Source organism: Solea solea, chromosome 12 (genome assembly GCF_958295425.1).
Source record: "Solea solea chromosome 12, fSolSol10.1, whole genome shotgun sequence".
Taxonomy (NCBI): Eukaryota; Metazoa; Chordata; class Actinopteri; order Pleuronectiformes; family Soleidae; genus Solea; species Solea solea.
In genome coordinates this window covers 1639692-1709712 of record NC_081145.1, presented here as the reverse complement: position 1 = coordinate 1709712, position 70021 = coordinate 1639692, and the positions used below count along the sequence as shown (strand labels likewise).

The window sequence follows — 70021 nt, the reverse complement described above, 5'->3', positions numbered from 1 at the left end:
TGGCTGAGAATTGGTGTTGGAGCTTCTCAGAGTACAGTCGTTTAGCTTCTTTCACCGCCTTGCTAAACTTGTACTTTGCCTCTTTAAGTCTGTCTTTGTCTCCACTCCTGAAGGCCTCTTCCTTATCCAACCTTAACCTTCTGAGCTTGGCTGTGAACCAGGGTTTGTCGTTGTTGTAACTCACCCTGGTGCATGATGGAACACAGCAGTCCTCACAGAAGCTGATGTATGACGTCACAGCCTCTGTGTACTCATCCAGACTGTTGGTAGCAGTCCTGAATACATCCCAGTCAGTTGAGTCCAAACACGCCTGGAGATCCTCCACAGCCTCACTGGTCCACTTCTTTGATGTCCTCACTACAGGTTTGCAGAGCTTTAGTTTCTGTCTGTAAGCAGGAATCAGGTGGACCATGACGTGGTCAGAGAGTCCCAGTGCAGCACGGGGGACGGCACGATAAGCATCCCTGACTGTGGTGTAACAGTGATCCAGAATGTTCTCCTCTCTGGTCGGGCATTTAATAAACTGTCTGTACTTGGGGAGTTCGCGATTGAGGTTTCCTTTGTTAACGTCACCTAGGACAATAACTAAAGAGTCCGGGTTGATCCGCTCCACACACAGTATCTGATCGGCCAGCATGCGCTGTGCCTCCTGCACGCTGGCGTGCGGTGGGATGCAAACACCGACCAGAATGAATGAAGCAAACTCACAGGGTGAATAAAAAGGCTTGCAGTTTATGATGAGAGATTCCAGGTCAGGAGAACAGTGCTGCTGGATCACTGTCACGTCGTTGCACCAGCCACTGTTGATGTAAAAACAGATTCCTCCACCTTTGGTTTTGCCGGAAAGTTCCGTGTCTCTGTCCGCTCTGTAGAGTTGGAAGCCTGCCAGCTGCAGCGCAGAGTCCGGTATTAATCCACACAGCCACGTCTCCGTGAAGCACAAAACAGCCGATGAGTAGAAGTCCCTGTTTTTCCCCAACAGCAGTTGTAATTCATCCAGTTTATTGGCCAGTGAACGCACATTAGAGAGAAATATACCCGGTAGCGCTGTGCGTAATCCGCGCTGGCGAAGACGCACAAGCGCACCAGCCCGTTTCCCTCTCCTCCGGCGTTTCACTGCGTGAACAAAGGTGAGCACACCTTTGACCATAATGTCCAAAATTTCCAATGTGGGGAGAAGAAAAGTAGGAAATAAGTCCGCTGGTGTTGTTACCCCGATGTTCATGAGCTCTTCTCTGGTGAAAGAGCTCCGGGTATAATCGCAAAAAACGGAGTTAAAACACAAAACAAGACAAAACAACTCGCACCAACACACCGAGGCAACCATCCGCGACGCCATCTTGATGTAACAGTCCAATCCTGGATTGGAACTGTTCATGACAGTTCCAATCCAGTCCCCTTTCAATCTCTCTCTCTCTCACACACACACGCACACACACACACACACACACACCAGTCTCTCTATGGATGCATGCCAATTGTTTTCAAGGGAGCAACATAAACTGATAGAGGCATGAATGTATTACATGTAGATTATTTAATTTTATTACATTTTTGGGAGTGAGGATATCTTTTATAAAGTGGTGACATGGTTGAAAAGGTTAAGGTTACACTTAGGTTTTGAAATTAGTTTAAAAGAGTGTTTGAACAATGTTCTTCCAAAAAAAGGTTTAATAAATATATACAAATCTTAAAAGCATACATGATCCGTGTAAATATTATTTCTCTGTTGTTAAAAGGACTCGAAAGGACTCGAAACTCAAACGGTAGGACTTTGGACTCGACTTGAGACTTGTCGGTCTTGACTCGGGACTTGCCTGTCTTGACTCGGGACTTGAAGGCAAAGACTTGAGACTAACTTGTGACTTGCAAAACAATGACTTGGTCCCACCTCTGCCACCAGGTGTCGCTGTTTTCCCAGGTCAAAATAAGCAGCAACAACGTCAGGAGTCTGCAGCTGTTTGAAGACGTTTCCGTGGCAACGCTTCACCTTCCTGACGACCCCCAACAAGGTTTAAAGGGACAGTGCAGGTTTTTTTGAAGTGTGCTGATATGAGTCTCCGCCCACCTGCGCCCGCCTACGCTTTCGAAGCAGTGGCTAACACTGACATTAGCAAGAAAATGCAACCTAATTTTTTCTATGTTTTGGGGGTGGAGCTGTAAGCAGAGGGTGTGGGGATATATTAGATGTGGCGAGCTATTGCTAGCTCTCCCACACTCTCATCAAATATTTTAACTGGTGGCTCCACCCATTTTTGAATGTGTGTTTGTCATGCCTTATCCTTCCAGTGGTAGCGCTGTACCTGCACGAGAAGTGGTGGAGCGTGGACGATGGTCTTACGAACGTCCAGTGAACGGAGGACGGGCTTAGTGTCAGTAAGTCACCTGAGGATATGGCAGAGAATCAGTGCCAGGCATGAGTGACCTCACCTGTTTCATTGTATGGCAGAGTGTCAGTGACCTCACCTGTGTCGGTGGGTTGTGTCTGTACTGGTTAACGTCATGAGCGTCGCTGCGTTGTCTCAGGTGCAGTCGATCGCAGAGAGGCTGATTGTGTTCCTGCTCAGTCAAGTGGTGGAGAGGTGTTTCCAGGAGGAGGCACTCTTCTTGCTGCATCCCCGCACAGAGAGACTTAAACTGCTGTGGAGTGAAGGAGAGGCGGTCGGCTTCTACTCCGTCAAACACAAAGGTACGATGATCTGAATGAACCTCCACGAGTTCTAACTTTAAACTTAACACGTGTTTAATTTGACACATTTACACATCACAGCTATAAAACGTGTCTGACAATGATTTCAGATTCTTTCTGCTGAGACACAGAAACATGGATGAGATCCTTTTCACAGAAGGCTGAAAGATCTACGTCACATGATCGCGACTTTATCTGGATTTCGTTGTGTGTGTGTGTGGGAGAGTGTGTTTTACAAATGTCTGTCTCTTAGTGAGATAAAGACGTGATCATGTGACGCAGTCTTAAATCAGTGTGTCACACACACGTCTCTACGTCTGTATCTCTAAGACCTTACACTGTCCCTTTAACTCTCAGGTGTTCTGTGTGACGACTGGAGCGGCCGCTGTTACCTGCTTCCTGTTCTCGACACCGTGCTGGTGAGGCGGAGCCGTAGGAGGCGGGGCTTCGGCCTGAAGATGCTGCAGGATTTTTGCTCCTCCTTCGCCACAGAAGAGTTTGTGGGGCTCAGTGCTCCGTTATCAGTTAGCATGTTAGCAGGTGAGCTGCTAATACACACACACACACACACGCGCACGCACTCTCCCACACTCACACACACACACACACACACACACACATTCACACACTCACACGCACACTCTCCTTCACACGCACACACACAGTGCTTCCTCCATCACTAAGTATTTGAATGAATTCGGCATTTGAAATATTCCATTTAGACATGACCACACGAGGCAGTAGAGGACCAGCTGTTTGTGTGTGTGTGTGTGTGCATGGTTTCACAGTGAGATACAGATGTCTGTAATGGTGTATTTCCACCGGCTCTACTCACCACGCCACATCACGGTTTAAGTAGCGGGGCGAGGCGAGGCGGTGGATAAGAGTGAATCATTGTGACCTCACACAACCACACATTCACTGAGTTCTCTGATCTTTTGTCTCCCCCTGCTGGCTGAGTTCAGTGTGCAGGACGTTTCTGCAGCAGCATCACGAGCATCGGGAGCGTTTGTACGAGGTGGAGGCTCCAGGAGCCTGGAGCCAACGACGCAACATCTGGCTCAACATCCAGCTGAGAGACAGCAGCACGGGGGACACGGAGGACACCAGGGACACACAGGACACGTAGCTCCTGCATATGATTTCATGTTTGTGGACACAATGTGAGAAGACATCGTCACAAACTGTCCTAATCTCAGTTTAAGACATTTTCATTTTCATGTTTGATCGAACGTGAGGACAAAGTCCTCGTCTGTTTTAAAGCAAAAAAGATAAAACCGTTCAGACTAGAGACACAGGAGACTAGAGACACAGGAGACTAGAGACACAGACTAGAGACACAGACTAAAGATACAGGAGACTTAAGACACAGGAGACTAGTGACACAGAGACTAGAGACACAGGAGACTAGAGACACAGGAGACTAGAGACATGGAGACTAGAGACACTAGAGACACAGGAGACTAGAGACATGGAGACTAGAGACACAGGAGACCAGAGACTAGAGACACGGAGACTAGAGACTAAAGACACAGGAGACTAGAGACAGAGACTTAAGACACGGGAGACTAGAAACACAGGTGACTAGAGACTAAAGACATGGGAGACTAGAGACAGAGACTAAAGACAGACACAGAGACCAAAGACAGAGACACAGAGACTAAAGACACAGAGACTAAAGACAGAGACACACACTAAAGACACAGAGACTAGAGACACAGACTAAAGACACAGTGACTAAAGACAGACACAGAATAAAGACAGAAACACTGACTAAAGACACAGCAACACAGAGACAAGAGACAGAGACACAGACTACAGACAGGGAGACTAAAGACACAGAGACTAAAGACAAATAAAGATAATCAGATATATATCTATAATATTTATCTGAATACACTTCAGTCATATACTGTATAATGTACTTCATTCCCGCCCACGTCGGCACACGCCGTGTCAGCAGCGAGCGCACCTGTACTCCTCCTCTCTGACGGAACAGGAAGTCGGGAAACGGGAGGAAGAAGAATCTCGGACGTAAAAGAGAAAAGTTTGTGAATGTTAAAAGAAAAATGAGCAGAATTTATGAAAACTCGTGTTTACAGAACAAACCCGTCCACAGTGACAAGTTCGACGGCGTCTGGTCTCCATCTACATACGAGAGGTAAATGAAAACGATGTGAACGTAAGTGTTTGATATGGAACACAGTTAAGATTAGTTTGAACTTTTGGATTTTTTTTTCTTATTACGCGGGTGTTCACATAAATAACCAATGAGTCATTTTCCACGTTTCTCCGGGTGACGGAACCAAACCCCATGGAAAGAAATCTCACTTTTGTTTTCACTCAAGCTTTTGAGCTGTTATTAGTCAACGTCACGGAACGTGAGCCACTGTGATGTGACAAGTAGGTGTTGATTGTTTATTCGGCATTAAAATGAATCCCCAACCTGCCCTAAAATTAAATTTTTATATAAAGAAAAAATGCATTGATGTTTGTGCACTGTGTACAATTCAGCGACGCCTAGCGGTGAGGTGCAGATTTCACCGTAAAGTTAGAAACATTCACAGGAACTTCTGTGATCAATAACTTTTAGACATATTTAGAATTTTCACCAGAGACTTTGATCTCTACAGTGACGCCGCAGCGCAGGGACCGTCTACAAAGGGCAACGCCCGGGGAAACACATTTTAAAAAAATATTCACTATCTACACCATGTAACATCGTCGCCTCACGTTTCCTTTGGATGAGACGACACCGCTTAGCATGAACGAATATGTCTCTTTTTTGTGAATATTTATTAGTAATAATTGTCAATACAACACCACTCAGTTTGATTAAATTTGTATAATTGTTGTGAATATAGTAAAGTAATTATTTTCAATAGTTTCACAACACTGTATTATGGTGACGTTATCAAATAATTACTCAAATATATTTACAAAAATGTCCAGAAGCACAGTATCAAACTGAGTGGTGTCGTGATGAAGGTATTACATATCTTTAAAATAACTACTTTGTAGACGGTCCCTGCTGCAACAACCCAAAACACACAGGACAGAAAACACCAGAATATTCAGAAACTCAAGTTTGTCTGTGGGAGCGCTTGTTCTCTTACAAAGACTTCACACGATCCAGACTTCTCAGGATCCAGACCTCACAGGATCCAGACTTCACATGATCCAGACTTCTCAGGATCCAGACTTCTCAGGAGCCAGACTTCACAGGATCCAGACTTCTCAGGATCCAGACTTCTCAGGAGCCAGACTTCACAGGATCCACACTTCACAGGATCCTCAGAAATCATTAGAAACTGGATCATTTTGGTTTGTGGACTAAATCAAGACATTTGAGAACTTGATAATTTCCAGTTTGACAAACACTGATCAATATTTTCACGCATTTTCTGAACCAAACAACTCATGGATTAATGTAGAAAATAATCATCAGATGAATGGATGATGAAAATAAAGTTGACTATAAAATGACTGAATAATGTTGTTACACATCACAATAATGAGAATATTTGACACAGGGGAGCTGGAGTTCTTCTGGAGGGAAAGGTGCTGGACGTCTCCAGACATGTGGTCAGCGATGTCAAAAACCACAAGGTAACACATAAACACCTCTTGCTTGTGTCCAGCTTATCTCCAGACTCTTGTCTCTCTTGGTTCTGGTCAGGTTCGCTTCTACGTTCTGTATGTCAAACCCAGCCGCGTCCATCAGAGGAAGTTTGATGACAGAGGAAATGAAATCGAGCCAAACTTCAGCGACACCAAGAAGGTCAACACAGGTCATCTCCTGTCATCCTACAGTGAGTCCAACAAAAACGTGCCCACATGTGAAAACTGACGTGGTCTTTGGTCACTGACGTTGTCTGTGATGTTGTCTCTGACGTGGTCTCTGACTTGGTCTCTGGTCTCTGACGTGGTCTCTGACGTTGTCTCTGTGTCTGAGCAGAAGTGGAAGCTAAGGGTCAGTCGGACCGTCTGTCTCACGAGCAGCTGTCAGAGATGGTGAACAAGGATGAGCTGGTGAAAATAACGGAGAAGCACCGACCCGCCGGTACCTGGGCCTTCTGGTTCCCAGAGACGGAGCTGGACAAAACAGAGCTGGAGACGTGACACGAGGTCCGGCTGAAGACCAGAGGAAACTGTCCCTTCATCTGTGAGTGTCGCCAAAAACACTACGTACAAAATGCTGAGACCAGCTTCACGGTCGTCACGGTGATGAAGCTCCTCTCAGCGTTGTTATTCAGTAACCCTGCCCACTTTTAGACCAGTGCTGGTTCATTTTGTTCATTAAATCTTCACAGTCAATAACACACACACAGAAAATCTGTGATTTTAGCTGCTGGCCCTTTGCTGCCTCATGTGGTCACTTTGTGTCACTGAGTTAAGTCTAAATGAAATATTTCAAATGCCAAATTCATTAAAATAAGACATTTGAACTTAGTGACGGAGGCAGCTGTGTGTGTGTGTGTGTGTGTGGGAGAGTGAGTGGTTTACAAATGTCTCACAATGAAATAAAGACATCATGTCAGCAGCAGGGGGCGCTCACAGCACAGTCAGTGCTGATTGTGACTAAATCAAACTTCATTTCTTGCTTCATTATTATAATGTGGTCTTTTACTTTGAAAGTCTCCATCGCTAAAGTGGAGGGTGGCGCAGTGACCAGGTGTAACTTTACTGGAGATGAAAACACTGGAGCTTCATGGACGGACAAGATCCTGGCCAACAAAGTCCACGCAGAAGACGCTGAGCGAGGAGGAGGAGCAGCAGGAGGAGGAGAGGGAGCTGATGAAGATGAATGGGTGAGGACACTTTACAGACACTTTTTTTAAATTAATATTTGTGTGCGAACATCATGAGCTCACACAACCATGCTAAGCTAACTGTTTTCTGGGGCTAATGCTAAGCTAACTGTTCTTCAGGGGACTGATGCTAAGCTGCTGTTATAATAACTTATTTATAAAGCACTATTGCTAAGGGTATTGCTAAATTAACTACGCTCTTAATGCTAATGCTAAGCTAAGTGCTCTCCTAGGGCCAAAGTTAAGATAACTCATTTCTTGGAGCTAAGCTAAAATCTGTCCTGAGCCAATGTTAAGCTAACTACTTTCTTGGTGCTAAAGCTAAGCTAAGAGAGCTAGCTACTAAAGCTAAGCAATTTGTGTTTGCAGTCCAGTGCGACAGTGAGTTAGCAGGTTGTTAAACGTAAACGTAAACCTTGCTCTCTTTCGGCCCCGCCCTCTCTGGCTGCTTAGCTTGGCGTTAACATGTTAACACGGCTACTGTCCTCCATCTGCCTTTGATCCATCTTTGACTTGCCAGTGATCTATCTTTGATCCATCTTTGATCTGCCTTTGATCCATCTTCTTCACTGAAGGTCATAAAACTTAATCTCTCTTGTCTTTGTTTCTCTCAGGACGAGTGAGTAAATCGTTTCCTGGCAGAACTGAACTGAACCGAGCTTGTGGCAGATCTCCAGTCTGTCTCTCTCTGTGTCTCTATGTCTGTGTCTCTCCGTGTCGCTCTCTGTCTCTGTGTCTGTCTCTGTGTCTCTCCGTCTCTCTCTCTGTCTCTGTGTCTCTCTCTGTGTCTGTCTCTGTGTCTGTCTCTTTGTCCTTGTGTCTTTCCGTGTCTGTGTCTGTCTCTGTGTCCTCATGGTTTAAAATCTTGCAGCAGGTTTTGACTGTGATTCACACATTTATATGAGATCAAATATAAATATTAAAAAGTCTGCTGGTCAGGTGACTGGTCAGGTGACTTTAAAGGTGTTTTGTGTTTGAAGTGACGATAAAATTTAGCTAAGACTCATGTAATCAAATCTGTGTCACATGATCACGTCTTTATGTCACTGTTAGATGTTTATAAACCACTCACTCTCCCACACCAAACCTCATAGAGAAAACCAGTATTTTCGAATTCACTAAAATCAGACATTTGAACTTGGTGATGGAGGCAGCAGCGGATCAACAACTCCTGTGTGTGTGTGATGTTAAAATCACTGATTTTCTCTATGAGGTTTGGTGTGGGAGAGTGAGTGGTTTACAAACGTCTGTCTCATAGTGAGATAAAGACGTGATCATGTGACGTAGATATCGTAGAAACTTAAACTGACGTAGATTTTATTACACAAGTCTTTTCAGTCCCTCATACAACCTTTAAACGTGTTTTTATCCTAATATTAAACAAACTAAATGAGCTGTTTGTCAAACTGTATGTTATCTATAATGGGAGACTCATGTTATGACACTGTATAATAATAGGTAAATATCACGTAGTATAATAATTAAATATCACATATAATAATAGGTTAATATGTTTAATAACGGGTAAATATCACGTATGATAATAGGTTAATATGTTTAATAATGGGTAAATATCACGTATAATAATAGGTTAATATGTTTAATAATGGGTAAATATCACGTATTATAATAGGTTAATATGTTTAATAATGGGTAAATATCACGTATAATAATAGGTTAATATGTTTAATAATAGGTAAATATCACGTATAATAGGTTAATATGTTTAATAATAGGTAAATATCACGTATAATAGGTAAATATCACGTAGTATAATAATTAAATATCACATATAATAATAGGTAAATATCACGTATAATAATTGGTAAATGACATAATAATAGGTTAATATCACATATAATAATACGTTAATATGTTTAATAACGGGTAAATATCACGTATGATAATAGGTTAATATGTTTAATAATGGGTAAATATCACGTATTATAATAGGTTAATATGTTTAATAATAGGTAAATATCACGTATAATAGGTAAATATCACGTAGTATAATAATTAAATATCACATATAATAATAGGTAAATATCACGTATAATAATTGGTAAATGACATATAATAATAGGTTAATATCACGTATAATAATACGTTAATATGTTTAATAACGGGTAAATATCACGTATGATAATAGGTAAATATCACGTATAATAATTGGTAAATGACATAATAATAGGTTAATATCACATATAATAATACGTTAATATGTTTAATAACGGGTAAATATCACGTATGATAATAGGTTAATATGTTTAATAATGGGTAAATATCACGTATTATAATAAGTTAATATGTTTAATAATAGGTAAATATCACGTAGTATAATAATTAAATATCACATATAATAATAGGTAAATATCACGTATAATAATTGGTAAATGACATATAATAATAGGTTAATATCACGTATAATAATACGTTAATATGTTTAATAACGGGTAAATATCACGTATGATAATAGGTAAATATCACGTATGATAATAGGTTAATTTGTTTAATAATGGTTAAATATCACTTATAATAAAAGGTAAATATCACCTATAATAATAGGTAAATATCACGTATAATAATAGGTTAATATGTTTAATTATGGGTAAATATCACGTATAATAATAGGTTAATATGTTTAATAATGGGTAAATATCACGTATAATAATAGGTAAATATCACATATTATAATAGATTAATATGTTTAATAATGGGTAAATATCACGTATGATAATAGGTTAATATGTTTAAAAATGGGTAAATATCACGTATGATAATTGGTAAATGACATATAATAATAGGTTAATATCACGTATAATAATACGTTAATATGTTTAATAACGGGTAAATATCACGTATGATAATAGGTAAATATCACGTATAATAATTGGTAAATGACATAATAATAGGTTAATATCACATATAATAATACGTTAATATGTTTAATAACGGGTAAATATCACGTATGATAATAGGTTAATATGTTTAATAATGGGTAAATATCACGTATTATAATAAGTTAATATGTTTAATAATAGGTAAATATCACGTAGTATAATAATTAAATATCACATATAATAATAGGTAAATATCACGTATAATAATTGGTAAATGACATATAATAATAGGTTAATATCACGTATAATAATACGTTAATATGTTTAATAACGGGTAAATATCACGTATGATAATAGGTAAATATCACGTATGATAATAGGTTAATTTGTTTAATAATGGTTAAATATCACTTATAATAAAAGGTAAATATCACCTATAATAATAGGTAAATATCACGTATAATAATAGGTTAATATGTTTAATTATGGGTAAATATCACATATAATAATAGGTTAATATGTTTAATAATGGGTAAATATCATGTATAATAATAGGTAAATATCACATATTATAATAGATTAATATGTTTAATAATGGGTAAATATCACGTATGATAATAGGTTAATATGTTTAAAAATGGGTAAATATCACGTATGATAATTGGTTAATATGTTTAATAATGGGTAAATATCACATATGATAATAGGTAAATATCACGTATGATAATAGGTTAGTATTACGTATAATAATAGGTAAATATCACATAATAATAGGTAAATATGTTTTATGTAAACATATTATTGACATAATAAATACTGAGATTATCATCAAATAACTATTATTACTTCCATCTTAATTATCATGTTAACCATCTGCATCCTGATTTTCTTATGTTTGCTGTGATGACATCATCCCCATCACAGTGACATCCTCATTTTTATTAATTAAAATAACATACAAAGGTTCATTTGTACATTTTGTGTGTAAAAAGGTGAAATCAGCACTGAAAAAACATGAAAAAAACATTAAAATTTCCACTCAATCATCAAGTGAATTTTTATAAAAAACTTTGAAACCAGCAAGAAAACATCTCTGCACTGTGGTACTACTTCTGACCACTAGATGACACCAGATCTCACCACATGACACGCTCATGTGACTCCTCATCTGTCCTTTTACTGGAAAAATGTCCATATTATTTCTTCAGGTAACTTTGTTATTTTACTAATTTCATTCAAATAGAAAAAAACACTTTGCTTATAGTTTTTAATATGTTGCAATATATGCTAATGTGTCTATTGTGCCTCTATCTATAAATATATATGATATACATATATATCTATATATATATATACGTGTATATATATATATATATACACATGTATATATATCTATATATATATATAGATATATATGTATATATCAGAGGTTGCGCTAGACTTTTTCGTTTTTGACTGACAGGGTCATAAAAATCCCGTCATAATCAATTTTTACAGGTCACTTTAAATGATAATAATGACATATTCAATTGCATTGTTCATATTGCAGTGGAATATGAACAGTTCACCTGTGGCCTAAACGCACAGTCTCACACCTTCCTCCTGGTCCACATGGACTTAAATCGCGTGCCTGCTTGCGCGTAGTTGCGCGTGGTAGGAAATCCCGCAACATGCGCTCCTTCTGCACCAGTGGATCAGCTGCACCGGTCACAGACGCGCTCCAAAGCCTCCTGTCCATAGCTCTTTAACACGCTGTCAGCACTACAAGGATAGCATGATGCATTGAGTACGGTGTCCAGGTCAGAAATTATGCTCAGATTCTCCGATGGGAATCTTTATTTTGTCGCACAACATTTTTCTATCCGCCCTCCTCAGCCAGGAGAACTCCCGCTCCCACTGAACCCGCTGAGGCCAAGGGCTGAGTTTGTCCTTCATCTGCATCCATCCCTCTTTTTTCACCTCTTTTATCAACATAGTTTTTAGGGGTGTGAATTGCAATCTGTCAAAATGACGGATGGCTCTCAGATTTTTCCGTCACCGTTTTAAAAAAACGATCTATGACGGAAAATATTCGGTTAACGCGACCCCTGGTATATATATATATATATATGTGTATATATCCGGTATCAGCAGATTGTTGTTTTCAGCCCTGAAAATTAAACACATTTATATCATAGTTAATGTTAGTCATCGTAATGTTGTGTGTGTGTGTGTGTTGATGCTCAGAGCGGCCATTTTGAGTTGTGAACTCAGGGTATGATGAGTTAAAACCAGTGAATAACGTTGTCAACGTCGTTGACGTTAGCTTCGTGAAGCCATTTCTCGATCAAACCACTGGTGTACGATGTCTTTGTTGTCGTTCACCCACTGGATGTTGACTTGCGTTTGCTCGATGCTCTGCTCCGCCGCCCTGGTGGCCGACATCAGCTCGTAGTCACTGGCAAAACGCTGCAGCTACAGAAACAAAAACATTGTGTGTGTCTGTGAGACATCAACACATGATAAACCAATCACACGTTAGCATTTACCTCCTCCAGTTCAAACTGTGTGGAGAACCTGCTGGCCACGCCCACCACCAGCAATGCTGGGTTTCTGCAGGAGAGACGGTCAAAATATTAGGAACAGCTCACAACTACACTGATGAACGAGTGAGTGAATGAAGGACAGAAGACAAAGACAGGTGTATGAATGAGTGGGTGAGTCAATGAAGGACAGAAGACAAAGACGGGCGTGTGCATATGTGAGTGAATGAAAGACAGAAGACAAAGACGGGCGTGTGAGTGAGTGAGTGAAAGAAGGACAGGAGAAAAAGACGGGTGTGTGAATGAGTGAATGAAGGACAGAAGACAAAGATGGGTGTGTGAATGTGTGAGTGAATGAAAGACAGAAGACAAAGATGGGTGTGTGCATGTGTGAGTGAGTGAGTGAGTGAATGAAGGACAGAAGACAAAGACGGGTGTGTGCATGTGTGAATGAGTGAGTGAGTGAATGAAGGACATGAGACAAAGACTGGTGTGGTGTTGTTTTAATCTCTTCTCAGATTAAGGGACTAAGAGTTTCCTTAAAAACTTGGCGACAGAACAGAAGGTGCGGCGGATGTTGGAGCTCTTGTGTTTCCACGTGGGCGAGTAGGAGAAGAACAGAGCTCCATTCTCCTCACACATGTTTTCATAGTAAGATGGAGGAGGAGGTGCAGCGCGGCTGTTTTCAGGCTTCTGCAGATGTTCTTTCAAAATCCGGACAAGATGTTCCTCAAACTGTTGGTCTCCAGTGAACATGGCATGAGCCAAACGCTCGGCAGAGAAGAACTCACGCACAAGCTGTCGGTAAACTTTTTTGTGGATTTTCTCCACTTTCTTTGGGAAAACGCGACTTAATCTCCCCACGGTCTTTTCTTCCAGACGTTCACACAGACGTCTCAGGTCGCTGATAAATAACTGAGGAGCTTCTCCTGCAGCTTTAGCGATGCAGGAGAAGAGTCTCTGAAGAAAAGCAGCAATAAAGTAGCGGTCTCTGTGGAGCAGCTGCTCCTCACTGTACTGCAGATCCACGTCCAGAGATCCACAACAGTCTGGACTGAAATCCTCCTCACACTCAGTCCGCGCCCAGTCCTGGTTCTCACTCAAGAACCCGGGAATGTTTGGATCCGCGTTCGTCCCCAGACAATCTTCCGCCTCACACTTCCTAGGTTTAGCTAAACGCAGAATTATCGCAAACCGCGTGATCAGACTTTGTGGATTCATTAAACGAACCGGCGGCTTTACGTCCAGTTTCCCTACCTGAGCGAGGAGAGCTAACGCGCCGTTGACTCGATTCGCGACTTCTGCTGCGATCAAACTCCGGATTCTGACCACACAGCCGGGTTGTGAGTGGAGTCCCAGCGCCGCCTTCAGGCCGTAGTCCACCGAGTTTCCCAGGCATTCTGCCATTTCCTCCTCCGTCACGTAAACGTTCTCACCCCGGTTCAGCGAACCCACGGTGGAGACGAGCTTCGGCGCCACGTCCTCGATGATTTGATCGCTGATCAGCTCGACCATCAAAGAAATCATTTCAGTCAGCAGGCGGACATTCTGTGGAGTCATGTTATAGATCATGTTCTTCCTGTGTTCAGTGGACGGGTACGACTCAGCGATACACTGACTCAGCAGCTTCTCCATGGTGACGGGCAGGAACACAGGAATCCTCCACTTCCTGCTCCTCAGCTCTTCCAGCTCTTCTTCAGCTGATGACCCTGAAGAAGGGGGGTTGCCCCCCCGACAACTTCCTCTGTGACCTCTTCGCCATGACGACCTTTCTTCTTCTCATTCTTCTTCTTGCTTTACTGCCCCCTGCTGTTCACTCTGTTCACACACATCTGAGCTAATGTGGCTAATATCAAAGGCACCTGTGGGACATCAAAGGTTAGGGAACGGTGAGGGAATATACAAGCGTGTCCATAAAGTCTCTTTACAATTTAAGAATGTATTACAAAGTCAGTCGTTGAAAAATCTTAACAGATTTGTTCTTTGTAATCAGTTTATCAAAGTTTGTGTGTTTCAGGTTTCCTGTTAAATCAAACCCTAAAACATGGCTGCTCCTCAAGAGACAGCACAATGTGTATCATGGTTTATTATGGGATGTGCAGACTAGGTTGCCTCATCACTAAAACAAACTCGCCTGAGAAATTGTTCCAGCATGTTCTCTGCAAACTCAAGCGCCTGTAACAGTTGCACTTTGTAAGTTGTTGTGTAGAATCTTGTTCTTACACGATCCTTATTTTCCTCACATGTTCTTGTGTTCCTCATATTACATTACATGTCATTTAGCAGACGCTTTTATCCAAAGCGACTTACAATGGAATTGAGTACAATCAGCCAAGGACCATGATGTCTTTCGCACACAGGGTACCGGTCTTAACCACTGAGCCACTCCACCACCCTCACACGTTCTTGTGTTCCTCACACGTTCTTGTGTTCCTCACACGTTTTATTTTCCTCACACGTTCTTGTGTTCCTCACACGTTCATGTGTTCCTCACACGTTCTTGTGTTCCTCACACGTTTTATTTTCCTCACACGTTTTTGTATTCCTCACACGTTCTTGTTTTCCTCACACGTTCTTGTTTTCCTCACATGTTCTCGGTTGCAGACTCCTCCCTTTATCCAACACTGTTCACTGTCTCCATAAACTTCTTGTGCCATGCATGAATTGAAGGACGTGATGGTGGATCTCTTCCATACTTAGTTCTGTAGTTTGGCTGAGTCTGCACATCCCATAATAAACCATGATACGCATTGTGCATTGTGCAGCCATGTTTTAGGGTTTCATTTAACAGGAAACCTGAAACACACAAACTGATTACAAAGAACAAATCTGTTAACACAATGTATCTATGATTGTCCTCACAAACATTTAGCTGCAGCTACAGCTGCAGAACAAATGTCGGGTTTGGACAGAAAACCCCTCCCTTTTTCACTCACTAACTTCTCCCACATGTTGAAACCACTCCTCAGGTGTTGTTGATTCAGAAGAAGAAGAACACAAACGTACCCCTCTGAAACATATTCCCAGTTTGCTCTGATGAAGTTCCAGGCCAGCGCCTGCCCCACCACGTTCCTGGACACGAGGAATATCGTGTAATCAACGTCCATCCAACGGATTTTGTCCGGGTTTAACGTGTACTCCAGGTATCTGTGAGACAAGGACGACGTCATGTGGGTGTGGTCTGGTCACACCTGTATTCAGTGAGTGAGGTGGAGCGTCACCTGTTGAGCAGCCAGATCTTCTTGGTGCAGGACAGAGCCTGACGCAGCTGCTCTTTCTCTGACGTGTCTTCAGAACTCTCAAACCTCTGCCAGGCAAACTCCCACTCCGCTTTACCACCAGCGGCCACAGCGTGGCAGTAGATCTCAGAGCGCAGGTTCGTGTGGATGCTGGATCACACAGGGATAACACACACACACAGTGTTCATAGTTCGCATTACAGCTAGATTTGCTCATCTAGTCCATTTGATACAGACGTTGATATTTCATACGGAATCACTGTGTAGTTCAGACACCAGCACAACACAAGTACACACAAGTACACAGAAGTATAGAGAAGTACACAAATACAGAGAAGTACACAAATACAGAGAAGTACACAAGTACAGAGAAGTACACAAGTACAGAGAAGTGTTTAAAACCAAAGTGTTGTGACGTAGAATTATCGTCACTCGACTCAAACTTCAGGAACTTCCTTCTCGTAACTGAAATTTACAAGAAAACAATAAACACAAAGTGATTTACGATCAGAGGACTTTGTCCTTTACTGAAGACACTGGTGTGTGTGTGTGTGTGTGTGTGGGGTGTGAGCATCAGGAGACTTTCAGCAGCTCCCACATTTACATTTGTGACAAACAGCTGTGAACCGACAGAGAAATGACAGTTTTCGGCATGTTTACATATAGGATATGTGTGGGAGCAGGAACTAAATACTTATCCACTCATGATTATACTTGTTGGTGTTGTTGTTCATCCACTCAGCAAACATCTTTGTTGCCATGGTTACACATTCTGGGAGTCCGTTAGAACACGCCACCTTTACGGCCAACATCTGGAGATGTCTTAGGATGAAGCACAAGAATTTCATTTTATACACAAACGTCAGAATTAGCATACATTAGCATACAATAGCATGTCTCCACCATCTCCTGAGTTTAAGCTAATGCTGCCAATCAAAGACAAATGATTTAAAAGTGAAGCCAAAACATCTGGAGTCAACCCCGCCCACTCAGATGAGACTCAAACTAAAAATTAAAGGGGCGGGACAATATGATTGACAGCAATATGATCGAGCCTCGTTACCAACGGCAACCACATATATATGACATAAAGAGACTTAATTTAGAGTCTGCTACATTTTCTCATGTAGAATGTTTTTCTCAGGCTGTGACAGTAAATCCCTTCATCCAATCGGGAGGTAGAATTCTACAATGAGGCGGTCCTCTCTGCTCAAAATGCCCCGTCTCCTCACCTCATGTGTTGATGAAGAGGGAGGAGAATGCTAATGAGACAAACATTGCTGACAGCAGCTTTAGTTCTGCAGTTTTTTTAATCTACTTCTGACTGTTGAAGAACAGGCTCCGCCCAACAAGAGCAGTCACATGATTTGTGTTCCTTACTGTAACGAATGGTCTTCAGGAACTCGCGAGTGGTCGGTGTCGTTTCTGAAGAAGTTGTACAGGCCTGTGACCTGTTGACGGAGGTACGCCTGCAGGAGGAGACAGTGAGACAGCACAGTTCATCATCACCATCATCATCATCTTCATCACCATCATCATAATCACCCTCTTCGTCATCATGATCATCATCATCATCATCATGATCATCTCCATCATCATCAACATAATCATGATCATCATCATCACCATCATCATGATCATCATCACCATCATCATCATGGTCACCATCATCACCATCATCACCATCATCCTCATGATCATCATCACCACCATCATCATCATCATCATCACCATCATCATCATGATCATCATCATCATCATGGTCATCATCATCATGATCATCATCACCATCATCATCATCATCATCACCATCATCATGATCATCATCATCATCATCATCATGATCATCATCATCACCATGATCATCATCATCATCATGATTATCACCATCATCATTATCACCATAAGTAACTAAGTGTTACCTGCATGGGTCCGTACACCTCAGAACGGTCAAACATGTGGACAAAGTAGTCCAGGTTGCTCATGGCCGTCTTCCAGGGAAGAAGCGATGTCTCGTTTCGAAGAAAACGCGTTGAATTCAGAGCCAGAGTCACGTTAACAAGTTTAGCCCTGAAGAAAAGGAGAGAATATTGTGTCTTTGTTGCTGCAACGTCTCTACGAAATAAAAGCACTTGAACACGTCAACTTCCTGCTCTTCTCGGTTCCTTCATCTTTATGCTTGAACAGGATCAAAGCCGTTACCTCGCCAAATTAAAGGCGTCATCGACAAGCTGCCATCTGTTCATCAGTGGGATCCGCTGGAAGAAAAGAATATTAGACATTATATTAAAATGACACCATGTGAGAACATATGGCATAAAATATCTTCTATTTCTCAGTTGGACTCAGTTGTGTAATCTGCTGACTCATCCTTTGGCTTCAAACTCACTTGTGGCTCAGTTTCCAGCTGAGTCAGGAGGAAGTGCCAGTTCTCCAGGTTGTAATTAACTCTGTAGAATCCTGTGCAGTTGATGTTGGCCAGGATCCACTCTCCGTTCTTGGAAATGAATTCTTCTTTTCTCACTGTGGAAAAGTTCAATTAAAACAAATCCTGTTTTCTCCACAGGGAAAGTTTTATCATGAACGTTTGTTTTGTTCTCGTACCTTTGTCACTGGTCTCCAACAAAAAAGGACGAAACACAGAGGAATTGGACATGGACGTGATGTGGACAGACCACCAAACACTGTATGGACAGAGAGACAATTAAAAAACTAAATTCTATCTTCAAAGATTAAAAAAAACAAAGTAACGAAAACCGTTTCCGTGTTTGTTCAAATCAGCAGCTCAATCATCTTTGTGACTCTGTGACTGTCTGTGACTGTCTGTGACTCTGTGACTGTCTGAGACTGTCTGAGACTGTCTGTGACCCTGTGACTGTCTGAGACTGTCTGAGACTGTCTGTGACTCTGTGACTGTCTGTGACTGTGACTCTGTGACTCTGAGACTGTCTGAGACTCTGTGACTGTCTGTGACTGTCTGAGGCTGTCAATGGCTGGCTGTGACTCTGTGACTGTCTGAGACTCTGACTGTCTGTGACTCTGTCTGTGACTGTGACTGTCTGTGACTGTCTGTGACTCTGTCTGTGACTCTGTCTGTGACTCTGTGACTGTCTATGACGCTGTCTGTGACTCTGTCTGTGACTGTCTGAGACTGTCTGAAACTCTGTGACTGTCTGTGACTGTCTGTGACACTGTCTGTGACTATGTCTGTGACTCTGTCTGTGACATTGTTACATTGTCACTGTCAACCATCACGATCAGAACAGGAAGTGACGTCACACCTCAGTTACGTACGTTCCAGTTTCGTCAGAAGTCAGGTGACGTTAGCGTTATAACAAGTTTATTTGTGTCATCAGAAGGGGGCAGCACTGTGTGTGCGACACATAAAAACAGTTCATCTGTATCTTCTGCGCCATCTTGCAGTGTGAACTTTAGGCCTTGAGTGAGTCTCTGACTTCAGGGGGCGCTACAGCTGAAACTGAACACTCAGTTCTTGGAAATGACGACCTTTGAGTTCAACTGGAACACAAACTTTTCCAGTTTTTCCACTCAGAAGCCAGAACTTCCTCTCTGCTCATGAGGTGAGGCAGGTTTATGGTGAATCAATGCCCCGCCCCCTGTGGTCCTTACTTGGATTGGGAGGAGTCATTGTAGAGGAAGCGCTTCTGGTAAAATTCTCCAGTGGTGGTGTTGATGGTGATGACAGGAAAACCACTTTGTTTGGTCCACGTGTCCATCACCATAGCAATGTCAATGCCAGTGTTCTCAGGCAACACCTGAAAGCACACACACACACACACCTGATCACCAGTGATGATTCAGGCTTTAAAATCAGGATTAGACCGAGTGAAAACCAGACCTGTTGGATGGTTCTCCACAGGTCATTCTGGTCGGCGCTTTTGCAACGAAAGTCTTCCAGGTACATCTGAAATACAAGAGAGTTAGAGGTCCAGTTACACACACACACACACACACACACACACACACACACACTCACTCTCTCTCAAACCAAAGCTCACAGAGTAAATCAGTGATTTAGCTGCTGGTCCTCTGCTGCCTCGTGTGGTCACTTTGTGTCACTGTGGTCAATCTGAATGTTAGATGTCAAACACTGAAGTGACAAAATAACTGAACTTAGTGATGGAGACAGCAGTGTGTGTGTGTGTGGGGGAGAGTGAGTGGTTTACAAACGTCTGTCTCACAGTGAGATAAAGACGTGATCATGTGACATAGACATCAGAGACTTGTGACTGTCTGTGTCTCTGTCTGTGACTCTGTCTGTGACTCTGTCTGTGTCTGTCTGTGTCTGTCTGTGTCTCTGTGACTGTCTGTGACTCTGTCTGTGACTCTGTGACTCTGTCTGTGTCTCTGTGACTCTGTCTGTGTCTCTGTCTGTGTCTCTGTCTGTGACTCTGTCTGTGGCTCTGTGACTCTGCCTGTGACTCTGTCTGTGACTCTGTCTGTGTCTCTGTGACTCTGTTTGTGATTCTGTCTGTGTCTCTGCCTGTGACTCTGTCTGTGTCTCTGTCTGTGTCTCTGCCTGTGACTCTGTCTGTGTCTCTGTCTGTGTCTCTGCCTGTGACGCTGTCTGTGTCTCTGTCTGTGTCTCTGCCTGTGACTCTGTCTGTGTCTCTGTCTGCGACTCTGTCTGCGACTCTGTCTGCGACTCTGTCTGCGATTCTGTCTGTGACTGTCTGTGTCTCCGTCTGTGACTCCGTCTGTGACTCTGTCTGTGAACCAGGTAACCTCTCTAAATTATGAATAATTGACTCAATAAACTTTTGACCGTTCTGTCTGCCGTTTGTTTTCAAGAGGCTCCGCCCCCACAGCAGAGGCTCCGCCCCCCACATAACCACTCACGTTGATCCCTTTTTTGAAATCTCTTTCTCCCACGATGTCAGCGAGCATTCTCAGCACCAGCGCCCCCTACAGAGTAAACACATGTTTGTCAAGTAAACTTTCTGCTCATGGAGTCACGTGACACACACACTGTTGTCATGGTAACGACCTTTACCTTTTGGTAGGTGATTACGTCATACATCTGCTGGATCTCATCTGCAGTCTGGACCTGGTCCTGAGGAGGGACGAGAGGACGAGACGAGGCCAGAGCGTCCGCCATGAACGCCGCTTCCAAGGCATGGATGAGGTTCATCTCGCCCTGCAGGACACACACAAGGACACGCACAAGGACACATACAAGGACACGCACAAGAACACACACAAGGACACACATGAGGAGGACACACAAGGACGAACAAGGAGGAAATACACGAGGACACCCGTTAGACCCATGGTTCCCAACCTGGGGTCCAAGCCCCCCTTAGGGGGGCGCCAGAGATCACGTGGGGGGGGTTCAAGGAAAAAAGGTTGGGAACCACTGTGACGATTCATGTGGTTCTTCATGTTCTGCTAGTGAATCTGCGTGAACCTTTGGATTTCCTGAAGGTCTGAGACTTTAATGTAAAACAGCTTCTTGTGAGGTGACAGAGGTCACAGAGGTCACAGAGATGACAGAGGTCATAGAGGTCACAGAGGTCATAAATGTCACAGAAGTCACAGAGGTCACAGAGGTGACAGAGGTGACAGAGGTCATAGAGGTGACAGGTCACAGAGGTGACATAGGTCATAGAGGTGACAGAAGTCATAGAGGTCACAGAGGTCATAGAGGTCATAGAGGTCACAGAGGTCACAGTGACCTTGACATTTGATGAAAATCCTGTGAATCCTGAAATCTTGAAAAGTGTCAGATGATATTTTGGAATGATGTCTTTAGAGAAGTTGAACAAACAGAAAAACTTCACCAAAATCCAACAGGTTCACTTGAGTGCACCAAGGTTTGTCCCACGTTTGAAGACCAGGATCTAGACTCACTGCTCTGAAGGAAGGTTCCACGTCATCCACCGCTAAGTTGGACATGTAGGTAGAAAATCCCTCCTTCAGCCAAAGTTCATTCCACCATTTCATGGTCACCAGATTTCCAAACCACTGTGGAGGAGACGAGGAGGAACATCAACGTGGTCCTGCAGAGACTCACACACATGTTTGTTTCTCTCGTACCTGATGAGCCAGTTCATGTGCGATGATGTCGGCAATATTTTCCTTGAGCAACAGTGAGGACACGCCTTCCTCGTAGAGCACTGCTCTTTCCTGATACGTCACCAGTCCCCAGTTCTCCATCCCACCAGGATCTAAGTCTGGCAGGGCCACCTGGTCTGGAGTGGTTTATTAAAATGTGTTCATGAAGAGGACTGAGACAAGTGTGTGTGTGTGTGTGTGTGCGTGCGTGTGTGTGTCTGTGGGAGAGTGTGTGTGTGCGTGCGTGTGTGTGTCTGTGGGAGAGTGTGTGTGTGTGTGTGTGTGGGAGTGCGTGTGTGTGTGTGTGTCTGTGGGAGAGTGTGTGTGTCTGTGGGAGAGTGTGTGTGTGTGTGTGTGGGAGTGTGTGTGTGTGTCTGTGGGAGAGTGTGTGTGTGTGTGTGTGGGAGTGCGTGTGTGTGTCTGTGGGAGAGTGTGTGTGTCTGTGGGAGAGTGTGTGTGTGTGTGTGTGTGTGGGAGTGTGTGTGTGTGTCTGTGGGAGAGTGTGTGTGTGTGTCTGTGGGAGAGTGAGTGTGTGTCTGTCTGTGGACTTTGGTGTGGGGGTTGTGTCTGTGTGGATGATGAATGAATGAGTGTCAACGTGTGAATTTTTACCCAGCTTTGGTAAAGAGTAATCGATCTGAAAATATTCCTCGTAGAAGGAGAGAATCTTTCCTGTGATGTTGGCGGCGTAGTGGGCGTGTCCCGCTGCAGTGGCCTCAGGACGAGCAAACGTCTGAGGGAGAGAGTCACAGATGTTCTTTATTATTATTATTGTTCTACACTTTTTATCTTATAAAAACATACAGACGTTTTTATAAGATAAACAACTTAAACAAAGCGTCATAAATCAGCTGCAGGAGTGAAGTTGACGACCTGCGAACTGGAGTTAGCTAGCTTAGCATTAGCATCAGGAGCTTGTGTTTACTCACATAGAGAACAGAAATGATCACAGTGTGAATAATGAAAACATGAAAAATCACTTTTCATCTGTTGTGAGCGAGTTCTGACACTAATGACATCGTCAGCTGATGTTAGCTAATGTTAGCTGATGTCACCTGACGTTAGCTGACATTAGCTAGAACAGCTCTGAACTCTGACACGCTGACGCTCACGGCTTGTGAGCGTCGTTCACACACACTCAAACATTTTAAGGCAACGTTTAATATGAAATGTGTGGGGAAGAAGTTTAAAGGTCAAAATCACGTACTCTTATTGTGACAGAGTCATGTGACGATTCAGTGGCCGTAAAGTCGGACACGACGAAGGCAAACAGGTACGTGGACATCCTGGGCGTGGGTTCAAAGATCGTGTATTTCCACTCTCCATCTATGAAATCTGTCTCTGAGAGAAAAGAAGAATGTGTTGAACGTGTCGTTGACTTCACAAACACGGCTTCATCACTTCTTCACTTACTCATTCTGTTGTTTCCCAGAGCCATGGTGTCATTTCTGTGGATGATGGTCACTTCAAACACAGCCTTCAGGTCCGGTTCATCCAGACAAGGAAACACGTGTCGGGCAAACGTCGGCTCCATTTGAGTGGCGGCGATGAATCTGAAGAAGTTCCATCATCGTCACACACGTGAGGTCAGGAACTCACGCAACGTCAGGAACGTGAGGTCAGGAACACACGTGACGTCAGGAACACACGTGACGTCAGGAACACAAGCGACGTCAGGAACACAAGCAACATCAAGAACACAAGCAACATCAAGAACACAAGCGACGTCAGGAACACAAACAACGTCAGGAACGCAACGTCAGGAACACATGCAACGTCAGGAACGCGACACCAGGAATGTGACATCAGGAACGCGACTTCAGGATTAACGCAACGTCAGGATTAACGCGACGTCAGTATTAATGCGACGTCAGTATTAACGCGACGTCAGGAACACCCGCAACGTCAGGAACACTCTTAGTACGTACGTACACACATATACATGTATACGTGTATATGTGTGTGTGTGGACCTCAGAGGAGTTTCACATTTGGACCCTGGCTACTGTAGACCTTTAAAATGGTAAATTCTACTCTTGACACTCAAAGCTGCTTTACACTACAGTTTTGCCATTCACATCCATTCACACATTCACACACATTCACCTCTTCACACGCTGCCAGAAAACAGAAATGTTTGTTTTAATTAAGAATAATTTTCTTTTTAAATCTGTGATCAGAAAACATGTAACATGTTCTTCATGTTTGTTACCTTTCAGTGTTGGAATCCCTGTGGTGGGCGGCGCCTCTGTGGTTGTACATGCTCAGGTAAAAGCCTTCCAGATATGACATGAAGCCTTCAAACTTGAGAAACAAACTGTAGTTTTCTCCCACCTTTAACTCCTCACTCAGCTGGATCTCCAGAAACTCACTCAGCTCTTCATCGTAACTTGTGCTGCACTCGATGGTCTCCTTGGTGTTTATATTCTTCACCACAGCGCCCCACACTGTCAGCTCGCGGATGTGCAGGTGGACGGTGCTGGTGGCCTGGACACATTCAAAGTAAACGGTGGAGTTTCCCGTGAAGAACGTCGTCTGGTTGGAAGCGGTGACGTTCTCCGGCTCCATGATTTGGTTGTAGAAGTGTGTTTTGAGGGAGACCTGGTAACGCTCGGGTACGATGCTCCTTGGCAGCCGCGTGGCGAGTGGTGGCACTGAGGTGGTTGGTGGGAAGGTTGGACGGGGCGTCGGGTTCATGGTTGAGGTCTGGATTTGGTAAAAAATGACCATTGTGATGATGGCGGTGATGATGGAGATGACCAGAACGATGAAGACAGACGCGAAAAACTTGGACTTGTGGGAATTCTTCGGCATGGTGGCGTCCTTCACTCATGAGTCTGAGGACTCTGAGTCTCTGATCTTGACGAGTCTCTGATATTGACAAGTCTCTGGTCTTGACGAGTCTCTGGTCTTGAGGCGTCTCTGGTCTTGATGAGTCTCTGTGTTAGTTCTCCTGCAGGAACAGGCAGTGACTGATCTGAGCTGGTGGATCCACCTCCCTCATAAACAGGGTTTGGCTCGATGAGTTCAGGGTCGACTCAGATTAAACATTAACTCGTCCAATGAGGAAGAGGAAAGAGTCCGAGGGTGGCGTCGTAAACATTCAGTCGGACTGAGCTCCACAACATCTGGACATGGTGAGCGTGTTTTTACGGCTAATTCAGGGGCGAAGGTGAACCTGGAGGACCCCTAATCCTCCCTCCCTCACTCACTCACTCACTCAGCTGGTTCTGGACAAACCTGTGGCACTGATGGGAATTCAGCCGCTGTGAAACTAACTTCCAACAAATGAGAAGCACATGAGGGGCGGAGCCGACTAGGCGGGAAAAGCAGAGGAGTCAGAACATGGAGCGATTTGGGAAATCAGTGATTTAGCTGGAAAAGTCCCAGACTTCCGGGAACCACACACACACACACACTAACCCTGAACCTAAACCCAAAACCAGATCCTATCTCTGAAAGTGTCCTCACAAACATATAAATACAAATACACAGACACACCTTCAGTGGCACTACGGTCAGGTGACTGTGGAGCCACCTGTGGTGGAATGTGCTCAGTGACAACATGGCTGCCAACAGAGACACAGGAAAATAAAAGGATTTTATCCACTGAATAAAAGTCTCTGATGTCACATGACCACGTCTTTATCTGCGCCACATGACCGCGTCTTTATCTGCGTCACATGATTGCGTCTTTATCTACGTCACATGACCGCGTCTTTATCTACGTCACATGAACGCCTCTTTATCTGTGTCACATGACCACGTCTTTATCTCACTGTTAGAACAGGAAACTGAAGTTTGTAAACCACTCACTCTCCCACACACACATAAATACTCACTCACTTACTCACTCACTCACTCACTCACTACTCAAACTATCTCTTTAAGATCACACAACAATGAGGAAAACATCGTAAAACACTTTCACAATATTAATGACTGTATTTGTGTGTGTGTGTGTTGCCTCTTTAGTATAAACAGTGATTCTTGTCAGGTCAATCAGTCGTCATGGAGATCAAAGTCTGCCCCGAAAGAGGAAGAACCTCATTTGTGAGGAATTGGTTGAAGTCAACATCATGGATAAAAGGATAGTTCAGTTTTTAGTTTTTAATAGTTCACTCAGTCACTCACTTACTCACTCAGTCACTCACTCACCCACTCACTTACTCACTCAGTCACTCACTCCCCCAGTCACTTACTCACTCAGTCACTCAGTCAGTCATTTACTCACTCAGTCACTCACTCGGCCACTCACTCAGTCATTAAGTCACTGACTCAGTCACTCAGTCACTCACTCACTCACTCACTCAGTCAGTCACTTAATCAGTCACTCACTCAGTCACTTACTCACTCAGTCAGTCAGTCACTCACTCACTCACTCAGTCAGTCACTCACTCACTCAGTCACTTACTCACTCAGTCAGTCAGTCACTCACTCACTCACTCAGTCAGTCAGTCACTCACTCAGTCACTCACTCAATCACTCACTCTGTCACTTACTCACTCAGTCAGTCACTCACTCAGTCACTCAGTCACTCACTACGTCACTCACTCAGCCATTCACTCACTCACTCAGTCACTCACTCAGACACTCACTCTTTCACTCAGTCACTTAATCAGTCACTCAGTCACTTAATCAGTCACTTACTCAGTCACTCACTTAGTCACTTACTCACTCAGTCGCTCACTCCCTCAGTCACTTACTCACTTACTCATCATTCACTTACTCACTCAGTCATTCAGTCACTCACTCACTCACTAAGTTATTAACTCAGTCACTCACTTACTCAGTCACTTACTCACTGAGTCACTCACTCACTCAGTCACTTAATCAGTCACTCAGTCACTTAATCAGTCACTCACTCACTCACTCACTCAGTCACTTACTCACTCAGTGACTCACTCACTCAGTCACTCACTCACTCAATCACTTAGTCACTTACTCACTCACTCAGTGACTCACTCACTCAGTCAGCCACTCACTCACTTACTCACTCAGTCATTCAGTCACTCACTCACTCACTGAGTCACTTACTCACTGAGTCACTCACTCACTCACTTAATCAGTCACTCACTCACTCACTCAGTCACTCAGTCACTTACTCACTCACTCACTCACTCACTCACTCACTCACTCACTTAGCTACTCAGTCAGTCACTCAGTCAGTCAGTCACTCAGTCAGTCACTCACTCACTCACTCACTCACTTACTCACTCACTGACTCACTCACTCAGTCACTCAGTCACTCACTCACTCACTCACTCACTCACTCACTTAGCTACTCAGTCAGTCACTCAGTCAGTCAGTCACTCAGTCAGTCACTCACTCACTCACTCACTCACTTACTCACTCACTGACTCAATCACTTAGCCACTCAGTCAGTCACTCACTCAGTCAGTCAGTCACTCACTCACTCACTCACTCACTAAGTCACTTAGTCATTTACTCAGTCAGTCAGTCAGTCACTCACTAAGTCAATTACTCGGTCACTTACTCAGTCACTCAGTCACTCACTTACTCACTCAGTCACTCTCTCAGTCACTCACTCGGTCACTTACTTACTCAGTCACTCACTCACTCAGTCACTTACTCACTCACTCAGTCAGTCACTCAGTCACTCACTAAGTCACTCAGTCACTCACTCACTCACTCAGTCACTCAGTCAATCACTCAGTCACTTACTAAGTCACTCACTCACTCACTCAGTCAGTCAGTCACTTAGTCAGTCAGTCACTCACTCACTTACTCACTCAGTCACTCAGTCACTCACTCAGTCACTTACTCAGTCAGTCAGTCAGTCACTCAGTCAGTCACTAACTCACACACACACTCAGTCACTTACTCACTCAGGCACTCACTCAGTCACTAAGTCACTCAGTCACTCAGTCACTAAGTCACTCAGTCACTTACTCAGTCAGTCAGTCACTCAGACAGTCAGTCACTCACTCACCCTATCACTCACTCACTTACTCACTCAGTCACTTATTCAGTCACTTACTCACTCAGTCACTCAGCCACTCACTCACTCAAACAGTCACTCAGTCACTTACTCAGTCAGTCAGTCACTCAGTCAGTCACTAACTCACACACACACTCAGTCACTTACTCACTCAGGCACTCACTCAATCACTAAGTCACTCAGTCACTTACTCAGTCACTCAGTCACTTAATCAGTCACTCACTCACTCACTCACTCAGTCACTTACTCACTCAGTGACTCACTCACTCAGTCACTCACTCACTCACTCACTTAGTCACTTACTCACTCACTCAGTGACTCACTCACTCAGTCAGCCACTCACTCACTTACTCACTCAGTCATTCAGTCACTCACTCACTCACTGAGTCACTTACTCACTGAGTCACTCACTCACTCACTTAATCAGTCACTCACTCACTCACTCAGTCACTCAGTCACTTACTCACTCACTCACTCACTCACTCACTCACTTAGCTACTCAGTCAGTCACTCAGTCAGTCAGTCACTCAGTCAGTCACTCACTCACTCACTCACTCACTTACTCACTCACTGACTCAATCACTTAGCCACTCAGTCAGTCACTCACTCAGTCAGTCAGTCACTCACTCACTCACTCACTCACTAAGTCACTTAGTCATTTACTCAGTCAGTCAGTCAGTCACTCACTAAGTCAATTACTCGGTCACTTACTCAGTCACTCAGTCACTCACTTACTCACTCAGTCACTCTCTCAGTCACTTACTCAGTCACTCACTCGGTCACTTACTTACTCAGTCACTCACTCACTCAGTCACTTACTCACTCACTCAGTCAGTCACTCAGTCACTCACTAAGTCACTCAGTCACTCACTCACTCACTCAGTCACTCAGTCAATCACTCAGTCACTTACTAAGTCACTCACTCAGTCACTCAGTCAGTCAGTCACTTAGTCAGTCAGTCACTCACTCACTTACTCACTCAGTCACTCAGTCACTCACTCAGTCACTTACTCAGTCAGTCAGTCAGTCACTCAGTCAGTCACTAACTCACACACACACTCAGTCACTTACTCACTCAGGCACTCACTCAGTCACTAAGTCACTCAGTCACTCAGTCACTAAGTCACTCAGTCACTTACTCAGTCAGTCAGTCACTCAGACAGTCAGTCACTCACTCACCCTATCACTCACTCACTTACTCACTCAGTCACTTATTCAGTCACTTACTCACTCAGTCACTCAGCCACTCACTCACTCAAACAGTCACTCAGTCACTTACTCAGTCAGTCAGTCACTCAGTCAGTCACTAACTCACACACACACTCAGTCACTTACTCACTCAGGCACTCACTCAATCACTAAGTCACTCAGTCACTTACTCAGTCAGTCACTCAGTCAGTCAGTCACTAACTCAGTCACTCAGTCACTCAGTCACGCAGTCACTTACTTACTCACTCAGTCATCCACTCAGTCACTCACTTACTCACGCAGTCACTCACTCACTCGGTCTCTCATTCAGTCAATCACTCAGTCACTTACTCACTTACTCACTCAGTCACGCAGTCACTCACTCACTCAGTCGCTCAATCAGTCACTCAGCCACTCACTCACTCAAACAAACAGTAATTTAGTCAGTCACTCACTCACTCAGTCAGTCAGTCACTCAGTCAGTCACTCACTAACTCACTCACTCAGTCATTTATTCACTCAGTCACTCACTCACTCACTCAGTCACTCACTTACTCAGTCACTCACTAACTCACTCGCTCACTCACACAGTCACTCAGTCACTTACTCACTCAGTCACTCAATCAGCCATTCACTCAGTCAGCCAGTCAGTCACTCACTCACTCAGTCAGTCACTCACTCACTCACTCAGTCAGTCAATCACTCAGTCACTCAATCAGTCACTCACTCAGTCAGTCAGTCACTTACTCAGTCAGTCAGTCAGTCACTCACTTACTCACTCACTCAATCACTCACTCAGTCACTCAATCAGCCACTCACTCACTCACTCAGCCAGTCAGTCAGTCAGTCAGTCAGTGAGTCACTCACTAAGTCAATTACTCGGTCACTTACTCAGTCACTCAGTCACTCACTTACTCACTCAGTCACTCTCTCAGTCACTTACTCAGTCACTCACTCGGTCACTTACTTACTCAGTCACTCACTCACTCAGTCACTTACTCACTCACTCAGTCAGTCACTCAGTCACTCACTAAGTCACTCAGTCACTCACTCACTCACTCAGTCACTCAGTCAATCACTCAGTCACTTACTAAGTCACTCACTCAGTCACTCAGTCAGTCAGTCACTTAGTCAGTCAGTCACTCACTCACTTACTCACTCAGTCACTCAGTCACTCACTCAGTCACTTACTCAGTCAGTCAGTCAGTCACTCAGTCAGTCACTAACTCACACACACACTCAGTCACTTACTCACTCAGGCACTCACTCAGTCACTAAGTCACTCAGTCACTCAGTCACTAAGTCACTCAGTCACTTACTCAGTCAGTCAGTCACTCAGACAGTCAGTCACTCACTCACCCTATCACTCACTCACTTACTCACTCAGTCACTTATTCAGTCACTTACTCACTCAGTCACTCAGCCACTCACTCACTCAAACAGTCACTCAGTCACTTACTCAGTCAGTCAGTCACTCAGTCAGTCACTAACTCACACACACACTCAGTCACTTACTCACTCAGGCACTCACTCAATCACTAAGTCACTCAGTCACTTACTCAGTCAGTCACTCAGTCAGTCAGTCACTAACTCAGTCACTCAGTCACTCAGTCACGCAGTCACTTACTTACTCACTCAGTCATCCACTCAGTCACTCACTTACTCACGCAGTCACTCACTCACTCGGTCTCTCATTCAGTCAATCACTCAGTCACTTACTCACTTACTCACTCAGTCACGCAGTCACTCACTCACTCAGTCGCTCAATCAGTCACTCAGCCACTCACTCACTCAAACAAACAGTAATTTAGTCAGTCACTCACTCACTCAGTCAGTCAGTCACTCAGTCAGTCACTCACTAACTCACTCACTCAGTCATTTATTCACTCAGTCACTCACTCACTCACTCAGTCACTCACTTACTCAGTCACTCACTAACTCACTCGCTCACTCACACAGTCACTCAGTCACTTACTCACTCAGTCACTCAATCAGCCATTCACTCAGTCAGCCAGTCAGTCACTCACTCACTCAGTCAGTCACTCACTCACTCACTCAGTCAGTCAATCACTCAGTCACTCAATCAGTCACTCACTCAGTCAGTCAGTCACTTACTCAGTCAGTCAGTCAGTCACTCACTTACTCACTCACTCAATCACTCACTCAGTCACTCAATCAGCCACTCACTCACTCACTCAGCCAGTCAGTCAGTCAGTCAGTCAGTGAGTCACTCACTCACTCAGTCACCCAATCAGTCACTCACTCAGTCAGTCAGTCAGTCACTCACTCACTCACTCAGTCACTCACTTACTCAGTCACTCACTCAGTCACTTACACACTCAGTCACTCAATCAGCCACTCACTCACTCACTCACTCAGTCAGCCAGTCAGTCACTCAATCACTCACTCAGTCAATCACTCAGTCATTGACTCAATCACTCACTCTGTCACTTACTCACTTACTCACTCACTCACTCACTCACTCACTCATTCAGTCACTTACTCACTCGCTCACTCACAGAGTCACTCAATCAGCCACTCACTAACTCACTCACTCACTCAGTCAGTCACTCACTCACTCAGTCAGTCAGTCACTCACTCACTCACTCAGTCAGTCAATCACTCAGTCACTCAATCAGTCACTCACTCAGTCAGTCAGTCACTTACTCAGTCAGTCAGTCACTCACTCACTCAGTCACTCACTCAGTCACTTACTCACTCAGTCACTCAATCAGCCACTCACTCACTCACTCACTCACTCACTCAGTCAGTCAATCACTCAGTGACTCAATCAGTCACTCACTCAGTCAGTCAGTCACTTACTCACTCAGTCAGTCAGTCAGTCACTCAGTCACTCACTTACTCACTCACTCAGTCACTCACTCAGTCATTTACTCACTCGGTCACTCAATCAGGACTCACTCACTCACTCACTCACTCACTCAGTCAGCCAGTCAGTCACTCAGTCAGTCAGTCAGTCACTCAATCACTCACTCAGTCAATCACTCAGTCATTGACTCAATCACTCACTCTGTCACTTACTCACTCACTCACTTACTCAGTCACTCACTCACTCAGTCATTCACTCACTCACTCACTGCGTTACTCACTCAGCCATTCACTCATTCACTAAGTCACTTACTCAGTCACTCACTCACTCACTCACTAAGTCACTTACTCACTCAGTAACTTACTCAGTCACTCAGTCACTCACTCACTTACTCACTCAGTCATTTACTCACTCACTCAGTCACTCACTCACTCACTCATTCAGTCAGTCACTCACTAAGTCACTCAGTCACTCAGTCACTAAGTCACTCAGTCACTTACTCAGTCAGTCAGTCACTCAGACAGTCAGTCACTCACTCACCCTATCACTCACTCACTTACTCACTCAGTCACTTATTCAGTCACTTACTCACTCAGTCACTCAGCCACTCACTCACTCAAACAGTCACTCAGTCACTTACTCAGTCAGTCAGTCACTCAGTCAGTCACTAACTCACACACACACTCAGTCACTTACTCACTCAGGCACTCACTCAATCACTAAGTCACTCAGTCACTTACTCAGTCAGTCACTCAGTCAGTCAGTCACTAACTCAGTCACTCAGTCACTCAGTCACGCAGTCACTTACTTACTCACTCAGTCATCCACTCAGTCACTCACTTACTCACGCAGTCACTCACTCACTCGGTCTCTCATTCAGTCAATCACTCAGTCACTTACTCACTTACTCACTCAGTCACGCAGTCACTCACTCACTCAGTCGCTCAATCAGTCACTCAGCCACTCACTCACTCAAACAAACAGTAATTTAATCAGTCACTCACTCACTCAGTCAGTCAGTCACTCAGTCAGTCACTCACTAACTCACTCACTCAGTCATTTATTCACTCAGTCACTCACTCACTCACTCACTCAGTCACTCACTTACTCAGTCACTCACTTACTCACTCACTCACTCATTCAGTCACTCACTCAGTCACTAACTCACTCGCTCACTCACACAGTCACTCAGTCACTTACTCACTCAGTCACTCAATCAGCCATTCACTCAGTCAGCCAGTCAGTCACTCACTCACTCAGTCAGTCACTCACTCACTCACTCAGTCAGTCAATCACTCAGTCACTCAATCAGTCACTCACTCAGTCAGTCAGTCACTTACTCAGTCAGTCAGTCAGTCACTCACTTACTCACTCACTCAATCACTCACTCAGTCACTCAATCAGCCACTCACTCACTCACTCAGCCAGTCAGTCAGTCAGTCAGTCAGTGAGTCACTCACTCACTCAGTCACCCAATCAGTCACTCACTCAGTCAGTCAGTCAGTCAGTCAGTCACTCACTCACTCACTCAGTCACTCACTTACTCAGTCACTCACTCAGTCACTTACACACTCAGTCACTCAATCAGCCACTCACTCACTCACTCACTCAGTCAGCCAGTCAGTCACTCAATCACTCACTCAGTCAATCACTCAGTCATTGACTCAATCACTCACTCTGTCACTTACTCACTTACTCACTCACTCACTTACTCACTTACTCAGTCACTCACTCACTCAGTCATTCACTCACTCACTCACTCACTGCGTTACTCACTCAGCCATTCACTCATTCACTAAGTCACTTACTCAGTCACTCAGTCACTCAGTCACTAAGTCACTTACTCACTCAGTCACTCGCTCACTCACTCACTCACTCACTCATTTACTCACTCAGTCACTCACTCACTCACTCAGTCACTCACTCACTTACTCAGTCACTCACTTACTCACTCACTCACTCATTCAGTCACTCACTCAGTCACTTACTCACTCAGTCACTCAATCAGCCATTCACTCAGTCAGCCAGTCAGTCACTCACTCACTCAGTCAGTCACTCACTCACTCACTCAGTCAGTCAATCACTCAGTCACTCAATCAGTCACTCACTCAGTCAGTCAGTCACTTACTCAGTCAGTCAGTCAGTCACTCACTCAGTCACTCACTTACTCACTCACTCAATCACTCACTCAGTCACTTACTCACTCAGTCACTCAATCAGCCACTCACTCACTCACTCACTCACTCACTCAGCCAGTCAGTCAGTCAGTCAGTCAGTGAGTCACTCACTCACTCAGTCAGTCAATCACTCAGTCACCCAATCAGTCACTCACTCAGTCAGTCAGTCACTTACTCACTCATTCAGTCACTCACTTACTCACTCACTCAGTCACTCACTCAGTCACTTACTCACTCAGTCACTCAATCAGCCACTCACTCACTCACTCACTCACTCAGTCAGCCAGTCAGTCACTCAATCACTCAATCAGTCATTGACTCAATCACTCACTCTGTCACTTACTCACTTACTCACTCACTCACTTACTCAGTCACTCACTCACTCACTCAGTCACTCACTTACTCAGTCACTCACTTACTCACTCACTCACTCATTCAGTCACTCACTCAGTCACTTACTCACTTGCTCACTCACATAGTCACTCAGTCACTGACTCACTCAGTCACTCAATCAGCCATTCACTCAGTCAGCCAGTCAGTCACTCACTCACTCAGTCAGTCACTCACTCACTCACTCAGTCAGTCAATCACTCAGTCACTCAATCAGTCACTCACTCAGTCAGTCAGTCACTTACTCAGTCAGTCAGTCAGTCACTCACTTACTCACTCACTCAATCACTCACTCAGTCACTCAATCAGCCACTCACTCACTCACTCAGCCAGTCAGTCAGTCAGTCAGTCAGTGAGTCACTCACTCACTCAGTCACCCAATCAGTCACTCACTCAGTCAGTCAGTCAGTCAGTCACTCACTCACTCAGTCACTCACTTACTCAGTCACTCACTCAGTCACTTACACACTCAGTCACTCAATCAGCCACTCACTCACTCACTCACTCAGTCAGCCAGTCAGTCACTCAATCACTCACTCAGTCAATCACTCAGTCATTGACTCAATCACTCACTCTGTCACTTACTCACTTACTCACTCACTCACTTACTCACTTACTCAGTCACTCACTCACTCAGTCATTCACTCACTCACTCACTCACTGCGTTACTCACTCAGCCATTCACTCATTCACTAAGTCACTTACTCAGTCACTCAGTCACTCAGTCACTAAGTCACTTACTCACTCAGTCACTCGCTCACTCACTCACTCACTCACTCATTTACTCACTCACTCACTCACTCAGTCACTCACTCACTTACTCAGTCACTCACTTACTCACTCACTCACTCATTCAGTCACTCACTCAGTCACTTACTCACTCAGTCACTCAATCAGCCATTCACTCAGTCAGCCAGTCAGTCACTCACTCACTCAGTCAGTCACTCACTCACTCACTCAGTCAGTCAATCACTCAGTCACTCAATCAGTCACTCACTCAGTCAGTCAGTCACTTACTCAGTCAGTCAGTCAGTCACTCACTCAGTCACTCACTTACTCACTCACTCAATCACTCACTCAGTCACTTACTCACTCAGTCACTCAATCAGCCACTCACTCACTCACTCACTCACTCACTCAGCCAGTCAGTCAGTCAGTCAGTCAGTGAGTCACTCACTCACTCAGTCAGTCAATCACTCAGTCACCCAATCAGTCACTCACTCAGTCAGTCAGTCACTTACTCACTCATTCAGTCACTCACTTACTCACTCACTCAGTCACTCACTCAGTCACTTACTCACTCAGTCACTCAATCAGCCACTCACTCACTCACTCACTCAGTCAGCCAGTCAGTCACTCAATCACTCAATCAGTCATTGACTCAATCACTCACTCTGTCACTTACTCACTTACTCACTCACTCACTTACTCAGTCACTCACTCACTCACTCAGTCACTCACTTACTCAGTCACTCACTTACTCACTCACTCACTCATTCAGTCACTCACTCAGTCACTTACTCACTTGCTCACTCACATAGTCACTCAGTCACTGACTCACTCAGTCACTCAATCAGCCATTCACTCAGTCAGCCAGTCAGTCAGTCAGTCAGTCACTCACTCAGTCAGTCAATCACTCAGTCACTCAATCAGTCACTCACTCAGTCAGTCAGTCACTTACTCAGTCAGTCAATCACTCAGTCACTTACTCACTTACTCACTCAGTCACGCAGTCACTCACTCACTCAGTCGCTCAATCAGTCACTCAGCCACTCACTCACTCAAACAAACAGTAATTTAATCAGTCACTCACTCACTCAGTCAGTCAGTCACTCAGTCAGTCACTCACTAACTCACTCACTCAGTCATTTATTCACTCAGTCACTCACTCACTCACTCAGTCACTCACTTACTCAGTCACTCACTTACTCACTCACTCACTCATTCAGTCACTCACTCAGTCACTAACTCACTCGCTCACTCACACAGTCACTCAGTCACTTACTCACTCAGTCACTCAATCAGCCATTCACTCAGTCAGCCAGTCAGTCACTCACTCACTCAGTCAGTCACTCACTCACTCACTCAGTCAGTCAATCACTCAGTCACTCAATCAGTCACTCACTCAGTCAGTCAGTCACTTACTCAGTCAGTCAGTCAGTCACTCACTTACTCACTCACTCAATCACTCACTCAGTCACTCAATCAGCCACTCACTCACTCACTCAGCCAGTCAGTCAGTCAGTCAGTCAGTGAGTCACTCACTCACTCAGTCACCCAATCAGTCACTCACTCAGTCAGTCAGTCAGTCACTCACTCACTCACTCAGTCACTCACTTACTCAGTCACTCACTCAGTCACTTACACACTCACTCAGTCACTCAATCAGCCACTCACTCACTCACTCACTCAGTCAGCCAATCAGTCACTCAATCACTCACTCAGTCAATCACTCAGTCATTGACTCAATCACTCACTCTGTCACTTACTCACTTACTCACTCACTCACTTACTCACTTACTCAGTCACTCACTCACTCACTCACTCAGTCATTCACTCACTCACTCACTCACTTCGTTACTCACTCAGCCATTCACTCATTCACTAAGTCACTTACTCAGTCACTCAGTCACTCAGTCACTAAGTCACTTACTCACTCAGTCACTCGCTCACTCACTCACTCACTCACTCATTTACTCACTCAGTCACTCACTCACTCACTCAGTCACTCACTTACTCAGTCACTCACTTACTCACTCACTCACTCATTCAGTCACTCACTCAGTCACTTACTAACTCGCTCACTCACACAGTCACTCAGTCACTTACTCACTCAGTCACTCAATCAGCCATTCACTCAGTCAGCCAGTCAGTCACTCACTCACTCAGTCAGTCACTCACTCACTCACTCAGTCAGTCAATCACTCAGTCACTCAATCAGTCACTCACTCAGTCAGTCAGTCACTTACTCAGTCAGTCAGTCAGTCACTCAGTCACTCACTTACTCACTCACTCAATCACTCACTCAGTCACTTACTCACTCAGTCACTCAATCAGCCACTCACTCACTCACTCACTCACTCACTCACTCAGCCAGTCAGTCAGTCAGTCAGTCAGTGAGTCACTCACTCACTCAGTCAGTCAATCACTCAGTCACCCAATCAGTCACTCACTCAGTCAGTCAGTCACTTACTCACTCATTCAGTCACTCACTTACTCACTCACTCAGTCACTCACTCAGTCACTTACTCACTCAGTCACTCAATCAGCCACTCACTCACTCACTCACTCAGTCAGCCAGTCAGTCACTCAATCACTCAATCAGTCATTGACTCAATCACTCACTCTGTCACTTACTCACTTACTCACTCACTCACTTACTCAGTCACTCACTCACTCACTCAGTCACTCACTTACTCAGTCACTCACTTACTCACTCACTCACTCATTCAGTCACTCACTCAGTCACTTACTCACTTGCTCACTCACATAGTCACTCAGTCACTGACTCACTCAGTCACTCAATCAGCCATTCACTCAGTCAGCCAGTCAGTCAGTCACTCACTCAGTCAGTCAGTCACTCACTCAGTCAGTCAATCACTCAGTCACTCAATCAGTCACTCACTCAGTCAGTCAGTCACTTACTCAGTCAGTCAATCACTCAGTCACTTACTCACTTACTCACTCAGTCACGCAGTCACTCACTCACTCAGTCGCTCAATCAGTCACTCAGCCACTCACTCACTCAAACAAACAGTAATTTAATCAGTCACTCACTCACTCAGTCAGTCAGTCACTCAGTCAGTCACTCACTAACTCACTCACTCAGTCATTTATTCACTCAGTCACTCACTCACTCACTCAGTCACTCACTTACTCAGTCACTCACTTACTCACTCACTCACTCATTCAGTCACTCACTCAGTCACTAACTCACTCGCTCACTCACACAGTCACTCAGTCACTTACTCACTCAGTCACTCAATCAGCCATTCACTCAGTCAGCCAGTCAGTCACTCACTCACTCAGTCAGTCACTCACTCACTCACTCAGTCAGTCAATCACTCAGTCACTCAATCAGTCACTCACTCAGTCAGTCAGTCACTTACTCAGTCAGTCAGTCAGTCACTCACTTACTCACTCACTCAATCACTCACTCAGTCACTCAATCAGCCACTCACTCACTCACTCAGCCAGTCAGTCAGTCAGTCAGTCAGTGAGTCACTCACTCACTCAGTCACCCAATCAGTCACTCACTCAGTCAGTCAGTCAGTCACTCACTCACTCACTCAGTCACTCACTTACTCAGTCACTCACTCAGTCACTTACACACTCAGTCACTCAATCAGCCACTCACTCACTCACTCACTCAGTCAGCCAGTCAGTCACTCAATCACTCACTCAGTCAATCACTCAGTCATTGACTCAATCACTCACTCTGTCACTTACTCACTTACTCACTCACTCACTTACTCACTTACTCAGTCACTCACTCACTCAGTCATTCACTCACTCACTCACTCACTGCGTTACTCACTCAGCCATTCACTCATTCACTAAGTCACTTACTCAGTCACTCAGTCACTCAGTCACTAAGTCACTTACTCACTCAGTCACTCGCTCACTCACTCACTCACTCACTCATTTACTCACTCAGTCACTCACTCACTCACTCACTCACTCACTTACTCAGTCACTCACTTACTCACTCACTCACTCATTCAGTCACTCACTCAGTCACTTACTAACTCGCTCACTCACACAGTCACTCAGTCACTTACTCACTCAGTCACTCAATCAGCCATTCACTCAGTCAGCCAGTCAGTCACTCACTCACTCAGTCAGTCACTCACTCACTCACTCAGTCAGTCAATCACTCAGTCACTCAATCAGTCACTCACTCAGTCAGTCAGTCACTTACTCAGTCAGTCAGTCAGTCACTCACTCAGTCACTCACTTACTAACTCACTCAATCACTCACTCAGTCACTTACTCACTCAGTCACTCAATCAGCCACTCACTCACTCACTCACTCAGCCAGTCAGTCAGTCAGTCAGTCAGTGAGTCACTCACTCACTCAGTCAGTCAATCACTCAGTCACCCAATCAGTCACTCACTCAGTCAGTCAGTCACTTACTCACTCACTCAGTCACTCACTTACTCACTCACTCAGTCACTCACTCAGTCACTTACTCACTCAGTCACTCAATCAGCCACTCACTCACTCACTCACTCACTCAGTCAGCCAGTCAGTCACTCAATCACTCAATCAGTCATTGACTCAATCACTCACTCTGTCACTTACTCACTTACTCACTCACTCACTTACTCAGTCACTCACTCACTCACTCAGTCACTCACTTACTCAGTCACTCACTTACTCACTCACTCACTCATTCAGTCACTCACTCAGTCACTTACTCACTTGCTCACTCACATAGTCACTCAGTCACTGACTCACTCAGTCACTCAATCAGCCATTCACTCAGTCAGCCAGTCAGTCAGTCACTCACTCAGTCAGTCACTCACTCACTCACTCAGTCAGTCAATCACTCAGTCACTCAATCAGTCACTCACTCAGTCAGTCAGTCACTTACTCAGTCAGTCAGTCAGTCACTCACTTACTCACTCACTCAATCACTCACTCAGTCACTCAATCAGCCACTCACTCACTCACTCAGCCAGTCAGTCAGTCAGTCAGTCAGTGAGTCACTCACTCACTCAGTCACCCAATCAGTCACTCACTCAGTCAGTCAGTCAGTCACTCACTCACTCACTCAGTCACTCACTTACTCAGTCACTCACTCAGTCACTTACACACTCAGTCACTCAATCAGCCACTCACTCACTCACTCACTCAGTCAGCCAGTCAGTCACTCAATCACTCACTCAGTCAATCACTCAGTCATTGACTCAATCACTCACTCTGTCACTTACTCACTTACTCACTCACTCACTTACTCACTTACTCAGTCACTCACTCACTCAGTCATTCACTCACTCACTCACTCACTGCGTTACTCACTCAGCCATTCACTCATTCACTCATTCACTAAGTCACTTACTCAGTCACTCAGTCACTAAGTCACTTACTCACTCAGTCACTCGCTCACTCACTCACTCACTCACTCATTTACTCACTCACTCACTCACTCAGTCACTCACTCACTTACTCAGTCACTCACTTACTCACTCACTCACTCATTCAGTCACTCACTCAGTCACTTACTCACTCAGTCACTCAATCAGCCATTCACTCAGTCAGCCAGTCAGTCACTCACTCACTCAGTCAGTCACTCACTCACTCACTCAGTCAGTCAATCACTCAGTCACTCAATCAGTCACTCACTCAGTCAGTCAGTCACTTACTCAGTCAGTCAGTCAGTCACTCACTCAGTCACTCACTTACTCACTCACTCAATCACTCACTCAGTCACTTACTCACTCAGTCACTCAATCAGCCACTCACTCACTCACTCACTCACTCACTCAGCCAGTCAGTCAGTCAGTCAGTCAGTGAGTCACTCACTCACTCAGTCAGTCAATCACTCAGTCACCCAATCAGTCACTCACTCAGTCAGTCAGTCACTTACTCACTCATTCAGTCACTCACTTACTCACTCACTCAGTCACTCACTCAGTCACTTACTCACTCAGTCACTCAATCAGCCACTCACTCACTCACTCACTCAGTCAGCCAGTCAGTCACTCAATCACTCAATCAGTCATTGACTCAATCACTCACTCTGTCACTTACTCACTTACTCACTCACTCACTTACTCAGTCACTCACTCACTCACTCAGTCACTCACTTACTCAGTCACTCACTTACTCACTCACTCACTCATTCAGTCACTCACTCAGTCACTTACTCACTTGCTCACTCACATAGTCACTCAGTCACTGACTCACTCAGTCACTCAATCAGCCATTCACTCAGTCAGCCAGTCAGTCAGTCAGTCAGTCACTCACTCAGTCAGTCAATCACTCAGTCACTCAATCAGTCACTCACTCAGTCAGTCAGTCACTTACTCAGTCAGTCAATCACTCAGTCACTTACTCACTTACTCACTCAGTCACGCAGTCACTCACTCACTCAGTCGCTCAATCAGTCACTCAGCCACTCACTCACTCAAACAAACAGTAATTTAATCAGTCACTCACTCACTCAGTCAGTCAGTCACTCAGTCAGTCACTCACTAACTCACTCACTCAGTCATTTATTCACTCAGTCACTCACTCACTCACTCAGTCACTCACTTACTCAGTCACTCACTTACTCACTCACTCACTCATTCAGTCACTCACTCAGTCACTAACTCACTCGCTCACTCACACAGTCACTCAGTCACTTACTCACTCAGTCACTCAATCAGCCATTCACTCAGTCAGCCAGTCAGTCACTCACTCACTCAGTCAGTCACTCACTCACTCACTCAGTCAGTCAATCACTCAGTCACTCAATCAGTCACTCACTCAGTCAGTCAGTCACTTACTCAGTCAGTCAGTCAGTCACTCACTTACTCACTCACTCAATCACTCACTCAGTCACTCAATCAGCCACTCACTCACTCACTCAGCCAGTCAGTCAGTCAGTCAGTCAGTGAGTCACTCACTCACTCAGTCACCCAATCAGTCACTCACTCAGTCAGTCAGTCAGTCACTCACTCACTCACTCAGTCACTCACTTACTCAGTCACTCACTCAGTCACTTACACACTCACTCAGTCACTCAATCAGCCACTCACTCACTCACTCACTCAGTCAGCCAATCAGTCACTCAATCACTCACTCAGTCAATCACTCAGTCATTGACTCAATCACTCACTCTGTCACTTACTCACTTACTCACTCACTCACTTACTCACTTACTCAGTCACTCACTCACTCACTCACTCAGTCATTCACTCACTCACTCACTCACTTCGTTACTCACTCAGCCATTCACTCATTCACTAAGTCACTTACTCAGTCACTCAGTCACTCAGTCACTAAGTCACTTACTCACTCAGTCACTCGCTCACTCACTCACTCACTCACTCATTTACTCACTCAGTCACTCACTCACTCACTCAGTCACTCACTTACTCAGTCACTCACTTACTCACTCACTCACTCATTCAGTCACTCACTCAGTCACTTACTAACTCGCTCACTCACACAGTCACTCAGTCACTTACTCACTCAGTCACTCAATCAGCCATTCACTCAGTCAGCCAGTCAGTCACTCACTCACTCAGTCAGTCACTCACTCACTCACTCAGTCAGTCAATCACTCAGTCACTCAATCAGTCACTCACTCAGTCAGTCAGTCACTTACTCAGTCAGTCAGTCAGTCACTCAGTCACTCACTTACTCACTCACTCAATCACTCACTCAGTCACTTACTCACTCAGTCACTCAATCAGCCACTCACTCACTCACTCACTCACTCACTCACTCAGCCAGTCAGTCAGTCAGTCAGTCAGTGAGTCACTCACTCACTCAGTCAGTCAATCACTCAGTCACCCAATCAGTCACTCACTCAGTCAGTCAGTCACTTACTCACTCATTCAGTCACTCACTTACTCACTCACTCAGTCACTCACTCAGTCACTTACTCACTCAGTCACTCAATCAGCCACTCACTCACTCACTCACTCAGTCAGCCAGTCAGTCACTCAATCACTCAATCAGTCATTGACTCAATCACTCACTCTGTCACTTACTCACTTACTCACTCACTCACTTACTCAGTCACTCACTCACTCACTCAGTCACTCACTTACTCAGTCACTCACTTACTCACTCACTCACTCATTCAGTCACTCACTCAGTCACTTACTCACTTGCTCACTCACATAGTCACTCAGTCACTGACTCACTCAGTCACTCAATCAGCCATTCACTCAGTCAGCCAGTCAGTCAGTCACTCACTCAGTCAGTCAGTCACTCACTCAGTCAGTCAATCACTCAGTCACTCAATCAGTCACTCACTCAGTCAGTCAGTCACTTACTCAGTCAGTCAATCACTCAGTCACTTACTCACTTACTCACTCAGTCACGCAGTCACTCACTCACTCAGTCGCTCAATCAGTCACTCAGCCACTCACTCACTCAAACAAACAGTAATTTAATCAGTCACTCACTCACTCAGTCAGTCAGTCACTCAGTCAGTCACTCACTAACTCACTCACTCAGTCATTTATTCACTCAGTCACTCACTCACTCACTCAGTCACTCACTTACTCAGTCACTCACTTACTCACTCACTCACTCATTCAGTCACTCACTCAGTCACTAACTCACTCGCTCACTCACACAGTCACTCAGTCACTTACTCACTCAGTCACTCAATCAGCCATTCACTCAGTCAGCCAGTCAGTCACTCACTCACTCAGTCAGTCACTCACTCACTCACTCAGTCAGTCAATCACTCAGTCACTCAATCAGTCACTCACTCAGTCAGTCAGTCACTTACTCAGTCAGTCAGTCAGTCACTCACTTACTCACTCACTCAATCACTCACTCAGTCACTCAATCAGCCACTCACTCACTCACTCAGCCAGTCAGTCAGTCAGTCAGTCAGTGAGTCACTCACTCACTCAGTCACCCAATCAGTCACTCACTCAGTCAGTCAGTCAGTCACTCACTCACTCACTCAGTCACTCACTTACTCAGTCACTCACTCAGTCACTTACACACTCAGTCACTCAATCAGCCACTCACTCACTCACTCACTCAGTCAGCCAGTCAGTCACTCAATCACTCACTCAGTCAATCACTCAGTCATTGACTCAATCACTCACTCTGTCACTTACTCACTTACTCACTCACTCACTTACTCACTTACTCAGTCACTCACTCACTCAGTCATTCACTCACTCACTCACTCACTGCGTTACTCACTCAGCCATTCACTCATTCACTAAGTCACTTACTCAGTCACTCAGTCACTCAGTCACTAAGTCACTTACTCACTCAGTCACTCGCTCACTCACTCACTCACTCACTCATTTACTCACTCAGTCACTCACTCACTCACTCACTCACTCACTTACTCAGTCACTCACTTACTCACTCACTCACTCATTCAGTCACTCACTCAGTCACTTACTAACTCGCTCACTCACACAGTCACTCAGTCACTTACTCACTCAGTCACTCAATCAGCCATTCACTCAGTCAGCCAGTCAGTCACTCACTCACTCAGTCAGTCACTCACTCACTCACTCAGTCAGTCAATCACTCAGTCACTCAATCAGTCACTCACTCAGTCAGTCAGTCACTTACTCAGTCAGTCAGTCAGTCACTCACTCAGTCACTCACTTACTAACTCACTCAATCACTCACTCAGTCACTTACTCACTCAGTCACTCAATCAGCCACTCACTCACTCACTCACTCAGCCAGTCAGTCAGTCAGTCAGTCAGTGAGTCACTCACTCACTCAGTCAGTCAATCACTCAGTCACCCAATCAGTCACTCACTCAGTCAGTCAGTCACTTACTCACTCACTCAGTCACTCACTTACTCACTCACTCAGTCACTCACTCAGTCACTTACTCACTCAGTCACTCAATCAGCCACTCACTCACTCACTCACTCACTCAGTCAGCCAGTCAGTCACTCAATCACTCAATCAGTCATTGACTCAATCACTCACTCTGTCACTTACTCACTTACTCACTCACTCACTTACTCAGTCACTCACTCACTCACTCAGTCACTCACTTACTCAGTCACTCACTTACTCACTCACTCACTCATTCAGTCACTCACTCAGTCACTTACTCACTTGCTCACTCACATAGTCACTCAGTCACTGACTCACTCAGTCACTCAATCAGCCATTCACTCAGTCAGCCAGTCAGTCAGTCACTCACTCAGTCAGTCAGTCACTCACTCAGTCAGTCAATCACTCAGTCACTCAATCAGTCACTCACTCAGTCAGTCAGTCACTTACTCAGTCAGTCAGTCACTCACTCACTCAGTCACTCACTTACTCATTCAGTCAGTCACTCACTCAGTCACTCAATCAGCCACTCACTCACTCACTCACTCACTCAGCCAGTCTGTCAGTCAGTCACTCACTCACTCACTCACTCACTCAGTCAATCACTCACTCACTCACTCACTCACTCACTCACTCAGCCAGTCAGTCACTCAGTCACTCACTCACTCACTCAGTCATTCACTCACTCACTCACTCACTGCGTTACTCACTCAGCCATTCACTCATTCACTAAGTCACTTACTCAGTCACTCAGTCACTGACTCACTAAGTCACTTACTCACTCAGTCACTTACTCAGTCACTCAGTAATTCACTCAGTCACTCACTCACTTACTCACTCTCTCACTCAATCAGTCACTCACTCACTCACTCACTCACTCAGTCATTTACTCACTCAGTCACTCATTCACTCACTCAGTCACTCACTTACTCACTCACTCATTCAGTCACTTACTCACTCGCTCACTCACACAGTCACTCAATCAGCCACTCACTAACTCACTCACTCACTCAGTCAGCCAGTCAGTCACTCACTCACTCACTCAGTCAGTCAGTCACTCACTCACTCACTCAGTCATTCAGTCACTCACTCAGTCACTAACTCACTCGCTCACTCACACAGTCACTCAGTCACTTACTCACTCAGTCACTCAATCAGCCATTCACTCAGTCAGCCAGTCAGTCACTCACTCACTCAGTCAGTCACTCACTCACTCACTCAGTCAGTCAATCACTCAGTCACTCAATCAGTCACTCACTCAGTCAGTCAGTCACTTACTCAGTCAGTCAGTCAGTCACTCACTTACTCACTCACTCAATCACTCACTCAGTCACTCAATCAGCCACTCACTCACTCACTCAGCCAGTCAGTCAGTCAGTCAGTCAGTGAGTCACTCACTCACTCAGTCACCCAATCAGTCACTCACTCAGTCAGTCAGTCAGTCACTCACTCACTCACTCAGTCACTCACTTACTCAGTCACTCACTCAGTCACTTACACACTCACTCAGTCACTCAATCAGCCACTCACTCACTCACTCACTCAGTCAGCCAATCAGTCACTCAATCACTCACTCAGTCAATCACTCAGTCATTGACTCAATCACTCACTCTGTCACTTACTCACTTACTCACTCACTCACTTACTCACTTACTCAGTCACTCACTCACTCACTCACTCAGTCATTCACTCACTCACTCACTCACTTCGTTACTCACTCAGCCATTCACTCATTCACTAAGTCACTTACTCAGTCACTCAGTCACTCAGTCACTAAGTCACTTACTCACTCAGTCACTCGCTCACTCACTCACTCACTCACTCATTTACTCACTCAGTCACTCACTCACTCACTCAGTCACTCACTTACTCAGTCACTCACTTACTCACTCACTCACTCATTCAGTCACTCACTCAGTCACTTACTAACTCGCTCACTCACACAGTCACTCAGTCACTTACTCACTCAGTCACTCAATCAGCCATTCACTCAGTCAGCCAGTCAGTCACTCACTCACTCAGTCAGTCACTCACTCACTCACTCAGTCAGTCAATCACTCAGTCACTCAATCAGTCACTCACTCAGTCAGTCAGTCACTTACTCAGTCAGTCAGTCAGTCACTCAGTCACTCACTTACTCACTCACTCAATCACTCACTCAGTCACTTACTCACTCAGTCACTCAATCAGCCACTCACTCACTCACTCACTCACTCACTCACTCAGCCAGTCAGTCAGTCAGTCAGTCAGTGAGTCACTCACTCACTCAGTCAGTCAATCACTCAGTCACCCAATCAGTCACTCACTCAGTCAGTCAGTCACTTACTCACTCATTCAGTCACTCACTTACTCACTCACTCAGTCACTCACTCAGTCACTTACTCACTCAGTCACTCAATCAGCCACTCACTCACTCACTCACTCAGTCAGCCAGTCAGTCACTCAATCACTCAATCAGTCATTGACTCAATCACTCACTCTGTCACTTACTCACTTACTCACTCACTCACTTACTCAGTCACTCACTCACTCACTCAGTCACTCACTTACTCAGTCACTCACTTACTCACTCACTCACTCATTCAGTCACTCACTCAGTCACTTACTCACTTGCTCACTCACATAGTCACTCAGTCACTGACTCACTCAGTCACTCAATCAGCCATTCACTCAGTCAGCCAGTCAGTCAGTCACTCACTCAGTCAGTCAGTCACTCACTCAGTCAGTCAATCACTCAGTCACTCAATCAGTCACTCACTCAGTCAGTCAGTCACTTACTCAGTCAGTCAATCACTCAGTCACTTACTCACTTACTCACTCAGTCACGCAGTCACTCACTCACTCAGTCGCTCAATCAGTCACTCAGCCACTCACTCACTCAAACAAACAGTAATTTAATCAGTCACTCACTCACTCAGTCAGTCAGTCACTCAGTCAGTCACTCACTAACTCACTCACTCAGTCATTTATTCACTCAGTCACTCACTCACTCACTCAGTCACTCACTTACTCAGTCACTCACTTACTCACTCACTCACTCATTCAGTCACTCACTCAGTCACTAACTCACTCGCTCACTCACACAGTCACTCAGTCACTTACTCACTCAGTCACTCAATCAGCCATTCACTCAGTCAGCCAGTCAGTCACTCACTCACTCAGTCAGTCACTCACTCACTCACTCAGTCAGTCAATCACTCAGTCACTCAATCAGTCACTCACTCAGTCAGTCAGTCACTTACTCAGTCAGTCAGTCAGTCACTCACTTACTCACTCACTCAATCACTCACTCAGTCACTCAATCAGCCACTCACTCACTCACTCAGCCAGTCAGTCAGTCAGTCAGTCAGTGAGTCACTCACTCACTCAGTCACCCAATCAGTCACTCACTCAGTCAGTCAGTCAGTCACTCACTCACTCACTCAGTCACTCACTTACTCAGTCACTCACTCAGTCACTTACACACTCAGTCACTCAATCAGCCACTCACTCACTCACTCACTCAGTCAGCCAGTCAGTCACTCAATCACTCACTCAGTCAATCACTCAGTCATTGACTCAATCACTCACTCTGTCACTTACTCACTTACTCACTCACTCACTTACTCACTTACTCAGTCACTCACTCACTCAGTCATTCACTCACTCACTCACTCACTGCGTTACTCACTCAGCCATTCACTCATTCACTAAGTCACTTACTCAGTCACTCAGTCACTCAGTCACTAAGTCACTTACTCACTCAGTCACTCGCTCACTCACTCACTCACTCACTCATTTACTCACTCAGTCACTCACTCACTCACTCACTCACTCACTTACTCAGTCACTCACTTACTCACTCACTCACTCATTCAGTCACTCACTCAGTCACTTACTAACTCGCTCACTCACACAGTCACTCAGTCACTTACTCACTCAGTCACTCAATCAGCCATTCACTCAGTCAGCCAGTCAGTCACTCACTCACTCAGTCAGTCACTCACTCACTCACTCAGTCAGTCAATCACTCAGTCACTCAATCAGTCACTCACTCAGTCAGTCAGTCACTTACTCAGTCAGTCAGTCAGTCACTCACTCAGTCACTCACTTACTAACTCACTCAATCACTCACTCAGTCACTTACTCACTCAGTCACTCAATCAGCCACTCACTCACTCACTCACTCAGCCAGTCAGTCAGTCAGTCAGTCAGTGAGTCACTCACTCACTCAGTCAGTCAATCACTCAGTCACCCAATCAGTCACTCACTCAGTCAGTCAGTCACTTACTCACTCACTCAGTCACTCACTTACTCACTCACTCAGTCACTCACTCAGTCACTTACTCACTCAGTCACTCAATCAGCCACTCACTCACTCACTCACTCACTCAGTCAGCCAGTCAGTCACTCAATCACTCAATCAGTCATTGACTCAATCACTCACTCTGTCACTTACTCACTTACTCACTCACTCACTTACTCAGTCACTCACTCACTCACTCAGTCACTCACTTACTCAGTCACTCACTTACTCACTCACTCACTCATTCAGTCACTCACTCAGTCACTTACTCACTTGCTCACTCACATAGTCACTCAGTCACTGACTCACTCAGTCACTCAATCAGCCATTCACTCAGTCAGCCAGTCAGTCAGTCACTCACTCAGTCAGTCAGTCACTCACTCAGTCAGTCAATCACTCAGTCACTCAATCAGTCACTCACTCAGTCAGTCAGTCACTTACTCAGTCAGTCAGTCACTCACTCACTCAGTCACTCACTTACTCATTCAGTCAGTCACTCACTCAGTCACTCAATCAGCCACTCACTCACTCACTCACTCACTCAGCCAGTCTGTCAGTCAGTCACTCACTCACTCACTCACTCACTCAGTCAATCACTCACTCACTCACTCACTCACTCACTCACTCAGCCAGTCAGTCACTCAGTCACTCACTCACTCACTCAGTCATTCACTCACTCACTCACTCACTGCGTTACTCACTCAGCCATTCACTCATTCACTAAGTCACTTACTCAGTCACTCAGTCACTGACTCACTAAGTCACTTACTCACTCAGTCACTTACTCAGTCACTCAGTAATTCACTCAGTCACTCACTCACTTACTCACTCTCTCACTCAATCAGTCACTCACTCACTCACTCACTCACTCAGTCATTTACTCACTCAGTCACTCATTCACTCACTCAGTCACTCACTTACTCACTCACTCATTCAGTCACTTACTCACTCGCTCACTCACACAGTCACTCAATCAGCCACTCACTAACTCACTCACTCACTCAGTCAGCCAGTCAGTCACTCACTCACTCACTCAGTCAGTCAGTCACTCACTCACTCACTCAGTCAGTCAATCACTCAGTCACTCAATCAGTCACTCACTCAGTCAGTCAGTCACTTACTCAGTCAGTCAGTCACTCACTCACTCAGTCACTCACTCAGTCACTTACTCACTCAGTCACTCAATCAGCCACTCACTCACTCACTCACTCACTCACTCACTCACTCACTCAATCACTCAGTGACTCAATCAGTCACTCACTCAGTCAGTCAGTCACTTACTCACTCAGTCAGTCAGTCAGTCACTCAGTCACTCACTTACTCACTCACTCAGTCACTCAGTCACTCACTCAGTCATTTACTCACACGGTCACTCAATCAGGACTCACTCACTCACTCACTCACTCACTCACTCAGTCAGCCAGTCAGTCACTCAGTCAGTCAGTCAGTCACTCAATCACTCACTCAGTCAATCACTCAGTCATTGACTCAATCACTCACTCTGTCACTTACTCACTCACTCACTTACTCAGTCACTCACTCACTCAGTCATTCACTCACTCACTCACTGCGTTACTCACTCAGCCATTCACTCATTCACTAAGTCACTTACTCAGTCACTCACTCACTCACTCACTAAGTCACTTACTCACTCAGTAACTTACTCAGTCACTCAGTCACTCACTCACTTACTCACTCAGTCATTTACTCACTCACTCACTCACTCACTCATTCAGTCAGTCACTAACTCAGTCACTTACTCACTCGCTCACTCGCTCACTCACACAGTCACTCAGTCACTTACTCACTCAGTCACTCAATCAGCCACTCACTCACTCACTCACTCACTCACTCAGTCAGCCAGTCAGTCAGTCAGTCAGTCACTCAGTCTGTCAGTCAGTCAGTCACTCACTCACTCAGTCAGTCAATCACTCAGTCACTCAATCAGTCACTCACTCAGTCAGTCAGTCAGTCACTTACTCAGTCAGTCAGTCAGTCACTCACTTACTCACTCACTCAGTCACTTACTCACTCACTCCCTCACTCACTCACTCACTCACTCAGTCAGCCAGTCAGTCAGTCAGTCAGTCAGTCACTCACTCAGTCAGTCAGTCAGTCACTCACTCACTCACTCACTCAGTCAGTCAGTCAGTCACTCACTCAGTCAGTCAGTCAATCACTCAGTCAGTCAGTCACTCACTCACTCAGTCAGTCAGTCAGTCACTCACTCACTCACTCAGTCAGTCAGTCAATCACTCAGTCAATCACTCAGTCACTCAATCAGTCACTCACTCAGTCAGCCAGTCAGTCACTCAGTCAGTCAGTCAGTCAGTCACTCAATCACTCACTCAGTTAATCACTCAGTCATTGACTCAATCACTCACTCTGTCACTTACTCACTCACTCACTCACTTACTCACTTACTCAGTCACTCACTCACTCAGTCATTCACTCACTCACTTACTGACTGCGTTAGAATAGAATAGAATAGAATAGAATAGAAAATACTTTATTAATCCCTTGAGGGAAATTCTTTCATCACAGCGCTCCAGTGTACAAAGGTAACGAATGTTGTAACAGCAATTTTTTTTGGAAATTACAAAATTACAAACTATAAGAAGAAGTAGGAGTAAACATAAGAATAAAATTACAAAGTTAAAGAATACTATTAAAATAAGAATAAATTTACAGAGTTAAACATTTTCAGAATATACTTCAAAACTTGTACCTCCCCCTCCCCCCATATTAACAATATATACAGAGGAAGTATAAGCCTATTTATCATACAGAGGAATTGTACAGCTTAATGGCCACAGGCAGGAATGATTTCCTGTGGCGCTCTGTGGTGCAGCGTGGTAGAATAAGTCTCTTGCTGAATGTGCTTCTGTGGCTGGTCAGCACATCATGTAGAGGATAGAGGGAGTTGTCCAGTATGGACCTAATCCTGGACAACATCCTTCTCTCTGACACTGCTGTCAGGGAGTCAATCTCCTCTCCAACAACATGGCTGGCTTTGCGGATGAGTTTGTTAAGTCTGTTGGCGTCCCGCACCTTCAGTCTGCTGCCCCAGCACGCCACAGCGTAGAGAATGGCACTGGCCACCACAGACTCGTAAAACATCCGCAGCATTTTCCGGCAGATGTTGAAGGACCTCAGCCGCCTCAGAAAATAGAGACGGCTTTGACCCTTCCTGTAGAGTGCGTCTGTGTTTTTAGTCCAGTCCAGTTTATTGTCCAAGTACACCCCTAAGTACTTGTAATCCTCAACTATGTCCACGTTAACCCCACGGATGGAGATAGGGGTCACTGGAGCCCTGGTCCTCCTCAGGTCCACCACCAGTTCTTTAGTTTTTGTCGCGTTGAGCTGCAGATGGTTCTGCTCACACCACGTGACAAAGTTGTCCACCACACCCCTGTACTCAGTCTCCTCACCCTTACTGATAAGTCCAACCACTGCAGAGTCGTCAGAAAACTTCTGAAGATGGCAGGTCTCTGTGCAGCAGCTGAAGTTCATGGTGTACAGGGTGAAGAGGAAGGGAGAGAGGACCGTCCCCTGCGGTGCCCCAGTGTTGCTGATCAGTCTGTCTGATGTGCAGTGCTGCAGGCGCACATACTGTGGTCTGCCAGTCAGGTAATCCACAATCCAGGACACAAGGGGGGGCTCCACCCGCATAGCTGTCAGTTTCTCACTCAGTAGAGCTGGCCTGATGGTGTTGAATGCACTGGAGAAGTCAAAAAACATGACTCTTACAGTGCTCGCCGGCTTGTCCAGGTGAGCGTAGACACGGTCTAGCAGGTAGATGATGGCATCCTCAACTCCTAGTCGGGGCTGGTAGGCGAACTGGAGGGGGTCTAGCAGTGGTCTCACCATGGGCCGGAGCTGATCCAGGATGAGTCTCTCCAGGGTCTTCATTATGTGTGACGTCAGTGCCACCGGTCTGTAGTCCTTGGATCCGCTGGGGCGTGGTATCTTGGGCACAGGAACGATGCATGACGTCTTCCACAGCACGGGGACCCTGTGAAGACTCAGACTCAGGCTGAAGATGTGTTGTAGCACTCCACATAGCTGGAGGGAACAAGCTTTCAGAACCCTGGGGCTCACACCATCAGGTCCTGCAGACTTGCCTGCATGGAGTCTCTTCAGCTGCCTCATGATTTGGTCAGCAGTGATGTGGAGTGAGGGGGTGACCTGTGGGGGAGGGGTAGGGGTGTTGTCTTGGAGAGTGTTGTCACTTTGGGAGCCAGGGGAGGAGGAGGTGTGTGGGGGGCCATCACTGGGGGAAGAGGGGCTGTAGGAGGGGGGAGGGAGAGAGAGTGGGGTGGGCGCTAACTGCAGGCATGCAGGAGAGGAGCCCATGGGAGGATGAGCCGGGGTCACAGAGTCAAATCTGTTAAAAAACAGATTCATCGCGTTTGCATAGTCCATGCTGCCCCCAACTCCTCTATTGCTGGTTGGTCTGAAGCCAGTTACTCACTCAGTTACTCACTCAGCCATTCACTCATTCACTAAGTCACTTACTCAGTCACTCAGTCACTCACTCACTAAGTCACTTACTCACTCAGTCACTTACTCAGTCACTCAGTAATTCACTCAGTCACTCACTCACTTACTCACTCAGTCACTCAATCAGTCACTCACTCACTCACTCACTCACTCAGTCATTTACTCACTCAGTCACTCACTCACTCACTCAGTCACTCACTTACTCACTCACTCACTCATTCAGTCACTCACTCAGTCACTTACTCACTCACACAGTCACTCAGTCACTTACTCACTCAGTCACTCAGTCAGTCAATCAGTCACTCACTCACTCAGTCACTCAATCAGTCAGTCAGTCACTTACTCAGTCAGTCAGTCAGTCAGTCAGTCACTCACTCAGTCATTTACTCACTCAGTCACTCATTCACTCACTCAGTCACTCACTTACTCACTCACTCACTCATTCAGTCACTTACTCACTCGCTCACTCACACAGTCACTCAATCAGCCACTCACTAACTCACTCACTCACTCAGTCAGCCAGTCAGTCAGTCACTCACTCACTCAGTCAGTCAGTCACTCACTCACTCACTCAGTCAGTCAATCACTCAGTCACTCAATCAGTCACTCACTCAGTCAGTCAGTCACTTACTCAGTCAGTCAGTCAGTCACTCACTCAGTCACTTACTCACTCAGTCACTTACTCACTCAGTCACTCAATCAGCCACTCACTCAATCAGCCACTCACTCACTCACACACTCACTCACTCACTCACTCAGTCAGTCAATCACTCAGTCACTCAATCAGTCACTCACTCAGTCAGTCAGTCACTTACTCACTCAGTCAGTCAGTCAGTCACTCACTTACTCACTCACTCAGTCACTCACTCAGTCACTTACTCACTCGGTCACTCAATCAGCACTCACTCACTCACTCACTCACTCACTCACTCACTCACTCAGTCAACCAGTCAGTCACTCAGTCAGTCAGTCAGTCACTCAATCACTCACTCAGTCAATCACTCAGTCATTGACTCAATCACTCACTCTGTCACTTACTCACTCACTCACTTACTCAGTCACTCACTCACTCAGTCATTCACTCACTCACTCACTGCGTTACTCACTCAGCCATTCACTCATTCACTAAGTCACTTACTCAGTCACTCACTCACTCACTCACTAAGTCACTTACTCACTCAGTAACTTACTCAGTCACTCACTCACTTACTCACTCAGTCATTTACTCACTCACTCAGTCACTCACTCACTCACTCACTCACTCATTCAGTCAGTCACTCACTCAGTCACTTACTCACTCGCTCACTCGCTCACTCACACAGTCACTCAGTCACTTACTCACTCAGTCACTCAATCAGCCACTCACTCACTCACTCACCCAGTCACTCAGTCAGTCAGTCAGTCAGTCACTCAGTCAGTCAGTCAGTCACTTACTCAGTCAGTCAGTCAGTCACTCAGTCACTCACTTACTCACTCACTCAGTCACTCACTCAGTCACTTACTCACTCACTCCCTCACTCACTCACTCACTCACTCAGTCAGCCAGTCAGTCAGTCAGTCAGTCACTCACTCAGTCAGTCAGTCAGTCACTCACTCACTCACTCAGTCAGCCAGTCAGTCAGTCACTCACTCACTCAGTCAGTCAGTCAGTCACTCACTCACTCACTCACTCACTCAGTCAGTCAATCACTCAGTCACTCAATCAGTCACTCACTCAGTCAGTCAGTCACTTACTCAGTCAGTCAGTCAGTCACTCACTCAGTCACTCACTCAGTCACTTACTCACTCAGTCACTCAATCAGCCACTCACTCACTCACACACTCACTCAGTCAGTCAGTCAGTCAGTCAGTCACTCACTCAGTCACTTACTCACTCAGTCACTCAATCAGCCACTCACTCACTCACTCACTCACTCACTCACTCAGTCAGTCAATCACTCAGTCACTCAATCAGTCACTCACTCAGTCAGTCAGTCACTTACTCAGTCAGTCAGTCACTCACTTACTCACTCACTCAGTCACTCACTCAGTCACTTACTCACTCGGTCACTCAATCAGCACTCACTCACTCACTCACTCACTCACTCACTCACTCACTCACTCACTCAGTCAGCCAGTCAGTCACTCAGTCAGTCAGTCAGTCACTCAATCACTCACTCAGTCAATCACTCAGTCATTGACTCAATCACTCACTCTGTCACTTACTCACTCACTCACTTACTCAGTCACTCACTCACTCAGTCATTCACTCACTCACTCACTGCGTTACTCACTCAGCCATTCACTCATTCACTAAGTCACTTACTCAGTCACTCACTCACTCACTCACTAAGTCACTTACTCACTCAGTAACTTACTCAGTCACTCAGTCACTCACTCACTTACTCACTCAGTCATTTACTCACTCACTCAGTCACTCACTCACTCACTCATTCAGTCAGTCACTCACTCAGTCACTAACTCACTCGCTCACTCGCTCACTCACACAGTCACTCAGTCACTTACTCACTCAGTCACTCAATCAGCCACTCACTCACTCACTCACTCACTCAGTCACTCACTCCCCCAGTCACTTACTCACTCAGTCACTCAGTCAGTCATTTACTCACTCAGTCACTCACTCGGCCACTCACTCAGTCATTAAGTCACTGACTCAGTCACTCAGTCACTCACTCACTCACTCACTCAGTCAGTCACTTAGTCAGTCACTCACTCAGTCACTTACTCACTCAGTCAGTCAGTCACTCACTCACTCACTCAGTCAGTCAGTCAGTCACTCACTCACTCAGTCACTTACTCACTCAGTCAGTCAGTCACTCACTCACTCACTCAGTCAGTCAGTCACTCACTCAGTCACTCACTCAATCACTCACTCTGTCACTTACTCACTCAGTCAGTCACTCACTCAGTCACTCAGTCACTCACTACGTCACTCACTCAGCCATTCACTCACTCACTCAGTCACTCACTTACTCAGACACTCACTCTTTCACTCAGTCACTTAATCAGTCACTCAGTCACTTAATCAGTCACTTACTCAGTCACTCACCTAGTCACTTACTCACTCAGTCGCTCACTCCCTCAGTCACTTACTCACTTACTCATCATTCACTTACTCACTCAGTCATTCAGTCACTCACTCACTCACTAAGTTATTAACTCAGTCACTCACTTACTCATTCACTTACTCACTGAGTCACTCACTCACTCAGTCACTTAATCAGTCACTCAGTCACTTAATCAGTCACTCACTCACTCACTCACTCACTCAGTCACTTACTCACTCAGTGACTCACTCACTCAGTCACTCAGTCACTCACTCACTTAGTCACTTACTCACTCACTCAGTGACTCACTCACTCAGTCAGCCACTCACTCACTTACTCACTCAGTCATTCAGTCACTCACTCACTCACTGAGTCACTTACTCACTGAGTCACTTATTCACTCACTCACTCACTCACTTAATCAGTCACTCAGTCACTCACTCAGTCACTCAGTCACTTACTCACTCACTCACTCACTCACTCACTTAGCTACTCAGTCAGTCACTCAGTCAGTCAGTCACTCAGTCAGTCACTCACTCACTCACTCACTCACTTACTCACTCACTGACTCAATCACTTAGCCACTCAGTCAGTCACTCACTCAGTCAGTCAGTCACTCACTCACTCACTCACTCACTAAGTCACTTAGTCATTTACTCAGTCAGTCAGTCAGTCACTCACTAAGTCAATTACTCGGTCACTTACTCAGTCACTCAGTCACTCACTTACTCACTCAGTCACTCTCTCAGTCACTTACTCAGTCACTCACTCGGTCACTTACTTACTCAGTCACTCACTCACTCAGTCACTTACTCACTCACTCACTCAGTCACTCAGTCACTCACTAAGTCACTCAGTCACTCACTCACTCACTCAGTCACTCAGTCAATCACTCAGTCACTTACTAAGTCACTCACTCACTCACTCAGTCAGTCAGTCACTTAGTCAGTCAGTCACTCACTCACTTACTCACTCAGTCACTCAGTCACTCACTCAGTCACTTACTCAGTCAGTCAGTCAGTCACTCAGTCAGTCACTAACTCACACACACACTCAGTCACTTACTCACTCAGGCACTCACTCAGTCACTAAGTCACTCAGTCACTCAGTCACTCAGTCACTAAGTCACTCAGTCACTTACTCAGTCAGTCAGTCACTCAGACAGTCAGTCACTCACTCACCCTATCACTCACTCACTTACTCACTCAGTCACTTATTCAGTCACTTACTCACTCAGTCACTCAGCCACTCACTCACTCAAACAGTCACTCAGTCACTTACTCAGTCAGTCAGTCACTCAGTCAGTCACTAACTCACACACACACTCAGTCACTTACTCACTCAGGCACTCACTCAATCACTAAGTCACTCAGTCACTTACTCAGTCAGTCACTCAGTCAGTCAGTCACTAACTCAGTCACTCAGTCACTCAGTCACGCAGTCACGCAGTCACTTACTTACTCACTCAGTCATCCACTCAGTCACTCACTTACTCACGCAGTCACTCACTCACTCGGTCACTCATTCAGTCAATCACTCAGTCACTTACTCACTTACTCACTCAGTCACGCAGTCACTCACTCACTCAGTCGCTCAATCAGTCACTCAGCCACTCACTCACTGAAACAAACAGTAATTTAGTCAGTCACTCACTCACTCAGTCAGTCAGTCACTCAGTCAGTCACTCACTAACTCACTCACTCAGTCATTTATTCACTCAGTCACTCACTCACTCACTCAGTCACTCACTTACTCAGTCACTCACTTACTCACTCACTCACTTATTCAGTCACTCACTCAGTCACTAACTCACTCGCTCACTCACACAGTCACTCAGTCACTTACTCACTCAGTCACTCAATCAGCCATTCACTCAGTCAGCCAGTCAGTCACTCACTCACTCAGTCAGTCACTCACTCACTCACTCAGTCAGTCAATCACTCAGTCACTCAATCAGTCACTCACTCAGTCAGTCAGTCACTTACTCAGTCAGTCAGTCAGTCACTCACTTACTCACTCACTCAATCACTCACTCAGTCACTCAATCACTCACTCAGTCAATCACTCAGTCATTGACTCAATCACTCACTCTGTCACTTACTCACTTACTCACTTACTCACTCACTCACTTACTCACTTACTCAGTCACTCACTCACTCAGTCATTCACTCACTCACTCACTCACTGCGTTACTCACTCAGCCATTCACTCATTCACTAAGTCACTTACTCAGTCACTCAGTCACTAAGTCACTTACTCACTCAGTCACTCGCTCACTCACTCACTCACTCACTCACTCATTTACTCACTCACTCACTCACTCAGTCACTCACTTACTCAGTCACTCACTTACTCACTCACTCAGTCACTCACTCAGTCACTTACTAACTCGCTCACTCACACAGTCACTCAGTCACTTACTCACTCAGTCACTCAATCAGCCATTCACTCAGTCAGCCAGTCAGTCACTCACTCACTCACTCACTCAGTCACTTACTCACTCAGTCACTCAATCAGCCATTCACTCAGTCAGCCAGTCAGTCACTCACTCACTCAGTCAGTCACTCACTCACTCACTCAGTCAGTCAATCACTCAGTCACTCAATCAGTCACTCACTCAGTCAGTCAGTCACTTACTCAGTCAGTCAGTCAGTCACTCACTCAGTCACTCACTTACTCACTCACTCAATCACTCACTCAGTCACTTACTCACTCAGTCACTCAATCAGCCACTCACTCACTCACTCACTCACTCAGCCAGTCAGTCAGTCAGTCAGTCAGTGAGTCACTCACTCACTCAGTCAGTCAATCACTCAGTCACCCAATCAGTCACTCACTCAGTCAGTCAGTCACTTACTCACTCACTCAGTCACTCACTTACTCACTCACTCAGTCACTCACTCAGTCACTTACTCACTCAGTCACTCAATCAGCCACTCACTCACTCACTCACTCACTCAGTCAGCCAGTCAGTCACTCAATCACTCAATCAGTCATTGACTCAATCACTCACTCTGTCACTTACTCACTCACTCACTTACTCAGTCACTCACTCACTCACTCACTCAGTCACTCACTTACTCAGTCACTCACTCACTCACTCACTCACTCAGTCAGTCAATCACTCAGTCACTCAATCAGTCAGTCACTCACTCAGTCAGTCAATCACTCAGTCACCCAATCAGTCACTCACTCAGTCAGTCAGTCACTTACTCACTCACTCAGTCACTCACTTACTCACTCACTCAGTCACTCACTCAGTCACTTACTCACTCAGTCACTCAATCAGCCACTCACTCACTCACTCACTCACTCAGTCAGCCAGTCAGTCACTTACTCACTTGCTCACTCACATAGTCACTCAGTCACTGACTCACTCAGTCACTCAATCAGCCATTCACTCAGTCAGCCAGTCAGTCAGTCACTCACTCAGTCAGTCAGTCACTCACTCAGTCAGTCAATCACTCAGTCACTCAATCAGTCACTCACTCAGTCAGTCAGTCACTTACTCAGTCAGTCAGTCACTCACTTACTCATTCAGTCAGTCACTCACTCAGTCACTCAATCAGCCACTCACTCACTCACTCACTCACTCAGCCAGTCTGTCAGTCAGTCAGTCACTCACTCAGTCAATCACTCACTCACTCACTCACTCACTCACTCACTCACTCAGCCAGTCAGTCACTCACTCACTCACTCATTCAGTCACTTACTCACTCGCTCATTCACACAGTCACTCAATCAGCCACTCACTAACTCACTCACTCACTCAGTCAGCCAGTCAGTCAGTCACTCACTCACTCAGTCAGTCAGTCACTCACTCACTCACTCATTTAGTCAATCACTCAGTCACTCAATCAGTCACTCACTCAGTCAGTCAGTCACTTACTCAGTCAGTCAGTCACTCACTCACTCAGTCACTCACTCAGTCACTTACTCACTCAGTCACTCACTCAGTCACTTACTCACTCAGTCACTCAATCAGCCACTTACTCACTCGCTCACTCACACAGTCACTCAATCAGCCACTCACTAACTCACTCACTCACTCAGTCAGCCAGTCAGTCAGTCACTCACTCACTCAGTCAGTCAGTCACTCACTCACTCACTCATTTAGTCAATCACTCAGTCACTCAATCAGTCACTCACTCAGTCAGTCAGTCACTTACTCAGTCAGTCAGTCACTCACTCACTCAGTCACTCACTCAGTCACTTACTCACTCAGTCACTCAATCAGCCACTCACTCACTCACTCACTCACTCACTCACTCAGTCAGTCAATCACTCAGTGACTCAATCAGTCACTCACTCAGTCAGTCAGTCACTTACTCACTCAGTCAGTCAGTCAGTCACTCAGTCACTCACTTACTCACTCACTCAGTCACTCACTCAGTCACTTACTCACTCGGTCACTCAATCAGCACTCACTCACTCACTCACTCAGTCAGCCAGTCAGTCACTCAGTCAGTCAGTCAGTCACTCAATCACTCACTCAGTCAATCACTCAGTCATTGACTCAATCACTCACTCTGTCACTTACTCACTCACTCACTTACTCAGTCACTCACTCACTCAGTCATTCACTCACTCACTCACTGCGTTACTCACTCAGCCATTCACTCATTCACTAAGTCACTTACTCAGTCACTCACTCACTCACTCACTAAGTCACTTACTCACTCAGTAACTTACTCAGTCACTCAGTCACTCACTCACTTACTCACTCAGTCATTTACTCACTCACTCAGTCACTCACTCACTCACTCACTCATTCAGTCAGTCACTCACTCAGTCACTTACTCACTCGCTCACTCGCTCACTCACACAGTCACTCAGTCACTTACTCACTCAATCAGCCACTCACTCACTCACTCACTCACTCACTCAGTCAGCCAGTCAGTCAGTCAGTCAGTCACTCAGTCAGTCAGTCAGTCACTCACTCACTCACTCAGTCAGTCAATCACTCAGTCACTCAATCAGTCACTCACTCAGTCAGTCAGTCAGTCACTTACTCAGTCAGTCAGTCAGTCACTCAGTCACTCACTTACTCACTCACTCAGTCACTCACTCAGTCACTTACTCACTCACTCCCTCACTCACTCACTCACTCAGTCAGCCAGTCAGTCAGTCAGTCAGTCACTCACTCAGTCAGTCAGTCAGTCAGTCAGTCACTCACTCACTCACTCAGTCAGTCAGTCAGTCACTCACTCACTCACTCACTCAGTCAGTCAATCACTCAGTCAGTCAGTCACTCACTCACTCAGTCAGTCAGTCACTCACTCACTCACTCACTCAGTCAGTCAGTCAATCACTCAGTCAATCACTCAGTCACTCAATCAGTCACTCACTCAGTCAGCCAGTCAGTCACTCAGTCAGTCAGTCAGTCAGTCAGTCAGTCACTCAATCACTCACTCAGTTAATCACTCAGTCATTGACTCAATCACTCACTCTGTCACTTACTCACTCACTCACTCACTTACTCACTTACTCAGTCACTCACTCACTCAGTCATTCACTCACTCACTTACTGACTGCGTTAGAATAGAATAGAATAGAATAGAATAGAAAATACTTTATTAATCTCTTGCGGGAAATTCTTTCATCACAGCGCTCCAGTGTACAAAGGTAACGAATGTTGTAACAGCAATTTTTTTTGGAAATTACAAAATTACAAACTATAAGAAGAAGTAGGAGTAAACATAAGAATAAAATTACAAAGTTAAAGAATACTATTAAAATAAGAATAAATTTACAGAGTTAAACATTTCCAGAATATACTTCAAAACTTGTACCTCCCCCTCCCCCCATATTAACAATATATACAGAGGAAGTATAAGCCTATTTATCATACAGAGGAATTGTACAGCTTAATGGCCACAGGCAGGAATGATTTCCTGTGGCGCTCTGTGGTGCAGCGTGGTAGAATAAGTCTCTTGCTGAATGTGCTTCTGTGGCTGGTCAGCACATCATGTAGAGGATGGAGGGAGTTGTCCAGTATGGACCTAATCCTGGACAACATCCTTCTCTCTGACACTGCTGTCAGGGAGTCAATCTCCTCTCCAACAACATGGCTGGCTTTGCGGATGAGTTTGTTAAGTCTGTTGGCGTCCCGCACCTTCAGTCTGCTGCCCCAGCACGCCACAGCGTAGAGAATGGCACTGGCCACCACAGACTCGTAAAACATCCGCAGCATTTTCCGGCAGATGTTGAAGGACCTCAGCCGCCTCAGAAAATAGAGACGGCTTTGACCCTTCCTGTAGAGTGCGTCTGTGTTTTTAGTCCAGTCCAGTTTATTGTCCAAGTACACCCCTAAGTACTTGTAATCCTCAACTATGTCCACGTTAACCCCACGGATGGAGATAGGGGTCACTGGAGCCCTGGTCCTCCTCAGGTCCACCACCAGTTCTTTAGTTTTTGTCGCGTTGAGCTGCAGATGGTTCTGCTCACACCACGTGACAAAGTTGTCCACCACACCCCTGTACTCAGTCTCCTCACCCTTACTGATAAGTCCAACCACTGCAGAGTCGTCAGAAAACTTCTGAAGATGGCAGGTCTCTGTGCAGCAGCTGAAGTTCGTGGTGTACAGGGTGAAGAGGAAGGGAGAGAGGACCGTCCCCTGCGGTGCCCCAGTGTTGCTGATCAGTCTGTCTGATGTGCAGTGCTGCAGGCGCACATACTGTGGTCTGCCAGTCAGGTAATCCACAATCCAGGACACAAGGGGGGGCTCCACCCGCATAGCTGTCAGTTTCTCACTCAGTAGAGCTGGCCTGATGGTGTTGAATGCACTGGAGAAGTCAAAAAACATGACTCTTACAGTGCTCGCCGGCTTGTCCAGGTGAGCGTAGACACGGTCTAGCAGGTAGATGATGGCATCCTCAACTCCTAGTCCGGGCTGGTAGGCGAACTGGAGGGGGTCTAGCAGTGGTCTCACCATGGGCCGGAGCTGATCCAGGATGAGTCTCTCCAGGGTCTTCATTATGTGTGACGTCAGTGCCACCGGTCTGTAGTCCTTGGATCCGCTGGGGCGTGGTATCTTGGGCACAGGAACGATGCATGACGTCTTCCACAGCACGGGGACCCTGTGAAGACTCAGACTCAGGCTGAAGATGTGTTGTAGCACTCCACATAGCTGGAGGGAACAAGCTTTCAGAACCCTGGGGCTCACACCATCAGGTCCTGCAGACTTGCCTGCATGGAGTCTCTTCAGCTGCCTCATGATTTGGTCAGCAGTGATGTGGAGTGAGGGGGTGACCTGTGGGGGAGGGGTAGGGGTGTTGTCTTGGAGAGTGTTGTCACTTTGGGAGCCAGGGGAGGAGGAGGTGTGTGGGGGGCCATCACTGGGGGAAGAGGGGCTGTAGGAGGGGGGAGGGAGAGAGAGTGGGGTGGGCGCTAACTGCAGGCATGCAGGAGAGGAGCCCATGGGAGGATGAGCCGGGGTCACAGAGTCAAATCTGTTAAAAAACAGATTCATCGCGTTTGCACAGTCCATGCTGCCCCCAACTCCTCTATTGCTGGTTGGTCTGAAGCCAGTTACTCACTCAGTTACTCACTCAGCCATTCACTCATTCACTAAGTCACTTACTCAGTCACTCAGTCACTCACTCACTAAGTCACTTACTCACTCAGTCACTTACTCAGTCACTCAGTAATTCACTCAGTCACTCACTCACTTACTCACTCAGTCATTTACTCACTCAGTCACTCACTCACTCACTCAGTCACTCACTTACTCACTCACTCACTCATTCAGTCACTCACTCAGTCACTTACTCACTCACACAGTCACTCAGTCACTTACTCACTCAGTCACTCAGTCAGTCAGTCAGTCACTCACTCACTCAGTCAGTCAATCACTCAGTCACTCAATCAGTCAGTCAGTCACTTACTCAGTCAGTCAGTCAGTCAGTCAGTCACTCACTCAGTCATTTACTCACTCAGTCACTCATTCACTCACTCAGTCACTCACTTACTCACTCACTCACTCATTCAGTCACTTACTCACTCGCTCACTCACACAGTCACTCAATCAGCCACTCACTAACTCACTCACTCACTCAGTCAGCCAGTCAGTCAGTCACTCACTCACTCAGTCAGTCAGTCACTCACTCACTCACTCAGTCAGTCAATCACTCAGTCACTCAATCAGTCACTCACTCAGTCAGTCAGTCACTTACTCAGTCAGTCAGTCAGTCACTCACTCAGTCACTTACTCACTCAGTCACTTACTCACTCAGTCACTCAATCAGCCACTCACTCAATCAGCCACTCACTCACTCACACACTCACTCACTCAGTCAGTCAGTCAGTCAGTCACTCACTCAGTCACTTACTCACTCAGTCACTCAATCAGCCACTCACTCACTCACTCACTCACTCACTCACTCACTCACTCAGTCAGTCAATCACTCAGTCACTCAATCAGTCACTCACTCAGTCAGTCAGTCACTTACTCACTCAGTCAGTCAGTCAGTCACTCAGTCACTCACTTACTCACTCACTCAGTCACTCACTCAGTCACTTACTCACTCGGTCACTCAATCAGCACTCACTCACTCACTCACTCACTCACTCACTCAGTCAGCCAGTCAGTCAGTCAGTCACTCAATCACTCACTCAGTCAATCACTCAGTCATTGACTCAATCACTCACTCTGTCACTTACTCACTCACTCACTTACTCAGTCACTCACTCACTAAGTCATTCACTCACTCACTCACTGCGTTACTCACTCAGCCATTCACTCATTCACTAAGTCACTTACTCAGTCACTCACTCACTCACTCACTAAGTCACTTACTCACTCAGTAACTTACTCAGTCACTCACTCACTTACTCACTCAGTCATTTACTCACTCACTCAGTCACTCACTCACTCACTCACTCATTCAGTCAGTCACTCACTCAGTCACTTACTCACTCGCTCACTCGCTCACTCACACAGTCACTCAGTCACTTACTCACTCAGTCACTCAATCAGCCACTCACTCACTCACTCACTCACTCACCCAGTCAGTCAGTCAGTCAGTCACTCAGTCAGTCAGTCAGTCAGTCACTCACTCACTCAGTCAGTCAATCACTCAGTCACTCAATCAGTCACTCACTCAGTCAGTCAGTCAGTCACTTACTCAGTCAGTCAGTCAGTCACTCAGTCACTCACTTACTCACTCACTCAGTCACTCACTCAGTCACTTACTCACTCACTCCCTCACTCACTCACTCACTCACTCAGTCAGCCAGTCAGTCAGTCAGTCAGTCACTCACTCAGTCAGTCAGTCAGTCAGTCACTCACTCACTCAGTCAGCCAGTCAGTCACTCACTCACTCACTCAGTCAGTCAGTCAGTCACTCACTCACTCACTCACTCACTCACTCAGTCAGTCAATCACTCAGTCACTCAATCAGTCACTCACTCAGTCAGTCAGTCACTTACTCAGTCAGTCAGTCAGTCACTCACTCAGTCACTCACTCAGTCACTTACTCACTCAGTCACTCAATCAGCCACTCACTCACTCACACACTCACTCACTCAGTCAGTCAGTCAGTCAGTCACTCACTCAGTCACTTACTCACTCAGTCACTCAATCAGTCACTCACTCAGTCAGTCAGTCACTTACTCAGTCAGTCAGTCACTCACTTACTCACTCACTCAGTCACTCACTCAGTCACTTACTCACTCGGTCACTCAATCAGCACTCACTCACTCACTCACTCACTCACTCACTCACTCACTCAGCCAGTCAGTCACTCAGTCAGTCAGTCAGTCACTCAATCACTCACTCAGTCAATCACTCAGTCATTGACTCAATCACTCACTCTGTCACTTACTCACTCACTCACTTACTCAGTCACTCACTCACTCAGTCATTCACTCACTCACTCACTGCGTTACTCACTCAGCCATTCACTCATTCACTAAGTCACTTACTCAGTCACTCACTCACTCACTCACTAAGTCACTTACTCACTCAGTAACTTACTCAGTCACTCAGTCACTCACTCACTTACTCACTCAGTCATTTACTCACTCACTCAGTCACTCACTCACTCACTCATTCAGTCAGTCACTCACTCAGTCACTTACTCACTCGCTCACTCGCTCACTCACACAGTCACTCAGTCACTTACTCACTCAGTCACTCAATCAGCCACTCACTCACTCACTCACTCACTCAGTCACTCACTCCCCCAGTCACTTACTCACTCAGTCACTCAGTCAGTCATTTACTCACTCAGTCACTCACTCGGCCACTCACTCAGTCATTAAGTCACTGACTCAGTCACTCAGTCACTCACTCACTCACTCACTCAGTCAGTCACTTAGTCAGTCACTCACTCAGTCACTTACTCACTCAGTCAGTCAGTCACTCACTCACTCACTCAGTCAGTCAGTCACTCACTCACTCAGTCACTTACTCACTCAGTCAGTCAGTCACTCACTCACTCACTCAGTCAGTCAGTCACTCACTCAGTCACTCACTCAATCACTCACTCTGTCACTTACTCACTCAGTCAGTCACTCACTCAGTCACTCAGTCACTCACTACGTCACTCACTCAGCCATTCACTCACTCACTCAGTCACTCACTTACTCAGACACTCACTCTTTCACTCAGTCACTTAATCAGTCACTCAGTCACTTAATCAGTCACTTACTCAGTCACTCACTTAGTCACTTACTCACTCAGTCGCTCACTCCCTCAGTCACTTACTCACTTACTCATCATTCACTTACTCACTCAGTCATTCAGTCACTCACTCACTCACTAAGTTATTAACTCAGTCACTCACTTACTCAGTCACTTACTCACTGAGTCACTCACTCACTCAGTCACTTAATCAGTCACTCAGTCACTTAATCAGTCACTCACTCACTCACTCACTCAGTCACTTACTCACTCAGTGACTCACTCACTCAGTCACTCAGTCACTCACTCACTCACTCACTTAGTCACTTACTCACTCACTCAGTGACTCACTCACTCAGTCAGCCACTCACTCACTTACTCACTCAGTCATTCAGTCACTCACTCACTCACTGAGTCACTTACTCACTGAGTCACTTATTCACTCACTCACTCACTCACTTAATCAGTCACTCAGTCACTCACTCAGTCACTCAGTCACTTACTCACTCACTCACTCACTCACTCACTCACTTAGCTACTCAGTCAGTCAGTCACTCAGTCAGTCAGTCACTCACTCACTCACTCACTTACTCACTCACTGACTCAATCACTTAGCCACTCAGTCAGTCACTCACTCAGTCAGTCAGTCACTCACTCACTCACTCACTCACTAAGTCACTTAGTCATTTACTCAGTCAGTCAGTCAGTCACTCACTAAGTCAATTACTCGGTCACTTACTCAGTCACTCAGTCACTCACTTACTCACTCAGTCACTCTCTCAGTCACTTACTCAGTCACTCACTCGGTCACTTACTTACTCAGTCACTCACTCACTCAGTCACTTACTCACTTACTCAGTCAGTCACTCAGTCACTCACTAAGTCACTCAGTCACTCACTCACTCACTCAGTCACTCAGTCAATCACTCAGTCACTTACTAAGTCACTCACTCACTCACTCAGTCAGTCAGTCACTTAGTCAGTCAGTCACTCACTCACTTACTCACTCAGTCACTCAGTCACTCACTCAGTCACTTACTCAGTCAGTCAGTCACTCACTCAGTCAGTCACTAACTCACACACACACTCAGTCACTTACTCACTCAGGCACTCACTCAGTCACTAAGTCACTCAGTCACTCAGTCACTCAGTCACTAAGTCACTCAGTCACTTACTCAGTCAGTCAGTCACTCAGACAGTCAGTCACTCACTCACCCTATCACTCACTCACTTACTCACTCAGTCACTTATTCAGTCACTTACTCACTCAGTCACTCAGCCACTCACTCACTCAAACAGTCACTCAGTCACTTACTCAGTCAGTCAGTCACTCAGTCAGTCACTAACTCACACACACACTCAGTCACTTACTCACTCAGGCACTCACTCAATCACTAAGTCACTCAGTCACTTACTCAGTCAGTCACTCAGTCAGTCAGTCACTAACTCAGTCACTCAGTCACTCACTTACTCACTCACTCACTCATTCAGTCACTCACTCAGTCACTTACTCACTCACACAGTCACTCAGTCACTTACTCACTCAGTCACTCAGTCAGTCAGTCAGTCACTCACTCACTCAGTCAGTCAATCACTCAGTCACTCAATCAGTCAGTCAGTCACTTACTCAGTCAGTCAGTCAGTCAGTCAGTCACTCACTCAGTCATTTACTCACTCAGTCACTCATTCACTCACTCAGTCACTCACTTACTCACTCACTCACTCATTCAGTCACTTACTCACTCGCTCACTCACACAGTCACTCAATCAGCCACTCACTAACTCACTCACTCACTCAGTCAGCCAGTCAGTCAGTCACTCACTCACTCAGTCAGTCACTCACTCACTCACTCACTCAGTCAGTCAATCACTCAGTCACTCAATCAGTCACTCACTCAGTCAGTCAGTCACTTACTCAGTCAGTCAGTCAGTCACTCACTCAGTCACTTACTCACTCAGTCACTTACTCACTCAGTCACTCAATCAGCAACTCACTCAATCAGCCACTCACTCACTCACACACTCACTCACTCAGTCAGTCAGTCAGTCAGTCACTCACTCAGTCACTTACTCACTCAGTCACTCAATCAGCCACTCACTCACTCACTCACTCACTCAGTCAGTCAGTCAATCACTCAGTCACTCAATCAGTCACTCACTCAGTCAGTCAGTCACTTACTCACTCAGTCAGTCAGTCAGTCACTCAGTCACTCACTTACTCACTCACTCAGTCACTCACTCAGTCACTTACTCACTCGGTCACTCAATCAGCACTCACTCACTCACTCACTCACTCACTCACTCAGTCAGCCAGTCAGTCAGTCAGTCACTCAATCACTCACTCA

At 45.6% G+C, this 70021-nt stretch overlaps 2 protein-coding genes and 1 pseudogene across 3 annotated transcripts; 2 read left to right on the top strand and 1 right to left on the bottom strand.

Moving 5' to 3' along the window:
• Positions 1-1876: 1876 nt before the first annotated feature.
• LOC131469954 (protein FAM169B-like) lies at positions 1877-4000 on the top strand (annotated as a pseudogene).
• A 494-nt stretch (positions 4001-4494) lies between these two features.
• arpin (actin related protein 2/3 complex inhibitor) lies at positions 4495-8466 on the top strand. Its single transcript, XM_058646652.1, is given in 6 exon segments — positions 4495-4850; positions 6223-6298; positions 6369-6501; positions 6648-6854; positions 7328-7500; positions 8115-8466. Coding segments are annotated over 6 exon segments (690 nt in total). The 5' UTR covers positions 4495-4758; the 3' UTR covers positions 8124-8466.
• Positions 8467-11258: 2792 nt separating this feature from the next.
• Positions 11259-25173, bottom strand: LOC131470083 (aminopeptidase N-like). Of its 2 annotated transcripts, XM_058645614.1 has the most exons (20): positions 24388-25173; positions 23590-23729; positions 23384-23517; positions 22789-22909; positions 22159-22313; positions 21973-22086; positions 21116-21259; positions 20962-21027; positions 19961-20026; positions 19732-19877; positions 18706-18785; positions 18491-18624; positions 18304-18359; positions 18024-18171; positions 17482-17570; positions 16816-16923; positions 16084-16251; positions 15869-16009; positions 12869-12932; positions 11259-12794 (listed from the first exon to the last, which is right to left on the bottom strand). In XM_058645614.1, the coding sequence occupies exons 1-20, from the start codon at positions 24987-24989 to the stop codon at positions 12642-12644; spliced, it is 2829 nt and encodes a 942-aa protein (XP_058501597.1). In that variant the 5' UTR covers positions 24990-25173; the 3' UTR covers positions 11259-12641. The 2 variants fall into 2 exon arrangements, with proteins under 2 accessions (XP_058501597.1, XP_058501598.1); XM_058645615.1 differs by lacking the exons at positions 11259-12794; positions 12869-12932 and adding an exon at positions 13351-14724 and having other exon boundaries at positions 24388-25171.
• Between the last annotated feature and the right edge of the window lie 44848 nt (positions 25174-70021).

What these genes read in the sequence shown, in the direction of transcription:
- LOC131470083 (XM_058645614.1), bottom strand. Translation starts at nt 24,989, where the DNA reads ATGCCGAAGAATTCCCACAAGTCCAAGTTTTTCGCGTCTGTCTTCATC. An exon ending in TGTGGAGAACCATCCAACAG is followed by an intron (nt 19,878 to 19,960) that starts GTCTGGTTTTCA and finishes GTGTGCTTTCAG; the next exon opens with GTGTTGCCTGAGAACACTGG. An exon ending in CCTGAAGACCATTCGTTACA is followed by an intron (nt 16,924 to 17,481) that starts GTAAGGAACACA and finishes CTTCATCCTAAG; the next exon opens with ACATCTCCAGATGTTGGCCG.